We start from the raw sequence: 72,089 nt of genomic DNA, 5'->3' as shown, positions 1-72,089 counted from the left end.
CGCATGCGATAAAAAATATCAAAATTAAAAAAAGGCCACAAAATACTACAAAATCTATATTAGCATCTTTATTGGCGTCTTTTTATGCTATTTGTTAGATTTTATACTTTTATGCCAAGACGGCATTCTGAATTGACAAAATTTGTCAAAGTTGGTCCAGCCATTCTTGAGATATAAGCATTCAAGCTAACATCCCCTTCCTTTGTATTTATACATTGTATATAATTCGCTATATATATCCGATATATTTACTATCGACATCTACGCAACGGTTAGAATTAACCTTTTCGTCTATTTATGTTTTCGCCGGGATTAAAAATATTCGCGGTTTAATGGAAAATTTGAATTTTATTTAACACAAATGTTATGGTCTATTTCACCCACTAAATATTACCCGATGACCATTCAAATTGGAAGGTTTCTGCCCAACCCTAAGTTCTAGCACCATGCTAACTTCTGCGTCGATTGATCTATAATTACGAGCTGTAGAGCAACTGCAAAATCAGACAATTTTTCAGTTTTTGGTCCATAACCTAAATATTACGCTATCATCTCCAAAACCAATAGGCTTTTATTCTGGAAGCCGGAAGCCGGGCACACTTAAAGAAAAATTGTAATCAGCTGGTAGCTCTACCTAACCTTTTTATTGTACCATGGGTAAAACTATGAATTAAACAATAAAAACGTATAAGTTATGAAATAGCAATCTAATTCATATTAATCATACGTATAAAAGAATTGCACCAACCTATTTCGATGATACAAATAAGAATACCATTATCCATGATTCCCCCTCCTTCTGCTCCTTTCATTTTTAATATCGAAACATTATTTTCAAAGTACCCTGTATTTTTTCTGTTTATCAAAGAAAACAAATTGAACCATTTGTACTCGATGTACCTATGTGCCATAAAGTGTATATTGTGTGCGCTCCTTTGTTCGTGTTTAGGTCACACTTATGTATGTTTGTGTGTGTGTGTCTGTGTGTCTACACTTTCGCCAGATAAAATGCCAACACTCAACTCACATTCGGTGTCGTTATGTGCGCTGTTATTTGGCGAATAATTTATTTGTGCGAGGGTTGCAACCTGATAAGTTGACATTTTTACAAATACAACACAATTCTCTTGGTGGAGGGAGAAACATAAATAAGACAGGAGCGCAGTATCACGAGGTACTACGATAGGTTTGTTGTCTAAAAAGAATAGTAATTTACGGGAATACTTAACAACACATTCCTGTACTATGTTAAATTGTTAAACCATTGTATTTAAGATGTAGACATCCATGCATTTCATACAATATAAGATTTGGATGTGCAGATCCAGTTCGTGGGATACATTTCAACAAAAGATTAACATGTTCCAAATATGGCATATGTGTTATATAAAGAAAACACAGCACTTTATATTATTTCCAATTCACTAAATATTACGAGGCAATATCCGCTTACTTCTTCCGATACTTTCACCAAAAAGATCACAGTTTTGGAGAAAAAAAAATTAAAAATTAAGGTTATATTTGTACTTCGTAAATTCCTTTACTTTCCAGCAAAACTTGGGGGTTGTATGAGCCGAGTAATAAGTAACGTCGGCATAGAGTGTGTGCTTTAGACTAACAAATCAACGCACTATGAAACCAATGGCATGTTTTTGAGGCAAAAAATCACAGGGACGAAGAAGACCTTCCAAATTCCAACATCTGCCAATTTTGTTTCGAATCAGCAAGAATGTAGATATAGCTCCCACATACAAGTACATTGATATTCAGTACGAGGTATAAGAAACAGCGTAGAAATACTTTCGACAGATTTTTTCGAAATTGGTTCAGATTTACATATAGCTCCCATATATACTTCCCTCAAAATTTTTGCACATGTTATACCAACCGTGCTATTTTTGTATAATTAAGTTGATCATACGATAAAATCTGGTTAAAATTAGAGTCTGCCACATTTGGATTATATCGATTCCTAGATAGCTGTAGCTTTCATATGTATGTCTCATGCGATTTTATATCTTAGACTTCACCAAGTCGTAAAGGCTATTTGGTACGAGAGGTCACTACAGCAAAAAATACCTCTGTTAAATTTACAGGAAATCGATTCGGGACATGATATAGTTGCCTAATATAGTTTGTTCGATTTTAAGCTGTATTGCGCATTCAATAAGGAGTATTTTGAACATTATTTACTTAGAGCAAATTCAGAATATATGCATTTAGTTGTTACTAGAAGCTCTACGTAGCATGCATAGTGATATAGGGTATCATATTGTCGGCCCAGCCTGACTTTTGTCCTTTCTTTGTCGTTAAAATAAGCAGTTGATAAGGACGGATTAAATTAATCTACTAACACGAAGACTTCGTCTTGAGCCAACCATATCGTTTATACTATGGAGGGCATATTAACTTTGTCATTTCGTTTGTCAAAGTATATATATTCTTGATCGGCGTAAAATTTTATGTCGACTTAACGATGTGCGTCTGTCTGTTGTAATCACGCTATCTTTCGAACGAATCAATATAGAAGGCTAACATTTTGCAGACATGTTTATTTTGCCAGTAGGCAGGTTAAGTTCGTAAATGGGCTATGTAGGTCCACGTTTTCATATAGCTCCCATATAACGGTACCTCCCGACATTCGGTAGTAGGCAGGTTTAGTTCGTAAATGGGCTATGTAGGTCCACGTTTTCATATAGCTCCCATATAACGGTACCTCCCGATATTCGGTCTTTTGATGATTTTAGCGATATTGTTCACTGAAATTGTTTCAAATTTGGTATTTGAAGTTCCAAAGGGATACTACTGCCTTATACAGATACCAACAGTTATCTAAATATCTATTTATATATCTATGCCAATACAAAATTTAGTACTGTTCGTATTATTATAATACTCACTTGCAACATACATAATACAAAACAAGTAAGCAAAGGATATAGTCGTGCGGGGTCGACCATATGTTAGAAGCCCCTAAAATATGTTAGAAGCCCCTTTATGTCCAAATCCATTTTGAAGATCTCGGTTTTGAAATTATATCACGGAGCACTGCCCAGATATTACCCTTAGCATTTAGACCAGGGACATTTGCCCAATATGTACGCACTCCGTCGTGATGTTAGTTGTTGTGGTCCATTTTAACTCTAATTATAAGTGGTCCATTCTACCCGCTGTCCTAAACTCTAACTTTATGCGAGATTTCGTGTCCTTTGGTTTTTATTTGTGACTTTTATAACGGCTGCAAAATCAGCAAATTTTTAGCTGTTGGTCCAATTCAACCCCTAAACATAGCGGACATCTTTGAAAACAATCTGATCCTAACCCCACCCTTGCGAAAATGTTCGTGAGGATGGGACAATAATTGCAATCTGCAATCAGCCCTAAGCTCTAGCCCCATACTAACTTCCGCTTCGACTGGTCTATAATTGCGACATGTAGAGCAACTGCAAAATCAGAAAATTTTTCAGTTTTTGGTCCATTACAATAGGCTTCTATTCTGGCTCTAGCCCCACCTCCCTTCTAAATTTCGTGAAGATCGGGCCATAATTGCGACCTGTAAAGTGATTACAAATTAGTATGGACAGACAGACTCAGATCGGCGAGATAGGAAAATCCATATGTACTTTTCGTTGTGGGAAACCAATATTTCGAGGTGTTACATAATTTTTGGCCCAATCAAACTTATAATGCCCCCACCACGTAGCGTTGTAGGGTATAATCAAAAAACCAAACTGCAAGTACTGTCTGTTCACCCAATACCAAATTGTACCCAATATAGTACTGTTTAGTAACTTTCGTGTTCTTGTAGAACAAATTTCCATATCCACAATACAAAATTTCAAACTTACTTTCCAACGTTGATTTCCAAACCAATTCAAGTTCTTAGCTCTATCCGTTCACATGTCAAAGATATACAAGTATAAAAATGGGACAAGGCAGAGCCAAAATATGGAAACCCTGTGAAAATACCTCTGTTGTGACGATATCGTAACAACATAGTTAGCAATGTTAAGCGATTTAAACCGCTTAGGCAATATGTAATTAATTGGGAAAGTCTATGGAATAGAATTTTGAAATCCTATTTTTAGGATTTTTCAAACTTTTATTTGTCCTTTTTTCTATAAATGTGGTTTTTATATAAACATGGTCCTGTCATGAGCTGTTATTCTAGATAGTATAGGCACAAACCATCTGCTCAGAATGCATTTTGTCTAGTCTTTACCATTTTAAGTCTTTGCACATGCTCGGTGACCTTAAAGTTCCAATTTCCAAAAACCCCTTTGGTGCCTCTATCCCGCACCCCATCGGTGATATTCATGCCAAATTTCAGAATTCTAGCTCATTCCGCTGGTCCAACCCTTTTAGTAAGAACTTCAAAAAAAAAAAAAAAAAAAAACGAACGTAGTCGTCATATATATATATATATATATATATATATATATATATATATATATATATATATATATATATATATATATATATATATATATATATATATATATATATATATATATATATATATATATATATATATATATATATATATATATATATATATATATATGTATATATATATATATATATATATATATATCAGACGACTACGTTCCAAGCCTGACCCTCGTGCAAAATATAAGATTCTAGCCAATTTCCTATTCGTAATTGCACCAACTTTAGTACTATTTAGTACTTTATGTGCACATTAGTATCACTTTCGAAATCTACTTACATATCTCAATCATACGCTCTGCCAGTAATAAGTACATGACCCTACTAAAATGAAATGTTAGTTGGAATAACTCATTTCCCATTGATTACAGATTATGGACCTTACTTTCTTTGGTCCTTGACAAATGTACCCTTCCCAACAACAGTGATAATAGCACGCCCCTGCCCGTAGCGATAAAACCAAATACACTTGAGAATGTCATACACACCCCTCTGTTTGTATTTGTGGTGGTGTTGGGTATTATTTATAACCCGACTAAAAAGCTATGGATGGGGGAGATGGACGGGGGTGGCTTCTGTATTCAATCAATTACACTAAATACCGCTAAATACTTTGGGTCGCAGAAAAACACATAAAACTTAATTCCAGATGGTCTACCGGACTGATTGTCTCATTAGTTGAGGGATTTATCGCTAAAATTATTTAAGACAACAAAATAAATTTGAGTAATAAATACGCTGCCGCAATAAAAGTGAAATTCAATTGTGATTACATTCGATATGGAGATAACATTATTAAATGGGGATATGATTTTTGGTTGTGAAGTAAAGACAAAGAGAAATGGCGCCCAAAATTTGATATCGGAAAGAATATGTATATGTTGAATAACAACAGCTGGTAGATTGAGATAAATAAATTTGAGAAAAATAGTTTATATGGCGAGAGCGTATTTTGGTTTTGTCCAGATCTCAATTCATGTGTTTTCAGCATCACCCATTAGCTGTGTACGTGTGTGTGTATGTATCTCCAAATAAAAGAAAACAGCTGTACAGTTTTACAGCTGATATTAGTGAGGCTGCGTATTTAAGGAGGCATAAAAATTATCTGAAGCAACAGGTTTAAGTCCTTGAAAAACAAATCTCAATGAATCATGTGTTTTCATTATGCCAGGATGTTATGAATGAACATTTACAAATGTTACCATCAAATTACAAATTACACGTGACAAAGTTGTTTATCTTAACAAGAACAGCTGTTCGTTGACAGGGTGGGAAAAATATAATTTGTATACAAACATTTATTCTCAACCTTGTCTATATAGAGTACTAGCTGGCCCGATCTGCTTTGCCGGCCCGTACTTTTTTCACTAAATACCGCTAAATACTTTGGGTCGTAGAAAAACACATAAAACTTAATTCCAGATGGTCTATCGGAATGACTGTCCCTAATGCATATTTTTAAAGCATAATAACTCACAGATCTGACTTATGTAGGCGGCAGGAATGACACCAGAGTAATTTCTAAATAGAAATAAATATTCATGGCAAAAATTATAATAGATGTTCACCTACCGTCGGTTTTAAATATTTTCAATAGCCTGATCATATTTTTCAGCCATAGGCTTTTATTTGGTTGTTAAAAACCTATATTATATATATCATTTTTCACATGGGGCTGGAAAACCACAAGTGGCTATCGTTAGGGCACTCCAGCACTTAAATGTGAATAAATCTTTTGTGTCTCGTACCATAGCTCGTTACCGTGATACTGGTAGCGTAGCCCGACGTCAAGTGAAAACAGCAACATCAGCAGAAATGGTTCGAAAAGTAAAGAAGCGACTTGGTCGAAACCCACGTCACAGTGGCCGAAAAATGGCTCGTGAGCTGAACATATCGCAATATTCCATTCGGCAAATATTGAAAAATGAGCTCGGGGTAAAGCCATTGAAATACCAAAAAGTGCAAGAACTACGGTGTAAGGCAGAAAGAAAATATACTCAAAAGCGCTAAAGAGTTGCTTCGCTTGGCCGAAAGTGGTGAACTGCCGAATTGATTTTCTCCGATGAGAAAACATTTGTTTCCAGCAGTTTGTAAAAAAAACAAAATGATCGTTTTTACTTGCCAAAGAGGTCAGCTTGAAATGTGCACCTTTAGTTGGCCACCAGATCTCAAGCGCCGGCCACGGTGATGGTGTGTGTCGCCATAACAGCCGATGGTCGCTCTCTGCTCGTATTAATCGACCGCAGCTTCAGAATAAAAGCCGAATATTATCGCGAAAATATTCTGGAGGGTGTATTATTTTGGCCGCAGACCTTGGACATTTCTACAGGACTCAACACTCATCGCTTTCAACAGGACTCAACACTCATTGCACTCAGCACGCGCCACCCAAGAATGGTTACAAAATGAGGTTTCTCGCTGTAGTTCCAGCGCACAATGGCTACAAAAATCTCCGGATACCAATCCATTGGACTATTGTGTCTGGAATATTTTGGAAAGCAAGGTAGGCATTAAAAAATACCAAAGTGTCGATCACCTCAGCGCTTCGCCGGGAATGGACCAAAATACCGCAGAGCAACATTCGGGCAGTGTGTGACGTTTTCATTGGCCGTTTGAAGGTCATAATTCGTGCCAAATCTAAACTTATTCTAAAATTTGATGCTATTTCCGACATTTTTTGCTTTCATTCAATAAAATTAAAAAAAAATGTAAAAATTATGGCGTTTGACTCTGTTGCAGTTTTTCAACAGATATTTCAAATTTGTTCAATACAATATATTTAATTTTAATACATTTTAGTATTTTTCGTACCCTTTTTGTATGAATTTCAGAAATCCAGTGCAGTGAAATCAAAAATAATTGGACTCTTCAAAATACAAGAACAGACAGATGGACTGACATGCATTAACGTACTGAATATGTGATTCTATTCTGATCGCAAAATTGAACTCATAACCATTTTCAAACTTCAACTTTTGCAACCGTTTCACACATTTTACATTGTCATTATAGAACTTTCTTTAAAGTGTTCCATTAATGTGTGGAACTTGAATCTCTCACACAGGGATAGACTCCCTTTATATCTTTTCCTCATATCCACCCCCATCCCACCTGCTCCTAGTTCATCTTAAAACCGGCAATCATTTATGAATTTTAATTCTCCATCCCTAACGGCTTACTCTCTTCACACACACACACATCATCTTTCTTTCTTATCTCTCACTTCGCATCACATTGAAGTAAATAATTCAGAATTTAGTTTTGTTCAGAAATTTATTAAATTAGAAAATCTAAGTTTAGTTTTCAAAATAAAAGCTAAATCCAACTAAAAAGAAACCAGCCCTAAACTTTTTCTCAGAACAAGAAGTAATGAAAAAATATTGACAAACTAAACGATGCTTCCATAAAATGGCCTCCGATTAGTCAACAATATTTTGAAGGTTGTTATTAACTTGCTTTAAAACAATTTTCAAAATGGCCTTAAGTGTTGATGTTTTTATATAAAAAAAAATAAAGTGTCTCTGTGAGTTGAGTTGAATTTGGGCTGGATTTCTTTAGAGAAGGCATTTTCAATCTTTCAAGTTAAAACTTTGGCTGTGGAAAGGGGGTAGTAGTGATTGAGTTTATGACGGATGGATGGATGGAGGACAGTGTTCGTTGCGAGTGTTGCCTTTGTTGTTGTTGCTAAAAAGCCTTAAACGAATTTGCTAAACCAAACAACATGTCGGGGGAGTATTTACACCTTGCCTACACCTTTCTTATTATTGTTGTTGTTGCTTTGTTTTTGTTGTTTTTAGGTGATCTTTTTCACTTTATCAGTTTTTATTATATAAATGTATTTTTAATTTAATTATTTCTTTCGCTTTTAAAAAAATGAACAACAGAATAATTTTTTAAATTTTTTCTTCTTTTTTTTGAGTTTTTTTTTCAGTTTTGTTTTTCATATATAAGTTATTTTATAATAAAATATGGTTTTCTTAAGATTTTTTTGGTTTATTTTTCTTAAAAAATATATATTAGATTTAGAAAAAAATGAAAACTAATAGCCATTGCTGTTCGTGTTGTTGTGGCAAATTAGCTTGGACTTTTTTGGATGTTGCTGAAGTCCTGTTTCAATAATTTTCAATTTCTATGTTGGTGTTTTTCTTTTGCTTTTTTGTTTGCATTTTAATTAATTTAATTAAATTATTTTTGTTTTATTAAATTATTACGAGAGAGAGTATTGATGGTTTGTTTTTATATTTTTTTTTTTGGATTTTGCTTCGAATAACATCTATGGAGAATGGTGGTAGCTACAGATTTTTAACAGATGGTCAATAAAAATTTATAGCATATCGGGTCTGTCGCACATTCTGGCAAGAAATGCTGTAGAAAGAGAAAGGAGAAAAAAGAAAAAAAATGATTAGATAACTTATACAGGCATTTTTAATTTTCAATTATTGCTGGAAAGTTATCTAGAACATATAACATGGAATATAAATATGAAGATATAAAAACGTTCCTTTTCCGAAACAGTTATATAAAATACCCATCAAATGAATGAATCCTATTTCAGCTCGCCTTTTATTTTGTCGATATAGATTCCGTGCCAGTTACTCCAATTTTTTACCCCACACAAAGTCACTTCTGTTCAACTTTATGAAGATTCCCCTAAACTTTAGAGACTCATTTCAGCTCGTCTAGGATACTCCCTTATCCCTATTACGATTCTTCTCGGATCGTTCATGACTCTAACTCTTTCCTCTCTTTTTCGGATTTCCTTAAAGTGTCAATTTGAGTCTCCCTTTTACTTAATCTTCATATACTCGTTTAAAGACTAATTTCAGTTCATCTAAAATATTCTTTACCGCTCTCAGATCGTTCATGGAGAGAACGTCTCCTTAGTTTTTCTGCTGCCTTGTCTTCAAAACTAGTTTAAAGGTTAATTTTGGCTCATTTGAAATACTCCCTCTCAGATCCTCAAGTAAGAAAACCTCTTTCAACTCGTCTATAAAGATTCTTTTTCAGACTTCCGATAAAGAATTCATCTTATTGCTCCTTTTACCTCATCCTCAATTACTCGATTAAAGACTAATTTCTGCTCGTATAAAATGCTGCCTCGTCTCTTTCAATTTGTCTATAAATATTGCTCTCAGATCGTTCATAAAGAGGACTTTTTTCAACTCATCTTTAAAGACCCCCTTTGAGACTCGTTTTAGTTGGTTTTAGTTGGTCCAAAAGGAAACCATTTTAATTGGTCCACAAATACCCCTAACAATCACCTTATAAAGACTATCTTTTGGATTTTCTGCTGAGATTAATCTATTTAAGATTCTGTCATCCCCTCTCATATATTTAAAGCTTGTCGTTTTTTGATATCGCTTGATCCTTTCAGGTACCTAAAACTCTCTTACTTTCTCTTTTTCCTTTACCTAAAGAAAATTGTTCACCATGAATTTTCCTTTTTTAAAATCGTCTTATTCTTATCTATAAAAGTTCTCTTCCTAAATTCCCTCTTTTGTTTATGAATACCCTTTAATTGTAGATATCGTTTATTACTTCTTGACATAAAAAATGAGAAAACACATAGAAAACATAGGGAGATTTGTGGATAAACATTTGATATTTCGGGATTTTTCTCAGATCAAAGGACCAAATTAATTTTCGGGTCAATTTTTATTTTGTTTTCAATTCATATACCAGCAATTTTTACCCGGAATAGCTTTCTCGCAGAAAGACAACTTACCGTTTAGTCGAAGACAACGGGATCGCTCATCAATCTTTGGACGAATTCTGTGGTGGGTGGTAGGTAGGTGTGCACATAACATTTTCGGATACGGTGGGGATATACGTCAAGGATTATTGTAATGGTTGGGGTGTGTAAAATGGTAATTGTTTTTTTTTCGTGTGGAAACGGGAGCATAAAAAACAAGTGCACACATATAAATATATGGTTACAAGACAAATAGTGCCAGGTAAATACAAGACATGATGGTGCCAGGTCACAAAAGATATCACAAATACATGAAATTACAAAAAAAGATACAAATTTTAGGAAACAAATACATTTTAAACATAATACAATATCCTTGAAAGGACAAATGAAGAAGGATAGAGACGGACAGACAGAGAGAAAAAAGAAAAAAATATTTGTTGAGAAAAAAACTTACGGGAGTATGGGATCATGCCATCATCATCTTCAGGGTCCAAACAGTCAGCGAAGAGGGTCTCGACTTGTTCATCTTCAAGATTTTCACCTGAAATTCGTTGTGGAATGGAAATGTGTTATGACATTCCATTGAGAGCTTTATAGTGACAACTTACCCAAAGAAAGGAGGGCATGTTGCAATTCAGCCAAGAGCATGGTGCCGTTTTCTTGTTTGTCGTACAATTTCAAACATTCAATGAAATCTTCGTAGCAACCTTGTTCCTTTTCCTTCTTGACTTGAGAGTAGATGGGAAGGAATTCATCGAATTTGATCATTTTCAATTTGCGTTGCTTGGTACCGCCCATCTTTTCAATCAAAGCCAAGGTGGGGTTCAAGTTGAGGGCACGAAGGGCATCACCCAAGTCGTAGGCATCGATACCATCGGGACCACCCATAACTTCGAATACGAATTCGATATCTAGAAAAAGTAAGTGAGGGAATTTATTAATACCATCTTGTTAGGAGGCACAATTAAAGGGGTATAAATTTAAATCCGTTGCTTTGAAAATAGCATTATGCAGTTTTTTTGAAAAGTATTTGAAATTTAGGTAGTTTCTATAGTTTGAAAAAAATAGTTAGTTTTCAGTGAGATTTTGCAATGAAGGCAGTTTTGAAGATTTCGAGAATGATAATGACATCTAAAATAAACTGATATGCCTTTTGCTCTGGAGATTTATATTTTATTCAAAGTTGTACTTAGTTTCATGAAAAATATCATTCAAAGAGCATTTTGAAAGAATTTTAAGTCATGAATCCTATAGGCCGGACAAATACAGACACAAGTGCTCTCTCAAGACGCTAGGAACATTTTGAAGATGGTCTAATGGAACAAACATTCTTTATGTGTACATGAATGGAATGCAATCGAATGGAATATTTCTTGCATAGAAAACCCCATGAATTCAAATCTGACTCTGGGTCAAGAAGTCCTTATCCCAGCCCTGTTTCTGAAAAACTCGAAACGAACGAATTTGAAACAATTCGAAATTGTTTGTAAAAGATGTTAGTCTTTTGTTTACCATTTTCCAAATTAGAATTTAAGAATAATAAAAAGATTTTACAAATTGCAAAAGTTTAATATTTTTCATTGTTTACAAGCATATAATTTAATTTTTTTCTAAAAATATATTTAATTGTTTTGTCATCGAATGCCATTACAATTTTCTTTTTTCGTAAATTTAAGATAACATCGAAAATTCGCATTCTTTTTTAATGACAGTGAAAAAATATATGTAAAACAAGTGTTTAATTTGAAATATATTTATCTGTTTTACCATCAAAATCCACTAGAATATTTTTTCGATTTAAGAAAAAAAAAATTTTTTTTTCGAAATTTCTCATTTTTTTAATGGCAGTGAAAAAATATTTTTGAAATACATTTTATTGCCTCCCCCATTAATTGTTTTTTTGAAATGTATGTATGCATATATTATTAATATTATTTGTATATATTTCTTCAAGTATTATGTCATATATACATACACACATTTATACATTTTTGTGTTTTTTGTTTGTGGCAAAGCTTTTAACACATATACACCCAAAAGAAATTCGAAACCTAAAATATTTAAAAAAAAACCTTCTCAACATACGCATGGATATACGTATATGCTCATTCTATTTGTTTTCTATTTGTGTGTGTGAAGATTGTATAGCTGACCGAAGCATACATTCCTGAGATCTAGTCAAACATTGAGAGTGTGTATATACATACACAAAATGAATATATCCCAAAATAGAATTGCGTTTGGCCAAAACCCACACATACACACTCGTACAAGTACGAAATGATCTTTCACAATCGTTTAAATTCGTATTTTCTTAACGTCGAGTGTTCTATATGTGCCCATGATGGTCTAAAGGCGCTTTGTATATATGTTATTCTCTATGGCGTACTGAGAGAAAACTGTATCGGATCCTCTCAATTGTTTATCATGAATTTCTTCTCTCTCGCCTTTGCTAACAAAGAGTTAATATGTGTGATTTGTTGTCATGAAATCGTTTTTTTTTTTTTTTTTTTTGGGCGAGAACTTCTGTTTTTTATACTATGTATACATAATGTGTATTGAAACTATTTCGAAAATTTCAAATACAACAACAAAAACAATTTCAAAATTTAATTTAAAAATAGCAAACGTTTCATTCGTTTCAATAAATTTATTTTACTTAAGTTGGGTAAATTCAAAATTTAATTGGCAAGCAATATGATTTTTTACAATCATTTTCTTCCTGTGTTGAAAAGTAATATTAAAAATTTATGATTAGCAAAAAGCTTTAAGAGGACAACAAACCATTATTTTGATTTGCTTATTTAGTTAACTTTTTGTAATAAAATGATAACAGCTATAGATCTTATCGCCCAATGGTTAAAACCTATAGATTATATTATCTTCATTTAATTCGAGTTATTTTTACGATTTATTTATATAATTTTCCTCACTACCAATACCAATAATTTTCCTAAATTATTTGTTTACTTATTAAAAATAAATGCAGTTATTGGTCCCCCTCAGTGTGATTTTGATAATTCTATTAATATCTATTTTATTGTTATATTCTTCGTTAGTTACTTGACCTAATTTTCTCTGTTGCTCTGACTATGACCTTGACAGTTATCGATGTTATCGAAAATAAAAACAGTGTGCATTTGTAGTTGTTGTCCTACAAATGATTTATTTTATGTATCGTTTTTATATAAAATTTATTTTTTTTTAAATGTACCCAAATTATTGTCTTCTGTATATCGATAACATTCGATAATTTAATATCATAAGAAGTATTTACTATTTTGCATAATATTCTTTGAAAATTATGAGAAACGTGTATCTGTTTCCACAAAATGCGATTTATCGAAAGTTATCGAATTGCTGAATTCAACGAAAACTGTAATTTTATTTAAACGCTTAAGAGCATGTTTCGGCTTCTCAATCCATTCGATTTCAAATGTCAATTCGTCACTTGTATGTATACATAAATCCAGTGGATATTATTTGACGTAGAAGCTATGGAATTGACATTTGAGATCGAGTGGAATTCGGAAATCTAAACCTACTTTTACACTAATACCATATCCATTTCCATTGAGTATGTGTCAAATGAGATCCCCTGGATTTAAGATTTGGCGAATTGACATTTCAAATCCATTGGAGTTAAAAGTTCTGTTCCAGAACTGCAAGAATGTAAAAGTTTTTACACTAAAACCGATTTTCCCTTTATGATATCGAACAATTGCAAAACTAGCAGATTCTTGCAGGTTCTGGAATAGAGCAAATATATGTATTGCTTATGAATAATGCCAGTTTCAAATTCATAAGAACTATACAGATATATGTGATATAAATAACTTCAATTATTTTCAATAATTCATGTTTTATCCTTTTTTAGTTATTTTCCATCTAATTGCTCTAGAGCCATGTTTATTTTCTAATCGTTATTTTCCATTAATTGAACCAAAATGTTCAAAATTAATCATAAACTGGTTCATGATTACCTCATTATCACTTGATATGCTCCAGAACTGCAAGAATGTAAAACTTTTTACTGCAATGACCGAATATGACCATATGATATCGAAAAATATTGCAAAATTAGTTGATTCTTTCAGGTTCTGCAGCTGATCAACTGTTAAGAGCATCAATGAAAACGCAGCATCAATGTAGATAACTTAGTTTCCGATTCAATAATAAAATTCATTATCGAAGCAACCGAAATTTATCGCTCTAATTTCTCTTTGTGCTGACTACGCCCACGTTACTATTATAACCTAAAAAATGAGCATCAATTTTATTTCGAAAGCTCAGTTAGCTTTTAACAATTTGAGAACTAAATTTGGATGCTTGAAAAGGTAACATTATCTTATCTCTTGGGGTGATGATTAATGCCTTATGACCTAGGATACTCAAGATATAGCAAAGGCATTGACTAATATAAAGTAAGTACACTAAGAGGTGTTAACCTGTCATGGGAAATCTAATATTTTGAAGTCTAATATTTAAAGCCAAAAAAATATTTCAAAATTAAAGTTAAAGAAATTTGTTATTTTGTGTTGTGTTTTTGATCTAATTGCTTTTTCAAAGCCCAATATGCTCCCACACATTGTGTATATGTAAACCAATCCATATTTGGTTATTGAAACTTGCATGTGAACAAAAAAAAATCACCATGGGTTATAATATTCATTCCATTTGGTTATATCACAGTTCCGATATTTTAGATTTATCTTCATTATCAGCTCATTTCTTTTTAATTTAAATATTTATTTTTAGTTATCCACTTTTAAACAGATTCTTAATGTTTGCTTGGTTTTCGTGTATTTTTTTGTAGATTTATTGAAGTTTAAAAATAAATCAGCAACTTTTTGAGGTTAGAAACGTATGACTGCATAATGACTATTTTATCAAAGCTTTTGTATATCCCCTGGATTTCCTTCAATTTTTTTATGAAAAAAACTTACTTTCTTGTTCACGCTTTGGTACATCGGCCTGCAGAAGAGGTTGGTGTTGGAATCAAGTTGGTACATTGACGGTGATGATGAAGGAGAAGAAAAAAGTAGTTATAAGTAAATTGAACATTTTAAAGATATTTTTTTCAATTTTTTTTAATTTAATTTTTTCGATTTTCAGTTTTCACAATTATTTTATTTTATACGTTTTTTCCATTTTTTTAAACTCTCTATCTGTTTTTATTTGTTCCTGTGGTATATTTTCCACAATTTCTTTTTTTTTGGTGTTTTATTTGAAAACTAGAACACTTTTTTGACACAGCCAGACACTCACCATTTTGACTGTTTGTTTGAGAAAAAGCAACTAACTCGCGGATGAGCTCGGTCTCGACTGAACACTTTTCGTCGCCAACAATTTGTAAAGGTAATTCTAAGGTGGATTCTTGGCAACAAATACAAAGGCAATAAATGCCAATATACGAAACACACACAAATACAAACACTTACACAGGCGCACAACATCAGCCATTAACTCTGTGCACCGATTTTCGAATTCCTCGGATCAGTTCGCCAAACATGCAGGAAAAACACACACTCTCATACCCATGTATGATGATTTTTCCACTAGTATATAACATGACGAAATCTCTTTTTGAAGAACCTCGCATATATTCTCTCAAACACACAAATGCATACGAAGGGAGAAGGGGGGGGGGGGAGGAATATGTCTCTTTACTTGTTAACTGTGAACACGTAATCGCAACTATATGTACCAAACATTTTGAGAGCGCGAGAGAAGAAGATCTTACTCATACGCAAAATGCCCGGCCAACACATGGACCCAACAGCATCCCAAAAATACCACAATCGATGATCATAGTTGGCCGCTCAGCATGTAGAGAAAGAATTTTCAAATTTCTGTTTCTTCATTCTATTCGCAGAAGTCTAGGAAAATAGAAAGACAGAAAATAATGCCAAGAAACAACATGGAAAGCAACCGCCTGTTGTTCGCTGATGGGGAATTGTTTAGGAGGTAATCTCCCATGGCACTTTCATTAGGTAGGGGCGGAAAGTGAGGGGATTGATAATAAAGGCTGGGTGGTTACACACACACACACACCCACACATATGTACATATGCTGGCAACACAAGTATGTACGTGGATATTTTGGGCCATCTATTCATGCCACCACCTCCACCTTGCATGAGTCGGTAGTCGCCTGTATGTCAGTCAGTCAGCCAGCCAGTCATTCAATGTTGTATTGTTGCTATTCTTATTGTTTTATTTTTGCCTTTTTGGCTTTTTTTCATTTTGCCTACTCTACTATTTGATCTATTTTTGTAGTATTCACCTCTTCATGGTTCTCTCGGTGTTATTATCATTATCATTATTGTTGCGTTTGTTGTTGTTATTGCCACTGTTCTACGTAAAATAATTTTGTGTATATTTCTTCTCTTAAAGAATTCATCGTTTTTCTCCGTTCTTTTCTTAGTTTTCGACCCAAACAGTGTTGAATATCATTCGTCTTCAACATTCATTTTGCAATACATATTTTTGTTCTTCTTTCCGCCATATTGTTTATTTGTGAAAAATTCTATAGATTTCACAGAAATTTTCAAATAATTTCAAATTTTCATGACCCTGTCTTCATAGTCGTTCGTTCATTTCGAACAGTTGAGGGATATTCATTGGTATTGTTTTTTTTGCATTTTTATTATGCGTTTGCCAAAGTTTTCAACTGAAACAAGAAGAAAAATAAAATAATGAAATGGAAAATTAGAAACACACATACATTTGTTTATATTTAGCAAAGGCTAACGGAAATATTGAAAATGTTAACTTAAGTAGTAAAATAAATTTGAATTATATCTGACATGAAATTTTATAAGAGCATTAATTCTAACCTACATTTTTTTAATGCTCAGTCAGAATATTGGTAGGTTGGAATGTTTATTTTAAGAATCATTTCATTAATTTACGGTAGCGTCTACACAAGATTATCTATTTGATTTTTCTCCGATACAAAATGTTGTGAAATCTCTATAACTCTTTTGGAACAAGGTTTTGCACTCGCAGAAAGGTGCCTGATAGTGTCCTCTTTCAGTCTACATATAGTTTTGCCTGTCAGTGTAGCCCGCTTAACACTTTTTATATATTATATATTAATTTGTCATTCTGTTTGTAACACCTCTAAATATTCGTCATAGATCCCATAAAGTATTTCTAAAAATTGGTATTGTAGTTCTTTACCGTTCCAGTGGCAGAACATTGTATATATCGGTCCACGTTTTCATATAGCCCCTATATAAGGGCAACTTCCGATATTCGGTATTTTGATAATTTTTGCCACATTTTTTCACGGGTATGTCTAAAAATGTTATTTGTTGTTTGCTATGGGTTCCAGCTTCAGTGACAGAATATTGGTTATATAGGCCCACGTTTTCGTATAGCACACATATAACGATACTTCCCGATTTTCGCCATATTTAAGCCACATTTATAATTGATTTGTGTGAAATTTGGTATTTGTACTTCATAATGAGTTCTACAACCGGTGTCAATTCACTGTCCATATTGGTCAACGGTTTGGGTTTTTGATATATAAACTGAAATTCAGTATTTTGATAATCCTAGTCACATATACCCACGAAATTATGTCAAATATCATATTTAAGACTCGCAATAGATTATAATCTTTGTAGTATAAAATTGTCTATATAGGCTCCCGTTTTGGTATGGCCCCTACAAAACGGCTCCAACCACTATATTGTTTTTTGAAAACCCTAACAGCATTCTCCTACCGATCTTAATGGAGTTTGTAGTTTTAAATGGATGTCTTTTTACTAGTATAATTTATTGAAATTACCCATGAAAACATTTATGTTTTTCCTTATCGTTCTGCCTGCATGCACATGCAGCGGTGCGGTACAGTTAGGAATTTAAACAAGTAAAAAAGCTGTAAGTTCGGCCGGGCTGAACTTTGAATACCCTCCACCATTTGGTAGAAATTTAACAATTTTCAAAAAAAAAAAACAGTGAAGAAAGTCCTAAAGTCGGGCGGGGCCGATTTTATGATACCCTACACCACTTTGCTAATTTAGTTGAGCTCCACTTATTAATTAAAAGTTTTTATGGGAGAATTCAATCATACACGCTATGATTATAATTATAATTTAAAATTCAAAGGACTAAATATGCCGAAGCATTTGTATCTTTTAAATTCGGACTAGTATTGCCCATTTGATGCAAAATTAATTTGAAATCAGATAAAGATATATATGGGAACTATATCCAAATCTGAACCGATCTCGATAAAATTTAGCAAAGGTATTTCTGAGCTGCATTTGATATATTTCCCCAAATATTGTTGTTACAGAGTGCATATTACGGCTGCGGAGGACAAAAATAACAAATCGGTTAAACAATATATTTGGGAGCTATAGCTATATCTGAACCGATTTCGATCAAATTTAGCATACTTATTTTCAGCCCTAATTTGGTTGTATGTGCAAAATTCCATACTATTCGGGGTGATATTACACGTTGGGTGCACAATAAAAGGCAAATTATCTCCAATTTCAATAGAGTTCGTCCTTGGGCCAAACAAATTTTGTTTGCAAAATTTCATCTCAATCGAATAATAAATGCGACCTGCATTTTGTTCACAAGAATACATGGACAGACGGACAGACGGACTGACATGTATAAATCAACTCAGAAAGTGATTCTATGCAGATCATCAAAAGGAACTATGGGTCTATCTCGTTTCCTTTTGCCTGTTACAAACAAATGCACAAAGACATAATACCCTGACCACCTTGTGGTGTAGGGTATAAAAAATAAATAAATAAAATCCGTTAAAATTCTGTTAAAATCTTAAAAATACCGAATATAGCCATATATTAGGGTATATACGACCACTTGGACCTGCATAGGCAACTTTTGTCACAAGCTATTACAATATTCAAATGCGTGAAAAAAAAATCTGTTTATAATGTAGCTAAAATATTCAACGTACCGAATATAAGGAGGTACAATAGGAGATATAAAAAGTGGACCTGCACAGACAATTTCCTGTCATAGCCTGTAGTATCCATTACGAACTTCAAGTACCAAATTTTAAATAATTCCGGTAAATAATGTCGCTAAAATCATCAAAATACCGAATATCGGGGGGTACCGTTATATGGGGGCTATAAGAAGAAGTGGTCCTACATGGCCCATTTTCTGTTTTGTGCTGTAGTATCTATTACGAACTTTAAATACCAAATTTGAAACAATTCCGGTAAATAATATCGCTGAAATCATCAGAATACCGAATATCGGGGGGTACCGTTATATGAGGGCTATACGAAGAAGTGGACCCACATGGCTCATTTCCTGTTTTATGCGGTAGTATTTATTATGAACTACAAATACCAAATTTGAAATAATTCCGGTAAATAATGTCTCTAAAATCATCAGAATACCGAATATCGCGGGGTACCGTTGTATGGGGGCTATACGAAGAAGTGGACTTACATGGCCCATTTTCTGTTTTATGTTGTAGTATCTATTACGAACTTCAAATACCATATTTGATACAATTCCGGCAACTAATGTCGCTAAAATCATCAAAATACCGAATATCTGGAGGTACCGTTATTTGGGGACTATACGAAGACGTGGACCAGAATGACGTGGACAGAATGACGTGGACCTACATGGCCCATTTTCAATACCAAAAGTCCTACAGACATAATACACATTTGAGTAAAATTTTAATAACCTACTTCATTTCGCTCGGAAGCTAGAGTGAATCTCACAGACAGACAGACGGGCGGACATTGATAAATCGATATAGAATTTTATGCTGATCAAGAATATATATACGTTTATGTATATTTCGAGGTGTTACAACAGAATGACAAACTTAATATACCCTCCATACTATGGTGGAGGGTATAAAAATATTATTAAATTATTATATTTCATCAACACAACTTCATTTCATGAAAGCAACTAAATTTAATTTTAAAAGGAAAATCGGGAAACAAATAACGAGGTCGTCAGTGGTGTGAAAACAAAAAGTTGCAGTTGAATGTCAATTAGTGCTTACTGGCACTAAAGCTTCATCCAGCTGCGTTACATGTCGGACCACATCAAGTAAGTTAAACGAAGTCCCCGATGTCACCACTATCCACAAGAATACGGTCTATGGAACATATGCTTAAAATCTTTTATCTTCTATACATATAAAAGAAAGTTATGTTAGTTACGACGCTTATAACTCAAGAACGGCTGATCTAATTTTGACGATTCGACCAATTCGAGAAAAAGAAACAGTAAGGAAAAGTTTAGAGAAGGGCGGGGCCGACTGGGTATCATACAAAAACAGTTTATATTGACAATTTATATGAAGTAGATTATTCCAACTATGAAACTTATTAGAATGCGTATTATGGCTTTAGAGTAGTCACAATTTGGGAACTATATAAAACTCTGAATCGATTTCGGAGGCTTTTGTACCTCCAATACCAAATAACATTGCTGTATAGTGCATGATATGTCTTCGATAGAAATTACATTACAAATATTAATTGCACCGGATCGAGTTTTACCAAATGGAAAAATTCGGTTGAGTATGAAAAAATATATCCAATTTGGGCTGATATTACATATATGATGGAAAATAACCGTATAATCGGATAAAGATGTATATCGAAAGTATATAAAAATCTGTAGCGATATCGTTAAAAATTTGGCAGAGATATTTTCAAGTTGTATCTGATGACCGGTATCAAAAATCAATATTGTGAGGTGCATATTACGCATGTGAGGGACTTTAACACCTAATCGGATGAGACATATAAATGGAGGCTATAGCTATATCTGAACCGATTTTCACAAAAATTTGGGCTGATATTAGCCATTTGGTGCTATTTCCAAATCTAAAGCGATCTCGATAAAATTTGACAGAGGTATTTCTGGCTTGGGGAGTGAATATTATGCATGTGACGGATTTAAATATATCTATGGGAGGTATATCTATATCTGAGCCGATTTTCTGATTTGATTTATTTGATTTACTTGCTTCTTCACTAAATTCGGTCGGATGTTCCAAAATTCAGGTCATTAGGACTGATATTGGCCTGAAATCGGGTTACCTTCAATAGGTTTCGTCCATGGACCAAACAAATATTGTTTGGAGATTTCATCTCAATATGATAATAAATGCGATCTGCATTTTGGGGTAGGATAAAGCGGCAACGGACAAAACAGTTATTGTAGATTTTTTATTTTCATTGGATAAGTGGAACTATCCGATAATATTAATCCAGAAGAATATAACATTTGGAAAAACATTTTTTTACGTTTTTTTTTTCAATTGAACTAAGTTTATTGAGATGCTCTAATTTTGAGAACGGAAATTGTAGGCGGGTTACATTAAAGTGAATTCTGTTTTGGCGAAACTGAATTTATGCTGTAGAAATAATGTAACGTAGTCACACCAAAGTTAAAGGTTATTTATTCTTTTAAAACCGTTAATTTTTGTAGCTTTAATATGCGGAATAAAGCGACAGACATAACAGTACGGAATGCAGTAAAATATCGATAATTTAAAATATCGAGCGGCCATTAATATTTTAATTTTACTGAAGTACGTATAATAAGGTGTTCGAAAAGCGATAGCTTTTCTCAACAGGGACCTCAATATCAAATTTGGGGGTTTCAGCCCTATCCCTTATTCAAATACCGAATTTTGTACCATTTAGTACTTTTTGTACAGATGCAGGATGAATTTCCAAAACTCCGCCAAATCCCAATTATGATTATGAAAACTTTGTGCTGGTCTTATTTTTTCTGTCATTTTTCTTCGCTAATTACCAAAATTAAATGATTACCAGTAAGATTAGACCAAATTCGGGCTATTTTAAATAGTAAAAGTATATAAAAATTTGGAACAGTTATCACCAATTTGAATTGGGCTCGACCTTGGACTAATTGTGCAATACCAATATATAATATCATATATAAATATCAGTCATTTATGTGATTAAATGAAAGTTAGTATAAAAAGCTATGTTCACTTTTTATGCATATAATATCTACCTTTTTATTAAAATTAAATACTGTTTAGGTCAGGCATTGTTAGCCATATACATATTTCAAATATTATTTAATATTTAGGATATACAAATTTTAAATAATTATGTTGTTATTTTGTTGATTTGTTTTGTGTTTTTTAATATCGATAATACATACATATACGTATGTATGTATTTGCGTGTATAAAATTCTCTATATAATTCATGTGCAAGTCTTTCGTATTTTCATCTGGCAACACTGCCCGACATTATGAGCATCGGACAGACTAGAGAATAACGACGTATTCATCTCTCTGGTATTTCGGCCAAAATAGACTCATATTATCTACATACTTACATTAGGTTATACACACATATATTGTAAACTAAATGTACATATTTATATACATATATATGTTTTTTAATAACATACCTACACATATTTTTTCATATATACACATGCATGTATTTTCATTTAAATATTCATTAACTTAGCCAAAAGAATTTCAAATTTTTTATTGTACTTGACCATTTTGTTATAGGTGGTATTTTCAAATCTATTTAGATCGAATTTTATATATTTGGCAAATACAAAATTATGAATCTTTACTGTGTTATTGTTACACGTAACAAAATTAAAGCAAGACGTCACATCGGAATCAGAAATTTATTTTTAGGCCTACATCATTGATGATGAAAATAAATAAACAAATATAAAAATGTCAATCAAATGTTGTAAAAAATATAACATTTTTGTTATAATAATGGAGAAAGCGAAGAAAAGCAAAACTGTTGGCTATGAAAGCCCTTGGTGTAAATAATTATATCCCGGAAGGACGTGACTTATGGCAATTCAGTCATTGTAAACGATCATATTAAGAATTTTATAAAAGGCTAGCCGAACGCACTGTGCTTTGCTATCCGATTAAATTTTCTTGTTTTACAATGACAGTTAACATTGTTTAATTTTTGATCCAAAAATAAGGAAAAGTGTTCAAGTAATCCTCCGAAAAAATATTTTATCAAAGCCTGAGTTGTGCGTTTTCCATTAGTGCACCAAATTTAAATCAATTCTGAAGGTAAAATGTACAGACAGCTACTGCATTTTTCCGACAAAGGGTCAAAATTAATATGATACAATTGTAAATTTCGAAAATTCCCTTGCTTTTTTGTCTGGGGATATTCTCCCCAGGAGTTATTTAAAAATAACTGCTATGACAACAACTATTTTACTCAAGTGACGAGAAATTTAGTTCCTCTTCTATTGAGCTTACGATCTCGTCACTTGTGTAAAAAATATTTTGTCATAGGAGTTATGTTTAAGAACCCCGGGGGAAAATATCCCCAGACAAAGACAAAGTTACTAATGAAGATCAGTCCTTCCGGGTCATACAGGCAATTTAATTTTTTTTCCGACCCTTTGTCGAAAATATGCAAGAGAAGCTGTCTGTACATTTTACTTAAGGGAGTGGGCCGATATTGTTTATTTTCGCATCTGATAAAATCTTCATTTCTTTTTTTTTTAAAGAAAAATATTTTCTTTGAAAATTTTGACATTTTGTGGGGGTGAACCAAAAGAGTGGACCGAGAATGCCCTTCTTCGAACTCGATCTAAGTTTGATAATAATCTTACGTTGAACCGGATTTTTAATTTGGACCAAATTAGATACTCCCTTCGAGTGTTATCGTGCGCACCATTGGCAAACAGACATAGACAATGTGCTGCTGCAGAAGGTAGATCCCATTACAATATCCGAATTCTGAATTTGCAACTATTTTGTTAGTAGCAAAAATACCTAATAAGTGTGGGTGGTGGTTTACAATTTCGAAACAATTTAAGTGTTAAGTTTGTGTTTATTTGTGTCATAACATTTTATCCGATATTTCTTACAATTTTCTGTTTTCCAAATTCGAAAAAATAAAAGTTATTTCCGACTGATGCCTTCTTTGGTCAATTGATGGTTCTTAATAGCGTTTACGAGATGATTTTTTTCTAAAAATCCTTGTAATTGGAGAAAGCAAGTTAGACCCATAGTTCCTTTTGGTGATTTGCATTTAATCACATTCTGAGTCGATTTATGGATGCCCGTTCGTCCATGTACTTTTGTAAACAAAGTACAGGTCGCATTTATTGTTTGATCAGGATGAAACTTTGCATCAAACATTTGTTGGGTCCAAAGACGACGAACGAACTGGAGATAATAATTAAGATATGGTTCCCAAATACAGGGTGAGATAGAAAACACTACAACAAAGTCAAACGCCATAATTCTTACATTTTTTTAAATTTTATTGAATGAAAGTGATGTTGGAAATAGCATGGAATGTCCAAGGTCTGCGGTCAAAATGTTTACGTGCCCAAGGCTTTAATACACCCTTCAGAATATTTTCGTGATAATATTCGGCATTTATTCTGATGCCACGTTCAATTAATATGAGCGGCGAGCGACCATCGGCTGTTATGGCGGCTCACACCATCACCATGGCCGGCGCTTGAGTTCTGGTGGACAACCAAAAGTGCACATTTTCAACTGACCTCTTTTGTAAACACGATCATTTTGTTTGTTTACAAACTGCTGGACAACGAATGTTTTCTCATCGGAGAAAACCAAATTCGGCAGTTCAACACTTTCGGCAAAGCGAAGGAACTCTTTAGCGCTTTTGGGTCTATTCTTTCTTCTGTGGCGATGCAAGTTCTTGCACTTTTTCGAATTTCAATGGCTTTACCCCGAGCTCATTTTTCAATATTTGCCGAATGGAATATTGCGATATGTTCAGCTCACGAGTTGACCAGCGGCGACGCGGGTTTCTATCAAGTCGCTTCTTTATTTTTCGAACCATTTCTGCTAATGTTGCTGTTTTCTTCCGTCCACTTCTTTGACGTCGGGCTACGCTACCAGTATCACGGTAACGAGCGATGGTACGAGACACAAAAGATTTATTCACATTTAAATACTGGAGTCCTCTAACGATAGCCACTTGTAGTTTTCCAGCCAAATATAAAGAAATCACACTATCACGCTTGAATTCCATCACGAATAACTTTTTTTCTGGAAAATTCTCACCAAAGTGCTTTTGTACGCTTGTAAACAATATAATGAGCTGTCACCGGAATAATTTTAACAGTTGTCGGACGAGTGGCTTAGAAATGACAGCAGTCTGAAGTTGGATGCAGTTTTTTATGTCATTTCACTCGATTTCAAGTTTATTGTGCACCAAATGGTTAATATAAACCCGAATTTAATGGATTCACATACGAATGAATTAAGCCTGGAAGAAAGTTTATCAAATTTGGTGAAAATCGGTGAAGACATAGCTGTAGGTCCCATATATATGTTTCATACGATTTTGTATTTTACTTCCTCATTCCCGTAAATTAATTTGCACAAGAACGATATTTGATGCCTCTCAGCATAGGAATATATCTCTGCTAAATGTTATATTATAGATTTTTGGAAGTTATACTGTAAGCACTGAATAAGGTGTAACTAGGTGGAATATTAACGTCACGCCAGTATAATCAAAAAATCACATTGCACTCATATCTCTATTGAGACTATACTTCCATTCATTATGTCAGATTGCATGTCCAGTCTTACATAATGTTCTGATATATGATACTAAACGAAGGAAAAAAAACTTCAAACAAACAATATTCGGCTGCAGCCTGCCTGCCAACCTACCTACCCAGAAAATTATTTTGAACTTTGTTATTGTTCCTCAGTATTTGTTGTTCTTGGCTGTTGCTAAACGTATACAAAAATGTGTTGTTGTGCTCTCATCAAATAAACTAACAACAATTGAAACGAATGAATTGATCTATTTTTAACAAATTTCCTAAAACGAAATACCCACTACTACGTATGACAACAACAACAACAACAACAACCAAACAGCATAAGATCGAAATAGAAGAATTGAAAATGAAATTGTGTGCGATGTTTTAGTAGGCAAATGATTCGATAAAATTTGGCCGATATAGGAACACCTTTCGACCCTGTTCAGTCAGCATGCCAACGAGTGGAAAGTAAATGCCTTGATGTTTACATTGAGCACCGCCCTCCCCATCCACCAGGATAGACATATAAAAAGATCTGTAGTCTAAAAATAGCTGAAACAGTTTGTTAAATTGCGTCGTTAATTCAAAATTTTAAACAAAAAACAACAAATAAAAAATGGTGCATACATTGGTCAAAGATTGAAGTAAAATAGTTTTATTGTAGTTTTTCTTCGAGCTTATTGCTTATTTGAGAAAGGTATTTTGGATAGTTTGATAATTTTTATAATTTAATTGTTATACCTTCCATCATAAAATGTAGGGTTTAAAATCAGTTATAATTAAATATTTTTATTACATTTTTCAATCAAATGTGCTGTAATTAGGAGTTTTGAATTCTTATCGTATAGAAGACCATGTTGCAAGAAATTTAGTTGTGTCGACTTCATTCAGTTTTTCTTTTAGTTGTAGCCCCTCAAAATGTTCGCTGGGGACTAGATTTAATATGCATTCTTCATCAGAGTAAAAGTCATGTCATATTTAAGATATGTTTTTGAAACTTCACACATACATACATGATTGATATTTAGAACGGTTATCGTTTGGATATTGCTCCAATATAATGCTATTTCCTAACATTCCTAACAATGGAATGAGCCCCATTTATAAATTCGTGGTAAGGGATTAAAAGTTTATTACCCCCTTAAGTCAGCATATAGAGAAACAAAAAAAAAACAGTACGTCCAATACGTACGTGTAGCCGTTAAAGGTTTAGGAAATGTATATAAATAGAAAGGAAACAAAATATAATAGTATTACAAAAGAGGTTTTGCCAATTGAGCTTACAATAAAGCGCGCACTATTGGTCCAAACGTCTCTTGTGTCGATCCAAAATTAATTGTATTTGTTTGTTAGTTGATATTTAGATGCCTAAAGGGTAGCAGCATGCCAACTCAATCATATGTTCGTTGAAGTCTGTTTCTCCTAAGTTCATAATACATGGATCGTACATCTATGAAACCCTACACCACTTTGCATATATGCATGTGCTAAAATCCATTCAATTCTGGTTTAAATTAACCATTCCAATCGACGAGGCTTGTCCGCAGGCAACATTCTTTGCATCAATTGAATTTTGTACGGGAACAAATGCAAATCAATGCGAATAATCCATTTTAATGTGGACCGAGCCATGCTCAACTGCTGAGAACGGCGTTTTTGGGATGTTCTTGGGGACCTCTCAACACTGGCTCGTACGGCAGCGATATTCTCGACCGATCGCCTTGGTCGACTTTTATATGGCCTCTTCGGATTAGAAAGAGCCTTACCATTCGAAAATTTTTCGTATAAACGCTTAATGGTGTTCTTAGAAGGCGCACTTCTCACATTTTTTAATGTTTCAAAAGCACGTTGAGTTTTCACAATTGATTTCTTCAGTTGAATGTAAATTTCAGAGCGCTCGCGTGGCGTGTATTGGTTCATGGTAAAAATCTGCTTGGACTGACGCTTCAAACGCGGTATATCATTAAGCGATGTGACATCTCTGTCAAAAGTTATGGCGTTGCCAGATGGGTCCGTCGAATATGGGCAACCCTGTATATGGGATCTGAGCCAATCTCGATAAAATTTGGCACAAGTATTTCAGAGATGTATTTGATATATATCCCAAAATATCGTTATTACTGATTGAATATTACGACTACGGATGACAAAAATATCAGATGAGCAACATATATATATATATATATATATATATATATATATATATATATATATATATATATATATATATATATATATATATATAGCAGCTATAGCTATATCTGAACCGATTTTCACCAAATTTGACATACCTGTTTATATACTCAATTTGATCGTAAATTTTGACCGATTATCTCCAATATCAATAGGGTTCGTCCTTGGGTCAAACAAATTATTTGTGAACAATTTCATTTGAATCCGGCATTAAGTGCCTGTGCTTGGTTACAAAAATACATGGACAGACGAACGGATGGACATACATAAATCGACTCAGATGTGATTCTATACAGATCAACAAAAGGATCTATGGGTCTATCTCGTTTCCTTTTGCCTGTTACAAACAAATGCCCAAAGACATAATACCCTGACCACCTTGTGGTGTAGGTATAAAAAGTGTGTTTAGTAACATGCCAAGGTTTGGTAGATGATGTCTTATTATATAATTTGTTGAAGATATCCCATAAAGGCCTCATAGGATTATATGATTAATAATTCAAATTAACGAAGGAATGTTTAAGTGGTATGTCATGTCGAGTATTACGAGAAGGAATATTAAATTTTAATTCACGATCGGGGGAATTAAAACTTTTTAACAATAGTAGATCATTTAAAACTATCACAATGGGAATAACTTGCGTAAGCGTTATTTCAATATTAACTGGATAAAGGATTGAATACGTATTTTGAAAGAATTCTTCAAATAAATTTACTATTTCAAGTTGGTTCCCTGAAGTTTTATGCTACTAGGAAATTCGCGAACTTTACGTTTTGAATTTACAAAAGTTTTAAGGATTCTTCTGAAAGTCATTTTTCATTATAGCCTACACCACATAGTGGTAAGGGTATTATGTCTTCGTGCATTTGTTTGCAATATGGAGAAGGAAATGAGATAGACCCATAGTTCCTTTTGGTGATCAGCATGCAATCACATTTTGAGTCGATTTATGCATGTCCGTCCGTTTGTCTGTCCATGTATTTTTGTAAGCAAAATGTTTATTCGATTGAGATGAAATTTTCTAAATAACATTTGTTTGGCTCACGGACGAACCCTATTGAATTTGGTGAACATAGGTCCAAATTTAGATATAGCAAAAGCGATTTAAGATATCTTGAAAGTTTAGGAAGTATTTCTGGAAAGATATAAATCCTTTTTTTACTAAATGTTCAATTCACTCTACCATTTGGCATCCTTTATATTCCGTATTTCACTGATTGCAGTCCCAATGATTTCATTTTTTGAGTTCTCTCATTGGACGTATGTCATATGAAAGAAGTAGGATGTACGTAGGTCACTCATTTCATTTTTAATATTATTCATTCAGAATTCATAATAATAAAAAATTTTCACTTCAGTATAATATGTCAAATTTTATTGGCATATTTTACCGCGATTTTTTGCCAGGACACCATTCCAAAATTGAATGAATTGTTAAAATCCGTCAAGCCGTTCTTTAGTTATAAGCGTAGTACCTAACATAACTTTCTTTAATATTGTGAACATAATTAATTATTTATTTTGTTTACAAAAAATCGATTGAATTCAATATGATAAACTGAAAAATATTTAAAATTTAATCGTTTAATAAAATTGACAAGAAAGAAAAGAAAAAGAATTGAAAAAGAAAAAAATCTTCACCTTGTTCATTGATTTCTTACAGCAGAAGTTTAAAGGTCCATGCCATGTTTGCCAATAGAATGTATTATCTATTATTTTAAAATTCCATTCCATTGAAATTTTTTTTTCGATTTTTCCGATTTGAGAATTTTTGAAATGAGATCTCTTTTTTCGTGATTTTTTAGCGATTATGAAAAAGTAATTATCTTTTAACTTTCGTGTGACCGCGTTAAATTATTTCGATATCATATATTCCGTTTCGCCATCACATAATTCCGTACTACACTTCCATGTAACCCGCCTTCAATTTCATTTCTCAAGAAATCAAGTCAATTTGAAAAATTGGTATTAATATTCGAATTCAAAAATCTATATATATAAAAATCAATTGTTGTTTGTTGGTAACGGAATCAGTTGAAAACGACTGGACCGATTTGCATAATTTTTTGTACAAACGTTCGTCATACCCCGAGTTAGGTTTTTAAAGAAAAAAATATTGACCACGCCTACTTTTACGCCCATTATCTTTTATTTATCTAAAATCTTTATATTTGCCAGATAATGAAGATATCGGTTTGAAAATTATTACACGAGATGCTGTTGACTTTCCCTCCAAACTTAGGAATTTATTTGGGCGCCAGGGAACTGACCACGCATACTTCTAATCTGTCTATATATATATATATATATAAGGAAGTTGTGTTTGTTACTACGCTTATAACTGAAGAACCGCTGATCTGATTTTAACGATTTACACAAATTCGGAATTGTCTCTTGGCAGAAAAGGATAAAATCCAAAAAAATCGCGTAAAAATGGGAAATTTTAAAATTTTCATTTTGACTTTTGAAATGTACAATAGTACTGTTTTATTTTGCATAATTTTTTCCATTTTGACTTACTTTTTTCTAATGTACATTTGTAGTGTTTTTTATATTTTATATTTGAATTCGAATATTAATACCAATTTTTCTAATTGACTTGATTTCTTGAAAAATGAAATTGAAGACGGGTTACATTGAAGTGTAATACCGAATTATGTGATGGCGAAACGGAATATATGATATCGGAATAATTTAACTCGGTCACACCAAAGTTAAAAAATAAATACTTTTTCAAAATCGCTAAAAAAATGGAATGGAATTTTAAAATAAGAGTGCATTCTATTGGCAGACATCGCATGGACCTTTAAACTTCTGCTGTAAAAAATCAATGAACAAGGTGAAGATTTTTTTCTTTTTCAATTGTTTTTCCTTTCTTTTTTCAATTTTATTAAACGATTGAATTTTAAATGATTTTTCAATTTATCATATTGAATTCAATTGATTTTTTGTAATTATTTTCACAATATTAAAGAAAGTTATGTTAGGTACTACGCTTATAACTAAAGAACGGCCTGACGGATTTTAACAATTCATACAATTTTGGAATGGTGTCCTGGCAAAAATCGCGGTAAAATATGCCAATAAAATTTGACATATTATAATGAAGTGAAAATTTTTTATTGTTTTGAACTCTGAATGAATAATATTAAAAATGAAATGAGTGACCTACGTACATCCTACTTCTTTCATATGACAATAATCCGTCCAATGAGAGAACTCAAAAAATGCAATCATTGGGACTTCAATCAGTGAAATACGGAATATAAAGGATGCCAAATGGTAGAGCGAATTGAACATTTAGTAAAAAAAGGATTTATATCTTTCCAGAAATACTTCCTAAACTTTCAAGATATCTTAAATCGCTTTTGCAGGTTATGATATGTGACCCTAGGTTAAGGGTACAGCCAGATTTCGAATATAGTTTACATAAATTCCATTCTTACGGTAATGGGTGTACAACAGTAATTATCTTTGACTATTCTGAAATCATTCTGTCCGTAATTATGAGGTGGACAAAACTAAATACCACACAGTACGGTACTCTAAACGTTGTTAACACAAATCCCAAATTACAGCTCATTTGAATGGAAAATGTTGCTAAGCTCTTTACAATACCAAAAATTGAGCTGAGTTTCCACATGAGGCTATTATAGATGTTCTAGATTCTAGATTTTTAAAACTCAATTAAAGCCTATGGCCGAAAAATAAGCCTATTCCAAATATCTAAAACCGACGGTGGGTGGGATTATCTATTATAATTTTTGCCATGAATGTTTATTGCTATTTAAAAATTGGTATGGAGTTATTTTACTTATATTAAAAAATGTGCCGCTTACATAATTCAGATCTGTGTTCTATTAGGCTTTAAAAAATATGCATTAAAGGCTAAAAGTACGGGCCGGCAAAGCGGACCGGGCCAGCTAGTAAAATATAAAAAGCACTACAAATGCACATTAGAAAAAAGTAAGTCAAAATGGAAAAAATTATGCAAAATAAAACATTACTATTGTACATTTCAAAAGTCAAAATTAAAATGTTAATAAGTTATTGGATTTTATCCTTTTAGAACTCAATTTTTAAATTTTGTCCCATTCAAAGTGTCGTTGTTTGACATTTGAATAATTCTTATTGTTTGCTAGTAGATGAGGATAGTAAAAATGGAGCGCTACACGAATGAACAACCCATTCTCATTATGAAAGCTGTAAAACTGCTGACTGTTTGCAAAGCAAATTTGTTATTGGTCAACAGTTGAACAGTTCTGGTTTTCTGATCGATGGTGATCAGAGTAACATCATTAGTGAACTTCGACATGTACGTTAGCATCGAAAAAGAATCGTGAAAGGGAGCTAAGGTTTTGCCCAGACTTCTCGTTTTTGGGTAGGCAGGTCTAGTGGAAGATGGTTTTACTTAATATTTGGGACCATCAATGCAACACCGAATAAAAAATAGAAATCGGTCCACTTTTTGATACATCCCCCAGATAACTAAGATTTGATGAATTTTGAAGGGGTTGACATTTTCTATTAAACTAAACTATAATTTATAATTTAGGGCTCTCCTATAGCATATCGCAATCCTTCACGAAAAATGATCGTAATCCCTCCACGTTTTTGTATCACCGCAATATAACAGTACCGCCGAAATGACTGAAAATCACCATTTTTAAAATTGAGAAATAATTCTGGCAAAAACCCGTTCACATGGTCCAGATTTTGGTAAAATCTCCCATAAAGTGGTACCGCTCGATTTAAGGTATTTGAGGTGTTTTAACTACAATTTCAACCATCATCGGGAGGTTTTTGAACTTGAATTAGAACTTTTAATGAATTTGTCAGAAACTAGATATTTGAAGTTCGAAACGGGTTTGTAATGCAATTGGTATCTTATTTTCGAAATTAGCCAACATTTACCTTTACTTTAACATAGTTGATGTTCTTAGGGAATTCAAAGCCAATAATATTTGTTTTTTGCAATGTGTCTCCTTAATTTGCGTTATTAATCGGATATTTGTTGTGCTACTCAGAAACAATATAGAATATTCAAATTCGATGTGTCGACAAATGGTTTTCTTTACGAATGGTATAGATTGCCAAATGTTCGAGATCGCCAAATTTTTTTAATTCTATATTTTAGAAATGTTGATTGAAATTAAATTTTTGTATGAACTTCTTAGTTTAAAGAAAATGAAAATTTTTATAGAAACAACTTTGATCTCTGTAACATCCGATATTTAGTCTCTTCTACCTTAATTATACTAAGCCAAAATGTTCATATTACATTTTATTCATCCTATTATTTTAGACAGCCTACTGTTGGCATCTCGGTGACATCTTTTGGTCAATATATACAATACCTTTTAATATTTGACATTTATGAGTTTCAAGTCTTCTTGCGACATCTACATGTGATGAAATTTATTTTTACGTTATGGACATCTTGTGGGTATTACACTAAACTACCCTATTCGCCGTATTGACTTTTTCGCCCTAAAGCTTATAACATTTCTCTTCGCGGACGATTATTTTTTCTGTTACTCTGTTAGCGATTACACTGAAAGCTCTGCAAGTTTTCGGATGGCAGTAAGGGGAAATGTTGGGTTTCTTGTCAAATGGATTTGGACGTTAATTAACAGACCATTGCTGCATACAAAATCAGTTGAATACGAGATAACAAACCTTAAACAGAGATATTACGGTACAAAATTTTTCTACAAAGCGAACGGCAAAATTATTGTTCTAATCTAGAAAAAAAGAAAAGAAAAAAATAATAGAAATAAATTATACCTACTAAAGATAGAAAAGAAAAATAGGAAACAACAATCTGAAGAGGTGCAAAAAATAATAAAAATATAAATAACAACAATTGCAAGCAAAAGCAATAAAAATATATAGATTTAACACTTAATAAGTGCAAAACAAAATTGAAAATTTTCTGTCGCATACCGGTTCAAAATAAAATTGCAAATAATTAAGGAAATTTCAAAATAGGAATTTTTTTTGTTTTCTTTTTTTACAAGTTTTTTGTTTATTTATTTCCTCATTACGCCGATAAAGGTACTGAAAATATTTCCCATTTATTCATATTTGGTCTTTTGAATTTTTAGCTTTATTTAATTTCGATTTGCAAGGAAATTTAGAAAATTGTGTGCAATATTCCATTCCATTTAATCTATAACAATAAAAAATTACATAATTTTTATTAATAAAAAATAAAGAAAACAACTACCAATCAATTCTTTTAATAGAAGCAAATTAAAGAAAAATCTACGCAGATACACACACAAAATAAAAACCAATTTAACAACAAAACATCCTCATAAAGGATTCTGTGGATACACATACCGTTGGAAAAACGAAACTCAGTACCCATCAGCGTATACTTGACACACACTCACACGCATCCAGCTGCCACTGTAACAACTGCAACATCCCCGTTAATTTATCTCCTATCGAAAAGAGTGAGAAAACTGCAAAGTGAGAGAGAGGGAACAGCTTTTCAACAAGAGAGTGAGAACTAAGTTCGCCAAAAGCACTGCAACATCTCTGTAACAATGGCTGATGTTATGAACAACGGTACTTCTCTCATGGATGCTGGAGTTCCTGTTCCAGCCCCGGCCCAAGCAACAGAGACTCCACTGCTAATTTTGGATGATACGCAAAATGTTAAGGAACAGCAACAACAGCAGCAAAAACAGGAACCCCAACAAATGCAGGAGCAACAAAAATCAATTCAAATACAGGATAATTTAAAGCAGGACCTCGAGAATAATAAGAAGGAACAGGATGTTAAGAAGGAACAAAATAATGTAGAGCAACAGCAGCAGCAATCCAAACAACCACCAAATTTGGATACCAAACCACAGGAACATCCACAACAACAAAAACAACAACAGGAAATAACTCAAAAACAAAATTCAGAAACAAAACAACAACAACAAAGTCAGCCACAACAATTGGAACTTAAAGGTAAGAATGGAATTATTTATAAGAATGTATATTTAAGTAAGTTTCAAATATAATTTGAAAAATAAAAATTGTGTATTCACTCCATGGATTCACTAAACTCAAATTTCGCAGGATCTAAGCAAGAACTACAAAACTATTTATCGGTCTAAAGATATCCGTCAGTTAAAATGAGATATAATCCATATTTTTATACCCTCCACCATAGTATGGAGGGTACATCAAGTTTGTCACTCCGTTTGTAACACCTGGAAATATACATTTTAGACCCCACAAAGTATATATATTCTTGATCAGCATAAAATTCTATGTCGATTTAGCGATGTCCGTCTATCCGTCTGTGGAAATCACTCTAGCTTCAGAACGAATTGAAGTAGATTGATAAAATTTTACTCAAATGTATATTATGTCTGCAGGGCTTTTGGTATTTGGTATAGCCCCCATATATCGGTACCTCCCGATACTCGGTATTTTGATGATTTTAGCGACATTATTTACTGGAATTGTTTCAAATTTGGTATTTGAAGTTCGTAATGGATACTAGAGTCTAAGACACAAAATTGTCTATGTAGGTCCATGTCATCGTATAGCCCCCATATAACGGTTCCTCCCTATATTCGGTATTTTGATGATTTTAGCGACATTATTCATCGAAATTGTTTCAAATATGGTATTTGAAGTTCGTAATGGATACTACAGCCTATAAAAGAAAATTGTCTGTGCAGGTCCACGTTTTCATATAGTCCCCATATAATAGCACCTCCCTATATTCGGTATTTTGATGATTTTAGAGACATTACTCACCGGAGTAGTTTCAAATTACGTATTTAGATTTCGTAATGGGAAGTACAGTCTGTGACAGAAAATTGTCTCTGCAGTTCCAGGTCGTCGTATAGGCCCCATATATCAGTACCTCCCTATATTCGGCATTTTGACGATTTTAGGTACAATACTCACCGAAATTGTTTGAGATGTCATGTTTGAAGCTCGTAATGGATGCTAAAGCCTGTGACAGAAAATTGTCTATGCAGATCGAGGTCTTCGTATAGTTCCGATATAACGGTACCTCCCTATATACGGTATTTTGATGCTTTTAGCTTTATTTACCGTTTATTTCAAGTTTCGAATTCGATTAAGGCAATGGCTTATAACAAACAACGCCTATGTAGGTCCACGTCGTATAGACCCCAATTCGGTATTTTTAATATTTTAACAGAATTTTTAGCGGATTATATTTTTTGAAAATTTTCAAATTGGTTCCAAATTGTGGAGGGTATTCAAAGTTCGGCCTGGGCGAACTTACTACTTTTTAACTTGATATAATTTGACTCATAATATTAAAGCATACATTTTTCGCGGGTATAATGGACCACTACTTTTGTGTGAAAAAATAGCAACATTTGCATTTTACCGAAACGCTGAAAATACACAAAAGTCTAACTTCTGGCTTTTTTATGCTGATTTCGTTGACAAATATAACCAAATATCATAGACAAGCAGATCAAAGAGATGAGTCTAAATTTAGAGATACAGATGGGCCTCTTGCTTTTGGAGACGATCCAAAATATTTAGGGGTTCAAATGACCCAAAAACAAAAAAAAAATCCTGATCACACATATAATCCAATAGTCATCCAAAATGCTAGAACTTTTCCCTGTCCTTAACGATTGAGGCCAATCGACACGTCTGAGAAGAGAGTTAAGGACAGGGAAGAGTTCTAGTATTTTGGATGACCACAATAAATAACTGCTAAGGGTAATTTCTGGGCAGTGTTCCGTGACATAATTTCAAAAGCGAAATCTTTCAAAATGGATTTGGACATAAGGGAGCTTCTAACATATTGTAGTGTAGTAGGGTATCACATGGTCGGCCCGGCAAGACTATACCCTTTGTTTACTTATTAAATTTTGTATTGGGGGGGTTCCTTTTGGTGGTGGGTTTGTGATAAGGACGTGGTTCTGGAAGTGGGTTCTACAAGTGTACGAAAAGTAGCAAATTGTAATACATTTACTACAATTTGGTATTCAGTGAACATATAGTGCTTGAGATTTGGCATTAGGATCGCTGTTCATGTGTAGCGCGGAAATAAGGTGGTGGACTTTTCGCTGACGGTGTGGCGGGTACTGGCCAGTTTATACATACGTTAGTCCATTTTTGAACTTGACCTGCCTACAGATAAAATGCGTATGTGTGTGGATTTTACATACTAGTCAGAGAGACATGGTTAAATTATTTAGATTTTTATGCTGAACAAGAAATACTTTGCAGTGTCTAACATGTGGTTAAAAGGGGGCTCTCTCTCTAAACCCTCGGTACTTGCCAGAACCTCTAACGAAGCTCCACAAACAGTGACGATATGTTGGTGAGCGGAGAAACAACCCGTTGATATTTAGGTTCTTGTTTGGTCAGACTTTCTAGTTTCTGGTTTGAAGGTTTAGTGTAGCTTCCACTACACGATAGAAAGTCAACAAGAACCTAAATAGAAATAGAAAAATTTAATCTTTTGTTATAGCGTAGGATATTGCAATTTTGAATCTTTCTGAAACATTCCTTGTTAAAATTTTTCTCTTTTTATCAAGGACTATAATCACATAAGGGTAACATAAAACTCCGCAAAACGTGGCAAATGGAAGTTATGAACATTAAAAAAAACATAATATCATAACGTCAAGATATTACACACACCCAAACAATTGAATTGGAAAATTTATTTAAATATCAAAGTGCATTAAATGCTGTAGGAGAGGGATGAAGTCGACGACCCAGACATTTACATACTTTTTCAATTGGTATGTGATAAGGATAACTGATGGAAGGAAATGGAAGCACATAAAATGATGATATTTATATACGTCATAATTTATGCTGGAACACTTGTGGGTGTGGGTGGCACGTTGCCTATCTGCCTGTCTGTTAGATGTTTAAGTGTTCGAAATTTTTTGCAAATGTAGACAATTTTGTTCCTTTTCGTTCCTTTTGCCGTCATAACAATTGCTTCAATTGTCGTTGCCATGAAATGACAATGTTAACGACTACAATCAGTAGGCGGCGAGGACATTAAGAGCTAGAAGAGCATCAAGACATTGTAATCAGATATTTGAAAATGTAAAACAAGCTATCTAAGAAACGAACATGTCCTTTGGTTGTGTCTTATTTTTGTTTTGTCTCAAAAATGTCTTAGACTTGTCTTTTTTTTTTTTTTATTCTGAATTCGAACAATTGTTCAATTGCGGACAATTGTTCGTGCTTTTTTCTAGAGATTTTTTCCTTTCACTCCATATATATTCTATTGTTATTTAAAGCACTTTGTTCAGAGCAAAGTGTAGAGTGGAGCAAGAAAAGTTGTAAACCTCGGTAGAATTAAGAAGTAAATTCGTGCTATTTTTTTATTATACATCTTACTGTCAATACATCTTGTGTCATAAATCTATTGGATATACCAAATCAGAGATGAGAGCTTGAATACGCTTTTTTATACTCTTCACCAAAGTGTGGATATTATATTAGAAATATAGATTTTTTATCCCACAAGTTAAATATATTCTTAATCAGTATAACATTCTATGTCGAGTTAGCTTTGTTCGTTCAGCAATTCCTCTATGGAAATTACTCTATCTTCCGAACGAAATGAAGTAGATTGATAACATTTTACTCAGATGTGTTTCAGGACTTTTGGTATTGAAAATGGGCTATATAGTTTCACGTTTTTTTGTTCCGACCGATTCAAGATTTTTTAGGGGTGTTTTAGTTCCAATTTTGAACCGAATTTGCTTTAAATTGGCAGCATGTGTACCCATTAGGTAAGAAACATCCTTGCATAGAACTGTTAATATAGGTCTGGGTTTTGATAAAATCTCCATATAAGTGTAACACCAGAGATTCGGTATTTTGATGATTTGTGTCACACTTTTCACCGAAAATAATTAGCATTTATAATTTGAAGTTCCTAATGGGTGTTAAATCCTTCGTATAGCCTTCATATAACGTATTTGAAGTAATGGGTACTAAAAATCATTATTTTGATGATATTACCGACATTATTGGATCTATATTGCCAATTCTCTTCCGGGGTAAAATACTCACAAGGAACTCCTTTTGTTTTACGACAATTCCATTAAAAAATTTGGCTAAAATCATCAACATACGGAACATCTGGGGGTACCATTGTATGGGGACTATACGATATCGTGGACCTACAGGGTGAGATGAAAAAACTGTAACTAACTTGAGACTGCTGTCACGTCTAAACTACTCGTCCGACAGCTGTTGAAATTATTTCAGTGACAGCTAATTATATTGTTTACAAGCGTACAAAAGCATTTTGGTGAGAATTTTCCAGAAAATAATTTCTTTGTGATGGAATTCAAGCGTGATAGTGTGATTTCTTTATATTTGATTGGAAAACCACAAGTGGCTATCGTTAGATGACTCTAGCATTTAAATGTGAATAAAACTTTTGTATTTCGTACCATCGCTCGTTACCGTGATACTGGTAGCATAGCCCGACGTCAAGTAAGTGGATGGAGGAAAACAGTTACATCAGCAGAAATGGTGCGAAAAGTAAAGAAGCGACTTGATCGAAATCCGCGTCGCAGTGGCCGAGCTGAACATATTGCAAATTCCATTCGGCAAATATTGAAAAATGAGCTCGGGATAAAGCCATTGAAATTCCAAAAAGTGCAAGAATTTATACCGCAACGGAAAGAAAATAGACTCAAAAGAGCTAAAGAGTTGCTTTGCTTGGCCGAAAGTGGTAAACTGCCGAATTTGGTTTTCTCCGATGAGAAAATATTCGTTGTCCAGCAGTTTGTAAACAAACAAAATGATCGTGTTTACTTGGCAAAGAGGTCAGCTGAAAATGTGCACCTTCGGTTGGCCACCAGAACTCAAGCGCCGGCCATTATGATGATGTGGGCCGTCATAACAGCCGATGGTCGCTCACCGCTCGTATTAATCGACCCTGGCCTCAGAAAAAATGCCGAATATTATCGCGAATACTCTGGAGTGTGTATTAAAGCCTTGGGCAAACCTCCGGATACCAATCCGTTGGACTAATGTATGTGGAGTATTTTCGAAAGCAATGTTAGCACTAAAAAATACCAAAGTGTCGATCTCCTCAAGCAAGCGCTTCGCCGGGACCAAAATACCGCAGAGCAACATTAGGGTAGCATAGGACGGATTCATTGCCCGTTTGAAGGCCATAATTCGTGCAAAAGGTGACCAATTCGAACAAATCTAAAGTTATTCTAAAATTTGATGCTATTTCCGATATTGTTTGCTTTCATTCAATAAATATTAAAAAAATGTAAAAATTATGGCCTGTGTATAAACAATTACCTTTCAGTAAGTAACGTACTCACAGAGATCTCCTTGGAAAGAATTTCAGACAATGCCACTGAAAAATTTGGCCAAATCATCAAAATACCGAATACCGTTATATGGGGGATATACGATATCGTGGACCTATATAGAAAATTCTCTAAAAGGGGGTAAAGTAGTCACAAAGAATTCCCTGTGTAGAATTTCAGACTAAAGAAACCAAAATACCAAAAATCAGAGGTATCGTTATTTTTGGAGCTATCGTTATTTTTGGATCGATATAGCCCATCTTCGAACTTGACCGGCCTGCAAATTTGTGCAAAATTTTAGCTTTCTATTCTTATTCGTTTTGACCTAGCGTGATTACAAAGATAGACGAACAGACATTGCTAAATCGTGTTAGAATTTTACTCTGATCTAGAATGTATACACTTTGTTGGGTCTAAAATTATTATTTCGATGAGTTACAAACGGAATAACGAATTTAATATACCCTCTATACTATGTACCGTGGAGGGTATAAAAATACCCCAAATAGCGAAACACTTATTATCATCTGATTTGGTTGGAAATTGTGGCAGAAACCTTCAAAATACCGAGGTACTGTTATATGTGGGCTATACCAATTAGTGAATCTGTAGCGAATATTTTTTGCAGGGAGGGAACGGAGCGAAATAAATATTTTACGCTGATCATTAAAATATATATACACTTTGGGGTCTCCGATGAATATTTTGAGGTGTTGCAGTCGGAATGACAAATTCAATGTACCCTCCATTGTATGGTGAAGGGTATAATTACACAAAATGTAGTTATACATATTCGGTGTATATACAGGGACTTGAGTTACTATGCATTTGTAGAATTTTATTTAAGTTTAAAAACTTTCGAATTTTTGAGAAAGTTTCAAAAAAAAAAATGTTTTCAAAGAAATTATGAGAACAAACTTAAAAAACAAATGACATCAATGAACTCCATTAACAAAATATTTGTTTTGATAAGCACAAAACGTTTATATTGTTTTTGCCGCACCAAATTAAACCAGGTGCATACCAATAAAACCGAAAAAAATTCGCACAAAATTGTTTTGTTGTTGTTCTTGTATACTATTTCAAAAATAGCCACGTTCTTCATAAAAGTAGTCTCGTTTTATTTCTACACTACAACAGCGCAGCGTAAAAATGAGTCACACCAAACTTTGTCAAATGCCAGAAAGATCTTTCATCACAATTAGCATTTGGCCGGTATTTAAAATTCAGTGTCCAACAAACGAAACGAAAACACCACCCGCGAATGAATGTCAAATGAAAAGAATCAGCAAAATAAACAAAGTTTAAAGCGATAATTAAAGAACAAAAACCCAAAAAGAAAACAAATTACGAATTGTCTTCTTTTTTTGTTTTCTGAAATACAAAAAATCTCAATTAAATGTTAATGATTTAATTAAATTAAAAGCTTTTGTGTTATCATCCTGACCTTTACAAGGCAAGACGTTAGAGTTCTTTTTGTTTTCATTTTGGGTATGGCTGTCGTGTTTCGCTTTCAATGCAATTTATGAAGGACACTCCTAAGTCCTTTAATGGAGCCTCCATATATAGAAATAACATTCACCACTGCGACACACCTTCACAAGACAACAAAGAATGGAATAACAAATGTCCCGATAGCTAGTCACGCTGCTGACGCTGCCGATGGACATATCTGAAATATGGCTCAAAATATACGAAAATAAACAAAGGAAAAGCAACGAAACAAAGCAAAGTGGTTGATAAATATCCTGATGGGATATGACAACTAACGACTGCGCAATATACACACGATGAAACATGCATGTTATCCTTGCTGCGCTTCGAGGTTTGGGATATTCCCATTGCATGTCAAGTTTCGGAGGTGAATTCAGCAGGCGGGTGCGTAATGAACTGAGACCAAAAGAAACAACGGAAGGAAGGGTTGGGTTTAACCTGGCTATGTGACACCCGTGACCGATGTGCCGGATATAATAGAACAACAGTGTCCAGAACAGTTGAAACAAGTAGAATGAGTTCCGAAAGTGGTCAAATCGAGTGGTTTCCTGAGATGAAATGGGAAAATTAAATTGAAATCCTTTTCAAGGCTGATGAGATATGTTACTGTGACATTTCAGTTTAATATAATTCTTGAAAATATCGCTTCCAACTATTGAGAGAGGTATAGCTCGGGCTACTTCATCTGCTTTTATAACCTCCACCATACTATGGAGGGTATATAAATTTTATCGTTCCGTTTGCAACTCCTCAAAATAATCCCATTCATCGTATTCTACACGTATCCCCATTTAGAGGTAGAATTCTGAAATTTGAGATGAATGTTGCTAATGGGGAAGATGCATTAACGTTTTTTATACCCTCCACCATTTTATGGAGGGTATATTAGCTTTCTCATTCCGTTTGAAACTCCTCGAAATATTCATAATAGACTCTACAAAGTTTATATATTCTTGATCAGCGTAAACTTCTAAGACGATTTAGCGATGTCCGTTTGTCTGTTGTAATCACGCTATCTTTCGAACGAATTGATAAAGAATGCTAAAATTTTGCAGATATGTGTTAAATTCGTAAACGGACCATATCGGTCCACGTTTTCGTATAGCCCCATATAACGGTGCCTTCCAATATTCGGTATTTTGAACGACATTATTCAACCGAATTGTTTCATATTTCGTATTCAAAGCAAAGACCTAAAATGGTAAAGACTAGATAAAATGCATTTTGAGCAAATGGTTTGTGTCTATGCTATCTAGATAACAGTTCATGACAGGACCATGTTAATATAAGAAAATACATTTATAGAAAAAAATCACAAACAAAAGTTTGAAAAATCCATAAATTGGGTTTCAAAATTCTATTCCATAGACTTTCCAAATTAATTGCATATTGCCTAAGCGGTTAAAATGGCATAACATTGTTAACTATGTTGTCGCGATATTATAACAACAGAGGTATTTTCAAGGGGTTGCCATATCTTGACACCACCTTGTCCCATCTTTATACTTCTATGTCTTTGTTCGAAGTTTGTAATGGGTACTACAGCCTTTGCCTAAAAATTTCGTATGCCGTTCATATAACGGTACCTCCCTTTATTCGGTATTTTGATGATTTTAGCGATGTTATTCGTTATTCGAATTGTTTCAAACTTCGTACTTGAAGATCTTAATGAAATCTCTTTGATAAAAAATGACTAATGCAGGTCCGCGTCTTCGTATAGCCCCCGTATAAAGCTCATCATTTAAACGGTATTTTTTTGTAGACACAAACCATTTGCTCAAAATGCATTTTGTCTAGTCTTTACAATTTTAGGTCTTTGCTTTTAAATGGTGTAGGGTATTAAAATTTCGGTCTTGCCGAACTTAGCTGCTTTTTAACTTTGTTTTTTTTTTTTTTTTTTTTTTTTAAAATCGAACTCGAATTTAGTGCCATTTAATATGATGTCAACGGATATAGTTAAAATATAGAATTAGGGTGGGGAACTAGGACTAATACAAAAAGGTGGTTTTTGAAATGTGTACCAAGTGTAAGAACGTTTTCGTAAAGCCCGATAAATAACGTACCTCTACCGGAACACTGAGTGAAAATGTTGGGAAAATTATCAAAACTACGAGACAAGTGTCTGAATCGAAATTGAACAATATTGGTCAAAATGGTCGAAGCGTTGAATATTAAAAACTGCCTCAACGTGGGGAATAAATGTCAGATTTTCTTCAAATCTTTACATTCAGATATTTGGTTTATGTTTGTGAAAAGTGGGATATATCGATATATTTTCGTCTTCATCGAAGAGGTTTAGCAAGTATTTCTGGCCATATCAAAGGAATGACACATTTAATACGAACAATTTTCATTTGACAGGGTAAACCTGTCAATATTGAAACACTGGGCGCCATTTTTTAGTGAGATTCCACACAACATATTGGCAGTGATTTGATACATTGCGTCCTTCCTGTCCTGTTTGACCATATCCTTGCAAAAATAATTAAATATAGAAGCTTATTTGTTTGGTCCCAGGATAAAAACTATTAAAATTTGTTGTAATTCGTTCAGTGTTGGATAAATCTTCAATCGATATCACTTTTACATTTGTACACTAAATGCGTAATATATGATCAAATAGAACAGATTTTGTCTCAAGTCCAACTAAGTCCAGCCTAAATGTAAGTTTATGAAATTCGGTTAAAATTGGTTTAGATATATAAAATAGCTCTCATACATGTGTTTTATCCGATTTGATATTTAAGATCCTCGAAGCCGTAGTATGGCGCCCAAGCGAACTGTTCACTGAACCAGCAGCTTACATAAGGTTCAATTCATTGGCACGGTTTTTGATTTTGGACTCCTTCAAGATCTGCCATCCAAGTCGCCATCGAGTTGATATAGGTTTTGCACTTCGAATTTTCTCTGGTTTTTATACCCTCTTTAAAGTGGCGTCCAAGCGAACTGTTCACTTAACCAGAAGCTCCTTTAAGTTTTAATTAATTGGTACACTTTCAGATTTTAAGCTCTTTTTTGATGCCATCTGAGGCCCATAGATGTTATAGAATATCGGTTTAAAAGTTTGCATTTTATTTGATTTGTTTATCCCGATTCTACATCCGAATTATTCACTGAACCAGCAGTCCATTTAAGGTTCAATTCATTTATACAATTTTTGATTTTAGATTTTTTTTAGATCTCATCCGAGGCCCAAAAGTTGGCATCTTCTTTGAATTGTTTACCCCGTTTATGGGGCGCCCAACCGTTTCTACATCTTAATTCTTCACTGAACCAGCAGCTCATTCAGTGGATTTAATTTATTGGTTCTATTTTCGGCACCTACTACTTCTTGATGTGGCGCCCATGATTTCGTGTCGTAAAATTATTTTCGAGATACAAAAAAATCGAAACCCAAAAAAGCAATAAGACCCCATCTTCATAGATTTTATACGATTTCCATTTTATACGATAACAATGAAATTTGGTGCAATATGTTAGCTACAGCCGAGAATTACCTGTGTCTAAATCGGTGCAGATCTCTCAAATTTCTTGTAAATTATACCAACCAACCACGCTACGTTTGTAACATTTTGTTGAATTTTGGATCATAGGGTAAGTGTGCCAGTAGTCGGCACTTTTAGGATTTTCGCGTTTTTAATCGCTCACCATTCTGAGTGGAACAGTTCACTTATTATAAAGTTAATTTATTCAGATTCAAAATTTTGTACAGTTTTTGCAATAATAAATAAAGCTTTAATAACTTTTTATTAAATTTCATAAATTTGTAGTTTTATTAAAACAATGCTTTTTTGCCAGTAGTCGGCACCCCTTGCCAATTGTCGGTATGGCATTTTCCAACAGTCGGCATACCAATTTTTTTTTGTAAGAATAATTAACAATAATAATAAATTGATTCATTAAAATATAATATTTTTGTTTAGTTAAACTGATTCGACGTCTTTATTGCACTTTTCTTAAGAATATGAATTGTTGAGGACCTTCACAGACAAAAATTTAATTTTTATTAGAATAATTCATATTTTCTTAGCGAAATTGTGCACTAAGATAGCTGACAATATATTTGAAGTAAACAAAATACATTTAGTTATAATAGTTTCATTTATTTGGGCTTAAAAATAAAAGGAGCCGACTACTGGGACATGCCGAACTTAGGCACACTTACCCTACTATTAACGTTCGAATTTAAAAAAGTCAGCATAGTTAAAACAAATACCTCCGTCAAATATAGTTGAAATCGATTCAGATTAAAATATAGCTCCCATATATTAGTACCAACCGAATTCCGTAATACTCATTCAATAACGATCATATTTGGTATGATTTAGTTCACAAAATTTGCTAATATGAAAACATATAAGTTATTATATAGTCGACCCCGAGTTTTGTCCATTCCTTACGGGTTTTCTATTTATACCCTACAACACTATGTGTTGGGGGTATTATAAGTTTGATTGGGCCAAAAATTATGTAACACCGCGAAATATTGGTTTCCCACATAGGAAAGTATATTTCAATCTTCCTATCTCGCCGGGATGAGTCGATATAGCTATGTATGTCCGTCCGTCCGTCTGTCTATGTTAATTTGTAATCACTCTATAGGTCGCAATTATGGCCCGATCTTCACGAAATTTAGAATGGAGGTGGGGTTGGGGTCAGAATAAAACCCTGTTTCTTTTGGAGATGATCGCATAATATTTAGGGGTTGAATTGGACCAAAAACTGAAAAAATTCCTGATTTTGTACTTGCTCCACAGGTCGCAATTATAGACCAATCGACGCGGAAGATAGTATGGGGCTAGAGCTTCCAATTTTGATGGTCATCGGGTAATATTTAGTGGGTGAAATAGGCCTCAACTTTTGTCTTAAATAAAAGTCAACTTTTCCACTAAGCCGCGAATATTTTTAATCCCGGCGAAATCACAAATAGACGAACCGGTCAATTCTGACCGTTACGTAAATTCCAATAGTAAATATATCGGATATATAGCGAAATATATGCAATGTGTATATACAAAAGAAGGGGATGTTTGTTAGAATGGCTTATATCTCAAGAATGGCTGGACCGATATTGACAAATTTTGTCAATTCAGAATGCCCTCTTGACATAAAAGCATAAAATCTTAAAAAATCGCTGAAAAAGATACCAATAACGATTCTTACGAAGAGCTAAGAAGAGCTAGGCCTATTGTTTTCAAAGATGTCCGCAATATATTTAGAGGTTGAAATGGACCAACAACTAACATTTTTCCTGATTTTGCAGCCGTTAAAAGGTCACAAATAGAAACCAAAGGACACGAAATCTCGCATAAAGTTAGATTTTAGGACAGCGGGTACAATGGATCACTACCTCTCCTACTGCCCATTGGTGAATCAGTATATGATGATTTCTATTACCAACTATCCTCCAACATAAACCATATTTTCAGCCTTATTAAGGTTGATAGACTTTTAATGAAACTTATTACAATGGCTTTTCGTTTCTTCCATTCACTCTGATGACATACATTTCACTAAGTAGCTGATGCAGATTACTTGGTGTAGACAACAACGAAGAGAAAAAGAACTACGTCCGTACTATCACTTATTCTTCCTCTTCCTTTTTGATTGCTTTATGGGTCATGCATTGACATCATAAGTCCGATCAATAGAATAAATCGAATTAAAGTTGACACAATATAATCGACCAGCCGACATGCACACACCGACACACAAGCATACCCACCCAGTTTAAGAACCTGCTACAACACAACTCACGTCATTTGCAGACATTTTTCCTGATAACAACGAAAGATTGGTTGGTAGCAGCAAAAAGAAGGAGAAGAAAAAAGAAAACAGACAAAGCAGACGAAAAGAAAACACTTTTCTTAAATGACATTCACGTAATACCGTCCATATCAAACGAGGCAAATCAATTGCATATTTGGTCGAGACGCACAGACGTCGGAGGACGCACTCATCAGCTTTTCTGGCGACCACAATGCATTACGCTTGAGAGGATTGAGGGGTTAGTGAACCCAAAGTGTGACAATTGCACACTTTTTTTTCCATTTCTATTTATTTTTATTTTTTCTTGTTATTTTTTTTTTTTCTTTCTTTTTCGTTTCGGCTGCTGATTTTGCTATTTCTTGTTTTGTTCAGCATTAATGCCTTATTTTCATTCTTTGAGTAAAACGACGGCATGAAAACGTCCGCCAAATATGCCAAGACAAGTGGTAACAATGGGAGCAAAGAGAAAAATATTTGTTGTTGTAGATGGCAGAATTAGTTTGAGATGCCTGAGAAGCTATCGCATTAAAATATGTGGGGTTATTAACTGTGTGCATAGTGTTGCCATTGCGTGGATTGTTAAAACCTGAGAACAATTTCGTTCTGCATTACCAGACTATTATAAATAATGGACTCCTCCTAAAAAAATACAAAACAAAAGGACCTTTTTTATACCCTCCATTCCGTTTGTAACATCTCTAAATATTCGTCGTAGATCCCACAAAGTATACATATGTACTTACTCATAATGAGGATAAAATTCTAATTTCGATTTAACGATTTAACGATATAGCCCATATTATTTGACGTAGAGCTTAAGAATTTGGCAGAATATATTGTATTGTGTCTAGGATGGTTGGTATTGAAAATGTGTTTTATCGGTCCACGTTTTGGAATATTCCCCATATAGCGGTCCCTCCCGATATTCGTTATTTGATTATTTTTGCCACATTTTTCTATAGATTTGTCCAAAAATTGTTATTTGTAGTTCATAATGGATTGTAGCTCCGTTGGTGCATAGTACTATTTATACGGTCCACGTTTTGGTACAGCCTCCATATAACGGTACCTCTTGATAATCGGTGTTTTGATGATTTTTGTCACATTTTTCCACGGAGTTGTGCCAAAATTGGTAATTGTAGTTCGTGATGGGTTCCAGCTCCTATGGCGTTTTCGTATAGCTCTCACATAATGGAACCTCCGTATATTCAATATCTTCAAGGTTTTCACGCATTTTCCACGAATTTGTCTAAAAATTGTTATTTGTAGTTCATAATGGGTTCTAACATTGAACATTCAGGTCCACGTTTTCCTATAGCGCACATATAACGGTACCCACCGATAATCGGTATTTTGATATTCCTAGTCATTTTTTTCCTTTATGAATGAAGAATAATAAACTGATATTTTGTAAAAACTGATATTTTGTAAAAGAATTTGACACAAACTCATATAAGTACGACTTTAGCACAAAAAATAAAGGGTTTTGAAATCTCAGACCAATTTTTCATTTAATGGTATAGTCGCCATTTACAGGTACCTCACAAGTCTACGTTCCCAACTAATATTCTCTTGAGGTTACAAGTTCAGTAGAACATTGTTAAAGACAAAATTCTTTTTGAAAATAAACAATAACTTTAAAAAAAACTAATTTTTTTGAAAATAATGTTACCCAATACATTTACCTCAAAATAGAGTTTCTCAACCCCCAGACAAAGTGTACGGATATACGGAACGTACATCATAATATAAACAATTTGCACCGAGAAAACCCATTTGGAGTTCTACTATTCCGACCCAATACCATTACACTTATTTGAAATTTCTACACCCCAGAGAATATTGGTTGGAAACGTGGTCTTGGGAGGTACCGTTATGTAGGAACCGAGTATACCAAAACATAAATATATGTCGAAATTTTCAAATTTCTAACCAAATCAATTAGAAATAAGTAAATAATTAAAATCAGGAGGTACCTTTATATGGGCACTACTTCGTAACATTGACCTACTTTGAAAATTTTCTGTCGAAAAGTTTTCTACTCCCTTAGAAACCAATATGCCAAATAAGGATTAAATCTATTGAAAAATGTGTCTAAGACCCAGGAAATAGATGAAAACAGGGGATATCTTTATATGAGTGTTATTCTAGTTACCAACATTTGCCAAAATTAGTATAAACTAGTAAAAAGGTTTATTTCTGTCATAGGAAGTAGTACCCATTGACAACTTCAAATATCAAATTTGAAACAATTCCGGTGAAAAGTGTGACACAAATTATAATAATACCCAATATCTGACGTTATACGAAAACGTTGATCTCTATAGCCAATTATTTTCCAGAGGAGGCGGCGCCTATCAGTTTGAGGTATTTCTGTTGAGCAATTTAGCTGAAATCCTTAAAATACCGAATATCTGAAGGTATGGGGACTTTATCAATACATGGACCTATATAGACAGTTCAATGAAAAAATTGTGTCTTCATGCTGGGAACAAAACCTGCAATTTGGTTTATAATTATGGGGAAAACAACCAAAACACTTTAAATCTAGCCGTATAATACCAAAAGTCCTGCAGACATAAATATATCTTAGTAAATTTTGATCAACATACTTCATTACGTTCCGAAGTTAGAGTGATTTCCACAGACGAACAGATAGAGAGACAGACGGATGGGCAGCGATAAATCGACATAGAATTTTATGCTGATCAAGTGTATATATACTTTGTGGGATATAAAATTATATTTCGAAGTGTTACAAACGAATAGACAAACTTCATATACCCTCCATACTATGGTGGAGGGTAAAAAAATACTGCTAAAATGTAAAAACATACTTGAAATCGGCGTATGCCCTTATATTGGGCTATACCAAAACGTTGACCTACATGACCCATATTTTGTACAAATGATTCTCCTCATAATTCGTAAGCCTGTATCACATTTAGGAGCTCTATCTTAAATGTTGTAAAGTATAGAGCAAAATATTTGAGGTCCTTTGTGTATGGTTAGCACTATATAATGGACCCTAAAAAAGTTTGGTCTGAGAAGCCAAAACCCCAATAATAATCAATAATCAATAACCGAATACCCCACCACCACTTGAAATCTGGCATCTGGCTGTTGCGCAGTATAATATAATTGTAGATCATTATGACTTGTTGCGATCCCTTTTTAAAGGGAGCTTTCGACCATTTTTTAATAAAAGAACCAAAAAGATTGGTGAATGCACGTTATGCCTAAAATACAATCTTTCTTAGGAATCCTATCCCGAAAGTTTCAAAACTTTCCCTCCCTTTGCGTTTTCGGTATTTTTATGATTTTAGCTACATTATTCACCAATTTTTTCATGTTTCGTATTTGAATATTTTAATGGCCTATGACAAAAGTTGCCGATGCAGGTCCATTTTGTTGTATAGACCCTAATATGCCTACGTTCGGTATTTTTAAGATTTTAATGGAATTTTTACGGATTTTATTTTTTTGAAAATTGCCAAATTCGTTCCAAATGATGGAGGGTATTTAAACTTTAAACTTATAGCATTTTTACTTGTTGTTTCTATTTTTGTGACGAACAATGCCATTATTGTACATGGTAACTCTACAAATAAATACATATTTTTCCTAAATGAATTAACCCAACAAATATTTTGTTGGGACAAACAGTAGTTGGGAAAATGCAGCGGAAAAATTTCAATGCAGCAATTAAAATGCAATCACATTTTGAATTTTAACGCTTTGTTGTTGTTGTTGTTGTTGAACGGGTGTTCGTACAGAGTGTGAACGAACACACAACGTAACGAATTAATAGAAACGACAATGGTGCAACATTTGCATGTTGCGATAGTGATCGGTGCTATTAAATGATTAATATAATCGTTTGACATATAAAGTTTTAGAATATGCATTTTGTTATCATATTTTTAATGGGGAAATATCATTTCAAATATAATGGATATATCAAATATTGATTGGTAAACGGGTTTGTATTGGTTTCTATTTTGAGTACTACTATCTTTAGTTGCGTTATAGTAGGAATATCTATTGCGATAATAGTTTTATTTTTGCAATGAGTCAGACATTGGAATTATTATATACAAGGGTTATAAATAAAAAGTACTGGCAAGATAATATTAATTGAACAAGTTACAATGTCATGTTCAGACGTGCTATAATTAGAGGAAGCAATTGTTAATGTTGCACACTTTTACAAAATGTTTTTCAAGATTGCGAATTTCGGAAATGAAGAAAAAATAGGGCTTATATACAGTTGTGAAATTGAAACATTTTTGTAAGAAGGCATGATATATTGAAATATATTATGTTGTTTTAGCCGTACAATACAATACGATACACTGTGTCAAAGGGTCTTTGTGCATTTGTTTGTAACTTTCAGAAGGAGACGAAAGAAACCCAAAGTTGCTGTTGATGATCTTCATTGAATCACATTCTGAGTTATGCATGTCCGCCCGTCTGTCCATGTATTTTAGTATTGAGATGAAATTGGGACAAGTTGTCTTTTTTAATTATATTGTGGCCATTTGTGTAATATTTGTCCAAATAAGATGTATTTCGGCACATCCCACCGAATTCAGTCTAGAAACAAAAAATCGAAATGTGGTGAAAATGGGGTTAGATGTAGCTATATCTGTATATATATATATATATATATATATATATATATATATATATATATATATATATATATATATACAGATACAGCTATATATATATATATATATATATATATATATATATATATATATATAACCCCATTTTCACCAAATTTCGATTTTTTGTTTCTAGACTGAATTCGGTGGGCCTAGAAGCAAGTACTTTAACTTTTGTGTCAATTGTTTTGGTGTCTGAATTCCTCATATTCGTAATATTCACTCTATAACAACGATATGTTGTACCAGATATCAGATACAACCCAGAAATACCTCTGCCAAACTTTATCTACATCGGTTCAGATTTGGATATAACATACAGGTATATCTTCATCGGATTGGCGGTTATCGTGCGCAATATTTTTAATATCAGCTCAAATTGAGTGGATTTTGGCATATTCAACTGAACTTTTCCATTTCGTGAAACTCGGTTTCCACTTATCTATTACTCCTATATGTATTTTCATACCCTCCGTCATGGTATGGAGTGTATGTTAAGGTTGCCATTCCGTTTGTAATCCCTTCAAATATAAATTTTAGACCCCACAAAATATATATATTCTTGATCTATGTCAATTTATTGATGTTCGTCCGTCTTTTCGTCTGTGGAAATCACTCTAGCTTCCGAACGAAATGAAGTAGGTTGATAAAATGTTATTCTGATGTATGTTAGGTCTGCAGAACGTTTTGTATTGAAAATGGGTTTTACCGAAACTTGTTGGATATTTTAATCACAATTTTAATCCGAATTTAGCAGCATGTGTTCCCATTATATAAGAAACAACCTTGCATAGAACTGCCAATATAGCTCTAAGTTTTGGTATAGTCCCCATGTAACTGTACCTTCAGATACTCGGAATTTTGATGATGATTGTCACACTTTTCACCGAAAATATTTCAAATTTGCAGTTCCTAATGGGTACTACATTCTATGACAGAAAATAGCTTATGCAGGTCCATGTCTTTGTATAGCGCCCATATAGAGGGATACCTAGACATTCAGTATTTTAATGATTTTAGCGACATTATCCACCGGAATTGTTTCAAATTTCGTATTGTAGGTTCTGCACCCTGTTACCGAAAATGTGACGTATGCAGGTCCAGTTCTTCGTATAGGCCCTATATAACGGTACATCCCTATATTCGGCATTTGGATGATTTTAGCGACATTATTGAACGAAATTGTATCAAATTTCCTATTCGAACTTCGGAATTTGTACTACAGCCTATGACGAAAAATTGTCTGAGGGTCCACGTCTTCGTAGCTCCCGATATTGGGTGTTTTGGTGATTTAAGCGACACTTTTTACCGGTTATCAGTTAAGCGAAATTTTTCGACGGAATGGTGGAGGGTATTAGAACTTAGCTCCTTTAATTTTTTATCTTTAAAGTTTAAATCGTGAATATTTTCAAACAACTTTTTTGTTAATTTCAATCAATAAATTAAAAAAACACATTTTTCATTAGTTTTAGTCTTAATGGTGAATTTAAAAATTGTCCAAATTTCAATCTTGAATCGTTGAATTAAATTCATTTCTGTATTTTTATGGTGACCAGACCATCTTGATAGTCATACTAAGATATAAACACCTAAGTTATGACAAATGGAAAATTAATTTAATAATATTCTTTTGCTCTTTTTTGTTATAACAAATTGTTAAGGGCAAGAATAATATTAGTAGCATGATCTTGTTTTTGAAAATCTCAAAAATACATATGTCAAGTTTTGATTGTTCTTTTGTCGTTGCCTCACTGTCGTCATGATGATGGATTGAGATTTTATTTAAATTTTTGTAAAGTTGATAGACACATGAGCTCATACAGAATAGTTAAAAATCTTAACATATCATCAATGTAGTGTCGTCGTTGCTGCTGTGGCGCTATTTAAGTCAAAATTGTACTCTATCACAACTCTGATAGCCATTCATTCGCTTAGAGAGACAAACAGACAGTCAGTTAGACGGTAATGCGAACACATTTATTTAAATATGAATAAAGACTGGCGGCGGCAGCGAACAAGCCAATGCGATTAGATTTCACTGGTCGGCAGCAGCGTAGAACATAAATTAAGAAGCACACAAACACATACATATACATTCAAATTTAGTGTGCCACATGAAGTCATCAAATTGATTAATAAATAGTCTCTTGTGAATAGAGGTCCATATGTGGGCTTGTCTGTCTGTCGGCTTGCCCGTCTGTCCAGCGACCTGTCGTTCCGTAGGAACTTTTCTGCATTTGACATCATTGAATAAATAATAGTAATAATCGTCGAACACGCGTATAGAGCTTTTTTGTAGGTTATTTTTTCATCACAGTGATAACATTAACATTATGGCTACATTTAATGGATAGCAAAAACTACACTGGGGGAAAATTCAAACCAGTAAGATAGAATTGTCCGTCAGACTATTTTCAAAACTAAAAAATAAAAAAAGTGACTGAGAATATTGTTAAATCGTTAGAGTGGTCTACGTAAACCTTGCTAAAAGACGATTTTTTCCAAGACTTAAATTGATGACTTTTCAAATGCCTAGTAGGGCCTAGTTAAATAAAAGATTTATATACTATGGTATCCCGAGCAAACAAGCCAACACCGAGTCAACGAAACGCCTGGAGCTAGAATCATTCTCACTTTTGGTGCGTGTGATAAGGCCGTGTTTTTGCCAATTCGTACTAAAAGAATACGAACAAGTAAAAAAACATTAAGTTCGGCCGGGCCAAACTTTTAATACCCTCCACCCTAGGGTAAAAGAACATTAGAAGAAATGTGGCAAAAAAACATTAAAATGCCGAATATCGGGAGGTACCGTTATATAGGGGCTACACCAACACGTGCACCTATAATTACAATGTTTCGCCACACGAACTAGGACCCATTATGACCCACAAATACCAACTTTTACACAAATCAGTGAAAAAATGTGGCATAAATCATCAAAATACCGAATATCGGGAGGTACCGTTATATGGGGACTATACCAGAACGTGGACCTATACATGCAATGTTTTGCCACACGCTCAGGGACCCGTTGTGACCTACAAATACCAATTTTCAGACAAATCCGTGAAAAAATGTTGCATAAATCATCAAAATACCGAATATCGGTAGGTACCGTTATATGGGGGCTATACCAAAACGTGGACCTATACATGCAATGTTTTGCCACACGCTCAGGGACCCGTCATGACCTACAAATACCAATTTTCAGATAAATCCGTGAAAAAATGTGGCAAAAATCATCAAAATACCGAATATCGGGAGGTACCGTTATATGGGGACTATACCAGAACGTGGACCGATATATCTCATTTTCAATACCAACCATCCAATACCAACCATCATACACACACTTGTGCCAAATTTGAAAGGTCTACGTCAAATAATGTGGGCTCTATCGTGATTTCAACAGACAGACGGACAGACAGACAGACAGACAGACGGACAGACAGACAGACGGACATTTCTAAATCGTCTTAGAATTTTATGCTGATTATGAATATATATATATACTTTATGGGGTCTACGACGAATATTTAGAGGTGTTACAAACGGAATGACAAAGTTAATATACCCTCCTACCCATGGTGGAGGGTATAAAATACTAAAAATACTTTGTATTAGGCAAACGGAATGTACGAAAAGTACTAAATGTTATTAAATTTGGTATTGAGTGAATGTATGGGAAATTTGATATTGAGGTCCCTGTCGGCATTCGAAAAGTGCTAAATGGAACTAGTTTTGGATCACTGTTGGTGTCTAGGATAGTGAGATATATATCGTTTCGGATATGCGTACTAAAAGCTATTAAATTTGGTGGTAATTTGTCTGAAATCCTACAATTTTATATTGAGGTCATTGTTGGTTTCTAGGGTTTACATGTGGAGACGTTGAAATAGCTTTGGACAAAAAATTGGATGTGTGTTCATTGTGCAAATGTCTTACTGATATCCTTCTCGGTAGACCTTAAAATAAAAGATTTTGAAGACTTTTTGATGTAAAAGCTAAACATTTCCCTATTATTATTTCCGAAAAAGAAAAAAAATTAATATGATATAAAACCTTGAAAACCTGATAAAGCTGTACGAGGCATGTATTTATGTTTAAAAAATGTATCAAACTGTTGGAATGCATCTAAAATTTTGGGGTGGACTTTTGTTATTGGTGAAGAAGTTTGATAATGTATGTTTGATATATCAAATAGAAGCCTTGCTGGATGTATGTAACGACTTTGGCGCAGTATACAGGTGGAGTAGGTTGTTAAATACGGATCAGATGATATCAGGGCTCAGAGATGGGGACGAGAATTTCCCTTTATTAAAAATTCGAGCAAGAGTAATCCTGCGAATATAAAAGAAAACGACTGTTTCTCATTTCTGTGTGAAACTGGAATATAAGCGAGTATGCTTCGTCTGCTTTTGAATGAGAAGAAATTGGCTTGAAATCGAGTAGATTCTACTTTTGCCGAGTATTCTTTCTGAGTTTTTACAATACCGTTCGTATGTATGAGCTCTACCGCTCGCTCGAGTAAATAGCAAACCGGAGTTCTGGATAAAATATAAAAATCTGAAGCGACATAATTTTTCAGTGTACACATAATGATGAATGATATTATCACATTCTGTTTTTTTTTTTTTTTTTTGTATAAATATTGAATGCACCTTGTATTTGATCTCAGGCAATTTAATACAAAAAATGTCGTTTTATTAATCTTCATAAAACTACTCAAACGATGCACTGGGAGTTCCAAGTATAGATTCTTCTTTCAGAAAAAAATAGTTTGATGTATTCATAGTAAAATTAACTCACGTTTGAGGTTGAGATTTGGTAACATAACAGGAAATATATGTAGAATTTTCAGAAGTAGGAAAATTATATGGAAATGTTATAAGGTAGTTTTGCCACATGTATTTTGTAAATATTTTGAAAATGAGTTTTTAAAAGTGAAACAATTTGTCTTATTTCAACCACTGTTGGATGCGAGACGCTTTTCTTTCATTATAAGTCCGTTTGTTCAAAAAACAGAGATTTGTGTATCATTGAAAAACATACCATCTTTATTTTCATGAAGGATTTACTTCCAGAAATGTTTATTGGTGATCCAACCAACATAAGGGCTTAGTTTTAAAAGTCGATCATTTAAGTAATATAGGGGTACAGAACCATTTTTCTGTGTGTTGCATTTTTAATTAACTTATTATACCCTTTATGTAAAATGTAGCAATATATGTGGATCTTTTGAATTAGTATTCATATTTTATGACAACGTCATATACATAATTTAATTATTTATTGTAAAAATTATTAATTCTATAATTTTTGTATTTTCAGGTACGTAAACACATAATATTCCACAAAGGGTAAGCAGATTACAAATAAAATAAAATTGAAACAAAAATTAAATATGAGTTTAAAAATATGAGTAAAAAATGTGCATTTGTTTGTAACATGGAGAAGGAAGCGCGATAGATCAATAGTTACTTTTGAGGATCTCCATAGAATCACTTTCTGAGTTGATTTATGCATGTCAGTCCGTCTTTCCGCCCGTACGTCTGTCCATGTATTCTTGTGAACAAAATGCAGGTCGCATTTATTATCCGATTGAGATGAAATTTTCCAAACAACATTTGTTTGGCCCGAGGACGAACCCTATTGAAATTGGAGATAATCGGTCAAAAATTAGATATAGCTCCCATATATATCTTCGTCCGATTTGCCTTTTATTGTGCACCAAACGTCTAATATTTGCCCAAATGGGATGGAATTTGGCACATACAACCATATTAGGCCTAAAAATAAGATCGAAATCGGTTCAGATATAGCTATAGCTCCCATATATATTGTTCATCCGATTTGTTAGTTTTGTCCTCCACAGCCGTAATATGCACTCTGTAACAACAATATTTGGGAAAATATATCAAATGCAGCTCAGAAATACCTTTGCTAAATTTTATCGAGATCGGTTCAGATTTGGATATAGCTCCCATATATAACTTCGTCCGATTTACTTTTATTGTGCACCAAACGTCTAATATTTGTCCAATTGGGATGGAATTTGGCACATACGACCGATTTGAGTCTAGAAGGTAGTATGCCAAATTTGGTGAAGATTGGCTCAGATATAGCTATAGCTCCCATATATATTGTTCATCCGATTTGTTATATTTGTTACCCACAGCCGTAATATGCACTCCGTAACAACAATATTTGGGGAAATTTAGAAATACCTTTTCTAAATTTTATCGAGAACGGTTCAGATTTGGATATAGCTCCCATATATGACTTCGTCCGATTTACCTTTTATTGTACACCAGACGTCTAATATTTGCCCAAATGAGATGGGCAAATGGCACATACGACCGAATTGAGTCTAGAAGCTAGTATGCCAAATTTGGTGAAGATCGGTTCAGATATAGCTATAGCTCCCATATATATTGTTCATCCGATTTGTAACAACGATATTCAGGGAAATATATCAAATACAGCTCAGAAATATCTTTGCCAAATTTTATCGAGATCGGTTAAGATTTGGATATAGCTCCCATATATATCTTTATCTGATTTCAAATTAATTTTGCACCAAATGGGCAATACAAGTCCGAATTTAAAAGATACAAATGCTTCGACATATTTAGTCCTTTGAACTTTAAATTACAATTATAATCATAACGTGTATAATTAAATTCTCCAATAAAATCTTTTAATTGTTATGTGGAACTCTACAAAATTAGCAATGTGGTGTAGGGTATCATAAAGTCGGCCCCGTCCGACTTTAGGACTTTCCTTACTGGTTCAAATTGGAACCGATAAATTCATTTCTACCATTTACAATTTACAAAAAAGTGAAAAAGCAACTTTTAATAAGTTCATAGTTCCATAAAATTCACTTAAAGAAAATGCCACTTATATGGTTAAAATTCGTATTAACGGGTATATGGTTGGTTTATGAAAACTTGGACCTGTATAATCAGAGTAGGCGGTGCTTATCATCAACTTTAAGAGACTTCCGTTGAGAAATATTGGCAAAATGCTGAATATCGGAAGGTGCCATTATATGATATTCAAAGATGTTAAACTGTATAGGTAATGTTCTGTCATAGGAAGTCGTCAATACTTGAATCTTTATATGGACAGTTCTTTGTAAGGATGAAACATCTACATTCTCGGAACACAAACTGTAAATTTACAGGAAATTCGTTTTAAAATTGTGATAAAAACTTTCAAAAAAATAGTAACTTAAATCTGGCCGTACAGTTATGTGGGATCTATACTGACAGACGGACAGATATGACTAAATCGACATAGAATATATTGTTACGTTAATTACTACACTTATATTTGTTATTTATATTTTGACAATTTACACCATATTTCGGAATGTGAATAAAAATATTTTTGTGATAATATTCTTTTTTTTAATCTTTCGTAATTTTTTGCATGACATTTTTCGAAATTTTTAATATCAAAATTCAACACGACAGTACTTCTGAGTTTGACCCGATAACTCTTATTACCTTCCGAATTTGTTCGACAACATATCGACCTCTCCATATAACTTTCTGTCAAAAGCCGGATCGAATACTTATCCGATATCCGAAGTTTCATTCCACTTTATCTTCGAAATCGGGCAGTTTGGTTCGCTCGGCACTTACAAGGAGTTTAAAAATCAATTTGACAAATAAAAAATCTTTAAGTTTGGCTAATCTGAACTTTAATTAGCACCAAAGTTCGGCCGGGACGATAGCCACAGTTTTCAACGAAATTGTTCCACATTTATTATTTGACACTCGCAATAGAGAATAATCCCTGTAGCAGAAATGTTTATATGTTGGTTGATGTTTTGGTATAGCCTCCATATAACAACAACGGTCACTTTACTAGTATTTGGAAAACTGTAACTGAATTTCCACCGATTTTGCTAAACAAATTGTAACTAGCTAGAATATAATCTCCTAATACTTTTCTTTTCAAAGGACTCTTTTTCATAGAACTTATTATTTGTTGGCTTGCTGGTACTGCAGAGTGTGTTGTGATAAAAGTTTCTAGATCGACCTATATTAGGCTTACTTTTGTCACATACAAAATCCAATTATTATTATCCAATATTTCTATAAATATATATAGTTTTGTAATTATAACTGGACATTGCAATCATTTGATCTTTGAAATATGTCTTGCGAAAAGTGACAACATAAACAACCAGAATTTGTCGAGTGGCCAAATTAAAATTGCATAGTTTTCACACAATTCACTCAATTTGTCCAGTTTTCAACAAAAATGGATATATGTTGCAAAATTATGGCAATTTAATGTAAACGAAGAAGACATATTGGAAATGTCTATAAATTGTATGACTTCATATAACGGTACTGAATGCTTGTGCCAATGCAGACTGATAGATTACTGATTGTAATTGAGGTATTGCCAATGTGTGTTATGTGGCTAAAAACTGCGTTAAAATTAGTTGCTGAACGCACACCTATTTTGAGGCTATACCATAAACCACGACCTGCGCTTGCATCAAACCACCATTACACCACGAAGCAATTTTTTTCGAAGCTTCTTCTAACTCGATTCAAAGCAGATAGGTTTGCAAACAAACATAAAATGTGGCAGCGAAAGTCCATCAGCTTATGTTTGCTCTGCAAACATGGGCGTATAACAAAAACAAAGTGTTGAAGTTGAATTGCCTTTTGGGGGGTTTCATTGCATGAAATGAGACCGACACAGTAGCTTTTTGCGCTTTTAAAATAAAATTGTAAAATCAATTTTTTATGAAAAAACATAGGTCAAATATTTTCGCGGCCTCAAGCAAAGTGATAACTTCAAACAAGTTATGAGGTATCATTCGGTTTTCCAGCAGACCAGGTGATACCTACCATGGCTTCTGAAAAACTCAGATTTAAAATTGAAAATTTTCGTTTGACGTAAAAAATATATATATTTTTAATGTGAAACAAGTTAAAACAAAAAAAAAAAAAAAAACATTAAACAAGTGATTAACATTAAGTAAGGAAACATTTTTATATAAAAGTATCTGAATTCAAACGTGTTTCACTTTAAACTTCATATGCCAGTTAGACCGTTTGCATAATGCAGTTAAATCATAAAGAGAGCCGTTATATGGGGCCATAACAAAACGGGGCCTATAGACAATTTTTATTTCGATGATTGTCAACTATCAAATCTTCTAAAATACCAAATTTGAAACAATTATGTGGGTAAATGTGTCTAGAATTATCAAAATACCGAATACAGGTGGGTATCGTTATATGTGCGCTATAAGAAAACGTGGAACTAAATATTCAATGTTCTGCCAGCGGGCTAGAACCCATTATAAACTAAAAATACAATTTTTTTATCAAAATATCGAATATCGGCAGGTACCATTATATGGGAGATATACAAAAACGTGGACCTATACATACAATGTTTCGCCACATGAGGAAGAACCCATTACAAACTACAAATACCAATTTTTAGACAAATTGGGGGGAAAATATGCAAAAGTCGTCAAAATACCGAATATCGGAAGGTATCGTTATATGGGGGCGAGGACCTATACATATAATGTTTCACCACTGGAGCTAGAACTCATTATGGCAAAAATTATCACAAAACGAATATCAAAAGGCACCGTTATATGGGAACTATATCAAAAAGTGGACCGATATATCTCATTTTATACCAACCATCCTAGACACAATACAAAATGTTCTGCTAAATTTTGACGCTCTACGCCAAATAATGTGGGATGTATCGTGATTTCCACAGACAGACGTGATTTCCACAGACAGACAGACGGACAGACAGAAGGACATCGTTATATCGATTTAGTATTTTATATATGGTGTCATCGATGAATATATAGGGATGTCACAAACGGAATGACAAAGTTAATAAATCCTTCTTTCCAGGTTGGAGAAAAAATTTTGAACTTTTGTGTTGGAGGTAGGATAAAGAGTGGATGTATTAATACAGACAATACTAATGGTGTAAAAAAATGAGATGTACAATAATTACTTATTTCCAGTTTTGTGGGATTAATTAGTAATCAACATTTTCCCTATGTGGTGGGGGAGGTATCTGAAGGAGTGGACCGACATATTCCATATTTACATTACATCTATGGCTTATTGTTATATTAATATTTAACCCTTTATGGGAGAGTTAGCAGAAAGAATGGGCCGATAAGTTCCATATTCATTCTAGAACAAAGGTCGATGAAGGCATTGCATTGTGCGAATTTAGAAGAAACATTGAATAATTATTTTTAATTTTACGACACTTGACTTTTTTAAATTTTTCCTTGGCGGAGGTAGGAAGAAGAGGGTCTGATTTGTTTCGCACGTTATAAGGGTAACAGATAACTCTCTGTTTTGCCTCTTTGTGGGAACCAAAAGGAGCAGTCTAATGTCTACCATATTTACATCCGATCTTGTGTGTATAGAAATATTGAGATGTGCAAATTTCAAAACAATCTAACTTTTTTAAGAGTTATAATTCTTCGTTGTTGCCAAATGGTTCAGGCTGGTTATTCAACATTTTTGTCCCGTTGTGGGAGAGGTACCTGAGGGAAATTGTGTTAGTGGAAATATTGGCTTGTGTGAAGTTTAAAATGAATCGGATCGGATAGTTCGACGGACGGACAGACATCTTTAGATCGACTCCAAATGTCCTGAAACGTATTTAGTCCAAAGAGACCTATAGTCTAAAACCGTTATTTCGATGAAGCTAATATGGCTTAGGGTATAAAAAAGAAGTTGTTAGATTCATCAGCATTACGGCAAAAATTTTTGTCTCATGTCACTTAGGACGAGTCGACATTTGAAGTATATTGTAAGGAGGATCCGATTTTTTTCAAATTTGATATTTGTATCAATCCTAGATAGAGTTAGAAGCCCGGCCTTTTAGTAAACGTGAAATGAGATGAAAATACATAAATGGGAGCTACATCCAAACCTAAACCAAGCTCTACAAACTTGTCGAGAAAATCATAGTTTGGAGTGCATATTACGACTGTGCGGAGACTTAAATATCAAATGAGAATGAAACATATACGTGGGAGCTGATCGGATTTTCACCAAATGTGGCATACTTGCTTGTGCCAAAATTCATTCATCGACTTCAACATAATCGGTCAACAAATTCAACATGTACTTTTTTATATACATACACAGACGGACGAACATACATAAATATATAAATAAAAGAAAAAATATTGGAAAATATACAATATATATATATATATATATATATATATATATATATATATATATATATATATATATATATATATATATATATATATATATATATATATATTACACAAAAATATTCACATTTTTATAAGCATCTTTTTATGCAATTTTTCTAGATTTTTTTTGTTAAAAGGCCATTCCATTCGAGTTACAAGGGGTCTGACTAAGATCCCTCTTTTCTCAGAAGTGACCTTTTGGTGTAATTGTGATTCTGCTGATCCTACTCGATATTTTGATATATTTAGACGGATTTTTTGGTTATTTGGTAATTGTTTTTTTTTTTTGTTATTTGGAAAATTGGAACTTTGATGGGTTTCTTGACACATCTTACGTTAATTATATTAAACAATAATAATCTTGCAATCAAGGATTTATTCGGATTATATTTCTCAAATTTGTCATTTTAAATGTATATCTTAGGAAAAATATATATAAAATATTAAAAAAAAACCTAATTTTTTCCCTAATGGTGGAGGGTATTAAAAGTTCGCCCCCTCCGACCTTAATAATTAATTTCTTTTTATACCCTCCACCTTGGAAAGGAAGGTATATTAACTTTGTCATTCCGTTTGTAACATCGTTATATCATTATCAACATAAAATTCTAAGTCGATTTAACGATGTCTGTCTGTCTTTGGAAATCAAGATACAGCCCACATTACTTAACTTTAGCAGAATAGATTTGTCAACAAAATTGGTATTTGTAGGTCATAATGGTTTCTAGCTCCAGTAGCGAACCATTGTATGTATAGGTTCAAGTTTTGGTATAGCCCCCATATAACGGTACTTCCTGATACTCCGTATTTTGATTATTTTTGCCACATTTTCCCACGAATTTGTATAAAAATTGGTATTTGTGGGTCACAGTAGTTTCTAATATTTCCTTTAGCCTAAGGTGGAGGATATTGAAAGATCGACCCGGCCGAACTTAATGTTTTTTTACTTTAATTTTAAATTAATTAATTAAATTAATTTTTTAAAGAATTGAGTATTACTCACAACCTGGGAATGCATGAGGGTAGTGTGTTTTCTTTTTATTGTGTTACTCCATCACTTGAAGAACCACTGTCTCGTATTAATTGTTATGCCAATTTGAACCAACTAAGTTTTTCGAAAACCAAATTGAGAATAGTTGTTGTTATGGGTTTGTTTGGTTAACAGATTATGCGGGAATTTTACCATTTTTGAATAATTTTTACGAGACGCTGTTGGAAATTTTCATTCGATGGCAATGCTATTAACAATAACAGCAACAACTTCGGCCATAAGCAACATTAATTTTTACACCAACATCCACAATGACAACATGAATTATGTGCGAAATGTGAGTTGGGAATTGAATGAATTTTGGTTTAGAGTTGGAAATTGTTGTACGATTTTGTTGTAGCTTCTTTTGGCCCAACGTAATTTTCACGAATGGTTATGACAACTTTATGCTGTTTCGTACATGACTCCATAAAAGTAATAGTTGCTCCGATTGGGGTGTGTAATATATAGAGATGTAACGGTAAATAAATTTTCACATAGAGATTAGATGGGGTCAATATTTTTGGAACTTAAGAGGTAAAGATGTAATAATTCGAAATAAGAAAAATGGAAGATAAGGAAACAACTCTTGGTAGTTTTATGAGCCGAATTGTCAATTTAAGGCAATTTAAACAAAATACGATTTTGCATTACCGGTAGGAATCAAAGACCTAAAATGGTAAAGACTAGAAAAAATGCATTTGAGCAAAGGGTTTGTGTCTACAATACATAGAGTAGCAGCTCATGGCAGAGACATGTTTAAATAAAAACCACAATTACAGAAACGAATAACAAATAAAAAAATTGAAATATGAAAAACTTTAGTTTCAAAATTATATTCCATAGACCTTTTCAATCATACACGCTATGATTATAATCATAACTTAAAGTTCAAAGGGCTAAATATGCCGAAGCTTTTGTATCTTTTAAATTCGGACTGGTATTACCCACTTGGTGCACAATTAATTTGAAATCGAATAAAGATATATATGGGAGCTATATCCAAATCGGAACCGATCTCGATAAAATTTGGTAAAGATATTTCTGAGCTGTATTTGATATATTTCCTTGAATATCGTTGTTACGGAGTGCATATTACGACTGTGGGTAACAAATATGACAAATCGGATGAACGGTATATATGGGAGCTATAGATATATCTGAACCGATCTTCACCAAATTTGACATACTAGCTTCTAGACTCAATTCGGTTGTAAGTGCCAAATTTCATCCAATTTGGGAAAATATTAGAAGTTTGGTGTACAATAAAATGTAAATCGCACGAAGTTATATATGGGAGCTAAATCCAAATCTGAACCGATCTCCATAAAATTTAGCAAATGTATTTCTGAGATGTACTTGATATATTTCCCCAAATATTGTTGTTACAGAGTGCATATTACGGCTGCGGAGGACAAAAATAACAAATCGGATGAACAATATATATGGGAGCTATAGCTATATCTGAACCGATTTCGCACAAATTTGGCATACTTATATTCAGGCCTAATTTGGTTGTATGTGCAAATTCCATACTATTCGTGCTTATATTACACGTTTGGTGCACAATAAAAAGCAAATCGGACGAAAATATATATGGGAGCTATATCTAAATTTTTACCGATTATCTCCAATTTCAATAGGGTTCGTCCTTGGGCCAAACAAACGTTGTTTGGAAAATTTCATCTCAATCGGATAATAAATGCGACCTGCATTTTGTTCACAAGAATACATGGACAGACGGACGGACTGACATGCATAAATCAACTCAGAAAGTGATTCTATGCAGATCATCAAAAGGAACTATGGGTTTATCTCGTTTCCTTTTGCCTGTTACAAACAAATGCACAAAGACATAATAACCTGACAACCTTGTGGTGTAGGGTATAAAAACATATTTTTCTCATTACCAAGTTGTGTGCGACTTCGCCAATGAGTGTATATGTTCGAATGCAAAAGCGAAGGTTAAGTATTTTAGAGACGGACCCGTCCGACTTTTGTCCTTTCCCTGCTGATTTATTTATTAGACAAAATAACTATGTACTTTTTATGTGTTTAGAGTCAAATATTGCCCTTAACGCTTGAAGATCGTGTACAATGTACCAACATCACCATGAATTTCTTTTTTCTTATTTCTTTCTTTTCATTCCACCCTAATATACAGTCTATACAATGCACATAAATAGCGAAATGTTTGCTTAATTTGTCAGTGGAGGCGAATGACTATTGGTTGTTTTTCTCTTCGCCATAATGATGAGAATTTGAATTTTCCACACTTTGTTTTCACTTCATTGTAAAATGGTCTAAAATCAACAGCAAGTCATGTCATACCTTTAAAAGTTCAATGGACTGTGCAAAAGCCATAGAAAGGTGGTAATTATGAATTGGGGGAGGGGGTTAAAGAAAGACTTTGTAAAATTGTATGCATTCAATGGAAATTGACTGGGAAATGGGTGGAATTCGACCAAAGGTATTTGTAACTTAAAGGTTTTCTTGAGGGAAATAATTGTTTTTCTTTTCATGTGATTACGTCATGTGAGACATAATAAAATGATAAATTTGGTTATATGAATAAAGTTTTGTTTCGTTATTCACTCCACTGTTCAAAATTGAAATTTCTTATTTCCGGTATTGTGAAGAAATTTAAATTTGGTTAATTAACTTGAGGAAATGCCTAACCAATTACATCAAATACATTAATGCTTAATAAAATTTGTCTCGGTTCTTCTTCTTCGAATAATTAATTTAAATCTAATTCTTAATGAGTTCAGAGCTTCATTTACTCATAACCTTTAATGGAATAATTTATTGTTGAAATATTTCTGTTAAAATTGTCTAACGGAAACATAACCTTTCTTTATTTGGTTTTGTGTTGCATATTTGTTTCAAAATTAATATAAGTTCCGGCATATGTTCCCAAAATTGTTCGTTTTTTTTTTTTTGTATTCTATTAAATGTTGTTGTTTTGGTTTCTACTGCTTCTAAATAGTGGTTAATTATTAAGAAGAGAATAACTTTTTTGCAAGTAGTAATATATTTTGTTAATGTATTTTTTAAATGTGGGCCAAAGTGATATCCTCCGCACATATAGATATTTTGGAATAAATGTATTTAAACTACTATAGAACACTAAATTTTACTTCACCACCGGATTTTTCAAAGTCCCACTTTTTTCGTTTTCGCAAAAGAGTAAAAAAATTGTGTTCGGTCTCCTGAAGATTAATTATTTAGTTTTTTTTTTCTTATGAAAAGTGATAATTTTAAAATGGAAGCATCGAATACAAGTTGTTATCACTATTTAAGAATAAAAAAGTTTTAAAATCAGTGCTGTATTAATATTTTAAAAATTAATTTGAAATATGTCTATATGTTTCCCATATTGGAAAACTATATGGAGTTAAAAAAAATAACAATATTGAAATATATTAAAAAAACAAGTAAGCAAAGGCTATAGTCGTGCGGAGCCGACCATGTGATACCCTACAACACTACAATATGTTAGAAGCACCCTTATTTCCAAGTCCATTTTGGAAGATTTCGCTTTTAAATTTTGTCATGGAGCACTACCTAGATATTGCCCTTTCCATTTTGACCAGGGACATTTGAGCCCCTTAATATTTTGCGATCATCTCCAAAAGCAAGAAGCCGCTCTGCATCTACAAATTTAGGCCCATCTATATAATTTGAATGTCTACGATATTTGGCTATATTCATCAACGAAATCAGAATAAAAAAGAATAAAGTTCGCCTTTTGTATATTTCGGGTATCGTCTGTAAGTAATGTTGGAATTTTTTTTTTCACACAAAAGTAGTGGTCCATTCTACCCGCTGTCCTAAACCCTAACTACATGGGAGATTTCGTGTCCTTTGGTTTCTATTTGCGATATCAGGAACATTTTTAGTGGTTGGTCCATTTCAACACCTAAATATATTGCGGTCATCTTTGAAAACAATAGCTCTTCTGAGGCTAACCCTACCCTTGTAAAAATTTTCGTGAAGATCGGACGATAATTTCAATCTGTATATAATAAACCCAACCCGTGTTGTAAGGTAAAAAAATTGTACAAAATTTACATTTCAATATTATAAGTCAAATTGAAAAAATCGCATGCGATAAAAAATATAAAAAAATAAAAAAAATTTCGCAAAATGCTGCAAATCAATAATAACACCATTATTTGCACATTTTTATGCGATTTTTTTAGATTTTATTCTCTTATGCCGAGAGGGCATTCTGAATTGACAAAATTTGTCAAAATCGGTCCAGCCATTCTAGAGATATAAGCATTCTAACTAACATCCCCTTCCTTTGTATATACACATTGTATATATTTCCCTATATATATCCGATATATTTACTATCGGCAACTACGTAACGGTCAGAATTGACTTTTCCTTTAATTTGTGATTTCGTCGGGATTAAAATATTCGCGGTTTAATGAAAAATTAGACTTTTATTTAACAGAAAAGTTGTGGTCTATTTCACCCACTAAATATTACCCGATGACCATCAAAATTGGAAGGCTTCTGCCCAGTCCTAAGCTCTAGCCCCATGCTAGCTTCCGCGTCGATTGGTCTATAATTGCGACCTGTAGAGCAACTGCAAAATCAGGAATTTTTTCACTTTTTGGTCCATTTCAACCCGTAGATATTATGCGATCATCTCCAAAAGAAATAGGGTTCTATTCTGACCCTAGCCCCACTTCCATTCTAAATTTCGTGAAGATCGGGCCATAATTGCGACCTGTAGAGTGATTACAATTTAACATGGACAGACGGACGGACGGACATACATAGCTAGATCGACTCATGGTGTTACATAATTTTTGACCCAATCAAACTTATAATACCCCCAGAATTAAAAATATTTTTTTGTATTTAAGTATGGGATGTCATTTTTTCATAATCAACTAAAAACTCATGTCATTGATTGCAGTTTTTGTTCTATTTAAAAAATGGTGAGGATAGTAAACTGATTTTGTTGTTGTTCTTTTAAAATATGGGTCTCTTGCGTTTTTATCCCTTTTTAGTAGGACATCTCTACTTAGTAAAAAACGAATGAGTTTCTTTAAAAATCAGTGATGAAGTTACTTGCCTAACCTTCAATTTTTACTGATGATCCACTTGAAGACAATGAGAGAGTTTAAAGGGAGGAACATGGCAATGATGATTTTTTAAACTTCAGTTACTTATAATCTTTTTAAATATATTGATAAGGTTTTTGTCTATTTCAGATATGAAGGCTAAATTACCAGCCAATTTGTAATATATATTTTCTTATTATTCCTCTCTCATAAAAATATGTAGGCTTTTTGACTTCAGTTTTAAAAAGGTTTCTCCAAGGATATTTATTTTATTGGCTTAAATCAATTTTTTTATTTTTGCTGATTAAGATGTGAACGTGGAAAAAAATCAAATGAATGGGAGCAAGGAAATGCTGTCATTTGGATTTATCTCTGGTTTTGGGGATCTAAACCCATTGGGCTCTTAAGAGACCTACGTTAAAGGGTGGTTTTATATTAGCAATTTTTGTAGTTTTTATCCTATCCCCAAAATACCTAAAATTTTGAGAGACCATCTATAGGGCCTTTATATAAAAGTGGGCTTATCTTCACAAAATTCTGCAATGAGACATTCTCAAAATATCTAAAATGTGGGAGTGCCGTTATATATGGTCCATACAAAATAGAAGTGCTATCTTAACAAAATTTAGCAGTGCGATATTCTGTCAGCTCTGAACTAAAAATGTTCAAAATACCAAAAATTAGGAGGAACGGTAACATGAGACCTATACCGAATAGTGGAGCAATCTTAAATTTTTTAAGCATGGAGATATTATATCTGCTCAGAATTCTAAATGTCAAGTTACACATGATTTGGCTAAAAAATTGTGGTCAAAACATTCAAAATACCGAAAATCAGAAAGAAACGAAGTAATCGAAAAGTGGTCCGATATTTCCCATTTTTTAATACCATACATAATATGGGTAATATAAATGTCAGAACAACATTTCAAAACAACATAATGCAAATTGGGTACTACCTTTAAATGTGGTCTAATGGTATAGTATTGAAAGAGATTTCAGAAAGTCAGCAATGCAAATCTCAGATGTACAATAATATTACGATAACAAAACATGATAAAATGGATTAAAAATGTCCGGATTTCATCCGAAGGGTGCTCAAAAGTGGAGATTAAGTAATGGGTACTGGGATGTTTGAGATCGTTTAAAATAACCCGCATGTAATGGTACTTCCTGGTTTTCGGTATTTTTAACGTTTCGTCAGCAATCCCTCCCAACGAAAAGTTGTAATGATAGGTGCCGTCATATGCATCTCTGTGCTACGCTCCCTGTGACCAGCAAGAATCTTTTGGTGCTACTTTGGCATTTCAATATCCGATTTGAGCAGGGATATATATCCATTTAAGTTAAATCAAAATGAGCTAGCGTGAAGTTTGGTTTTGGTTTAAGGATGCTCAAGTACACGATTTCGGCAACGGCTTCACTCGGAGACGTTTGGTCCATTGTGATTTGGGAGATGCAGAAAAGAGAAGGAGAACAAAAGATTGATAGAGAGAAGTGTAGCTAGTAAAGTGATCTGCCTAGCCAGTGGGCTTTGAAAAATTTGTAAATGATGGATTTTTGTCTGAGAAGAACATTAGAGTCTATATCTTTCATCTGCCGAATAGCCTTTGTCGCATGTTGGATATAATGGAACATGTGCAAAGTAGATATTCGATGGTGCCTTCTCTTCTTTATCTGTACATAGACTACATTAGTCTGGGATACAGTTCTTCCATCTTGAGATGCCTGTATGCCCACCATGATTCTTAGATTACTCCTAAAAATTGATAGAAGGAACCTTGCATCCGATCTTAAAGTGCCAGATTTTTTGTGCACATAACGTAATAGCCTCATCAATCGATGTATCAATCGATTGTGGGATCCGCCTCGGGCTGATTCATCAGCCATTTAATTTCCCACTATATTGCTATGTCCTAACAGAGCTAAATGAACCCAATTTTTCAAGGAGGGCTTTTTTGCAGTCAAGAGTGATTCTTGATTCAATGGCACTTGGCTTGATATATATAGTCACTGGTCTTATTTTACCACTGCAGAGTTTTTTTTTACCATTCCGGATGCCTCCTTGATTGCAAAAACCTCGGTGAATATAATTCTCAAAATTCTCAGAAAAGTACCCACCATTTCATATTCAAGTTAATATATCATTGTATTCCGCAACTTTAGTAGTTTAGGCCTTAAGATAATATAATAATGTTTTCGATATTTGTTGCTCCACATTGAGAGTGGGATCCACATATGAGATGCTTTACCTTTAACTATTTATACGAAAGATTTAAATATTCTACGACAACAAATAAATACATCTTTGTCACCTAACCCATTGACCAATGTTACCAATTTATTCATTCGCTGTTAATCCAATTACCATTGGTCTCTTCTATTGCCTGAAATAAGTTTTTAGGTCCCGTTTGCTTTTTTTTAATTTAATTGAAATGATTAATGGGCACAGAACCGCTTTCGACTTTGCGCCACTTTTCCAACATTTCATTAGCAGCTGACATGATCTGCTACTATAATGAGCAAAAGCAACAACAACAACTATGAATACGGTTGATGTTCTCTTAAAGAT

At 33.5% G+C, this 72,089-nt stretch overlaps 2 protein-coding genes across 3 annotated transcripts; one reads left to right on the top strand and one right to left on the bottom strand.

The window, feature by feature from the left end:
• Window positions 1-7,952: 7,952 nt before the first annotated feature.
• On the bottom strand, window positions 7,953-15,539 carry LOC101897510 (myosin light chain alkali). 2 transcript variants are annotated; one of them, XM_005183103.4, is made up of 6 exons: window positions 15,413-15,539; window positions 15,091-15,118; window positions 10,753-11,055; window positions 10,599-10,685; window positions 10,175-10,221; window positions 7,953-8,814 (listed from the first exon to the last, which is right to left on the bottom strand). In XM_005183103.4, the coding sequence occupies exons 1-5, from the start codon at window positions 15,413-15,415 to the stop codon at window positions 10,178-10,180; spliced, it is 465 nt and encodes a 154-aa protein (XP_005183160.2). In that variant the 5' UTR covers window positions 15,416-15,539; the 3' UTR covers window positions 7,953-8,814; window positions 10,175-10,177. The 2 variants fall into 2 exon arrangements, with proteins under 2 accessions (XP_005183160.2, XP_005183161.2); XM_005183104.4 differs by lacking the exon at window positions 10,175-10,221.
• A 17,983-nt stretch (window positions 15,540-33,522) lies between these two features.
• Window positions 33,523-57,553, top strand: LOC109612490 (nuclear transcription factor Y subunit beta-like). Its single transcript, XM_059131988.1, has 3 exons — window positions 33,523-33,597; window positions 34,007-34,868; window positions 57,478-57,553. The coding sequence occupies exons 2-3, from the start codon at window positions 34,454-34,456 to the stop codon at window positions 57,483-57,485; spliced, it is 423 nt and encodes a 140-aa protein (XP_058987971.1). The 5' UTR covers window positions 33,523-33,597; window positions 34,007-34,453; the 3' UTR covers window positions 57,486-57,553.
• Window positions 57,554-72,089: the final 14,536 nt, after the last annotated feature.

The sequence above is a fragment of the Musca domestica genome, unplaced genomic scaffold (genome assembly GCF_030504385.1).
Source record: "Musca domestica strain aabys unplaced genomic scaffold, Musca_domestica.polishedcontigs.V.1.1 92, whole genome shotgun sequence".
Lineage (NCBI taxonomy): Eukaryota > Metazoa > Arthropoda > Insecta > Diptera > Muscidae > Musca > Musca domestica.
The sequence above is the reverse complement of the archived record's forward strand: the minus strand, read 5'-3'. Positions and strand labels throughout refer to the sequence as shown.

What these genes read in the sequence shown, in the direction of transcription:
- LOC109612490 (XM_059131988.1), top strand. Translation starts at nt 34,454, where the DNA reads ATGGCTGATGTTATGAACAACGGTACTTCTCTCATGGATGCTGGAGTT.
- LOC101897510 (XM_005183103.4), bottom strand. An exon ending in ACCAAAGCGTGAACAAGAAA is followed by an intron (nt 11,056 to 15,090) that starts GTAAGTTTTTTT and finishes TACTTTTTCTAG; the next exon opens with ATATCGAATTCGTATTCGAA. An exon ending in ACATGCCCTCCTTTCTTTGG is followed by an intron (nt 10,686 to 10,752) that starts GTAAGTTGTCAC and finishes AACGAATTTCAG; the next exon opens with GTGAAAATCTTGAAGATGAA.